Source organism: Durio zibethinus, chromosome 23, assembly GCF_047325235.1.
Source record: "Durio zibethinus cultivar Kanyao isolate XHJ-2024 chromosome 23, ASM4732523v1, whole genome shotgun sequence".
NCBI classification, from domain to species: Eukaryota; Viridiplantae; Streptophyta; class Magnoliopsida; order Malvales; family Malvaceae; genus Durio; species Durio zibethinus.
The window spans coordinates 5,009,008-5,075,152 of NC_143184.1; the positions used below are offsets into that span (position 1 = coordinate 5,009,008).

The 66,145-nt window shown below is 32.1% G+C and overlaps 5 protein-coding genes, 1 long non-coding RNA gene and 1 pseudogene across 13 annotated transcripts in view; 3 read left to right on the plus strand and 4 right to left on the minus strand.

The window, feature by feature from the left end:
* Positions 1-6,611, plus strand: part of GA1 (Terpenoid cyclases/Protein prenyltransferases superfamily protein) — an 8,557-nt gene extending 1,946 nt beyond the window's left edge. The window contains exons 5-15 of the mRNA XM_022914101.2: positions 15-198; positions 394-608; positions 726-846; positions 953-1,065; positions 1,176-1,402; positions 2,742-2,857; positions 3,820-3,918; positions 4,268-4,522; positions 5,114-5,237; positions 5,592-5,786; positions 6,314-6,611. Of these exons, the coding sequence (XP_022769836.1) occupies positions 15-198; positions 394-608; positions 726-846; positions 953-1,065; positions 1,176-1,402; positions 2,742-2,857; positions 3,820-3,918; positions 4,268-4,522; positions 5,114-5,237; positions 5,592-5,786; positions 6,314-6,535 (1,871 nt within the window). The 3' untranslated portion in view covers positions 6,536-6,611. The remainder of the gene's footprint in view (positions 1-14; positions 199-393; positions 609-725; positions 847-952; positions 1,066-1,175; positions 1,403-2,741; positions 2,858-3,819; positions 3,919-4,267; positions 4,523-5,113; positions 5,238-5,591; positions 5,787-6,313) is intronic.
* A 21,775-nt stretch (positions 6,612-28,386) lies between these two features.
* LOC111314231 (uncharacterized) lies at positions 28,387-35,170 on the minus strand. Its single transcript, XR_002693127.2, has 4 exons — positions 34,452-35,170; positions 34,258-34,348; positions 32,967-33,036; positions 28,387-28,594 (listed from the first exon to the last, which is right to left on the minus strand). It is a non-coding gene; the product is annotated as an uncharacterized LOC111314231 (long non-coding RNA).
* Positions 35,171-39,890: 4,720 nt separating this feature from the next.
* LOC111314232 (F-box protein SKIP17-like) lies at positions 39,891-44,479 on the plus strand. 3 transcript variants are annotated; one of them, XM_022915379.2, is made up of 13 exons: positions 39,891-40,328; positions 40,425-40,600; positions 40,897-41,091; positions 41,188-41,298; positions 41,708-41,793; positions 41,867-41,988; positions 42,437-42,501; positions 42,610-42,682; positions 42,788-42,850; positions 42,933-42,997; positions 43,081-43,155; positions 43,300-43,568; positions 44,030-44,479. In XM_022915379.2, the coding sequence occupies exons 1-12, from the start codon at positions 39,981-39,983 to the stop codon at positions 43,514-43,516; spliced, it is 1,596 nt and encodes a 531-aa protein (XP_022771114.1). In that variant the 5' UTR covers positions 39,891-39,980; the 3' UTR covers positions 43,517-43,568; positions 44,030-44,479. The 3 variants fall into 3 exon arrangements, with proteins under 3 accessions (XP_022771114.1, XP_022771116.1, XP_022771117.1); XM_022915381.2 differs by lacking the exon at positions 40,897-41,091 and having other exon boundaries at positions 39,920-40,328; XM_022915382.2 differs by lacking the exons at positions 40,897-41,091; positions 41,188-41,298 and having other exon boundaries at positions 39,920-40,328.
* A 448-nt stretch (positions 44,480-44,927) lies between these two features.
* On the plus strand, positions 44,928-47,183 carry LOC111313073 (COMPASS-like H3K4 histone methylase component WDR5B pseudogene; annotated as a pseudogene). Its single transcript, XR_016332372.1, has 3 exons — positions 44,928-45,032; positions 45,848-46,313; positions 46,403-47,183. The product of XR_016332372.1 is annotated as a COMPASS-like H3K4 histone methylase component WDR5B pseudogene (transcript).
* A 172-nt stretch (positions 47,184-47,355) lies between these two features.
* Positions 47,356-48,904, minus strand: LOC111313424 (spindle pole body-associated protein). Its single transcript, XM_022914102.2, has 3 exons — positions 48,491-48,904; positions 48,073-48,214; positions 47,356-47,616 (listed from the first exon to the last, which is right to left on the minus strand). Exons 1-3 carry the CDS (start codon positions 48,766-48,768, stop codon positions 47,533-47,535), a joined length of 504 nt encoding a protein of 167 aa, XP_022769837.1. The 5' UTR covers positions 48,769-48,904; the 3' UTR covers positions 47,356-47,532.
* A 2,373-nt stretch (positions 48,905-51,277) lies between these two features.
* On the minus strand, positions 51,278-52,824 carry LOC111314233 (uncharacterized). Its single transcript, XM_022915383.2, has one exon. It carries the CDS (start codon positions 52,288-52,290, stop codon positions 51,382-51,384), a length of 909 nt encoding a protein of 302 aa, XP_022771118.1. The 5' UTR covers positions 52,291-52,824; the 3' UTR covers positions 51,278-51,381.
* A 2,744-nt stretch (positions 52,825-55,568) lies between these two features.
* Positions 55,569-60,675, minus strand: LOC111314234 (uncharacterized). 5 transcript variants are annotated; one of them, XR_016332490.1, is made up of 3 exons: positions 58,767-60,669; positions 56,480-56,763; positions 55,569-56,336 (listed from the first exon to the last, which is right to left on the minus strand). XR_016332490.1 is itself a non-coding variant. In XM_022915385.2 (2 exons), the coding sequence occupies exon 1, from the start codon at positions 60,526-60,528 to the stop codon at positions 58,774-58,776; it is 1,755 nt and encodes a 584-aa protein (XP_022771120.1). In that variant the 5' UTR covers positions 60,529-60,669; the 3' UTR covers positions 55,569-56,763; positions 58,767-58,773. The 5 variants fall into 5 exon arrangements, 2 of the variants coding, with proteins under 2 accessions (XP_022771120.1, XP_022771119.1); XR_002693130.2 differs by lacking the exons at positions 55,569-56,336; positions 56,480-56,763 and adding exons at positions 56,795-57,120; positions 57,216-57,494; XR_002693129.2 differs by lacking the exons at positions 55,569-56,336; positions 56,480-56,763 and adding exons at positions 56,795-57,120; positions 57,216-57,501.
* Between the last annotated feature and the right edge of the window lie 5,470 nt (positions 60,676-66,145).

Genomic DNA, 66,145 nt, shown 5'->3' on the forward strand with positions numbered 1-66,145 from the left:
AATGAATACTTTAGGAGTGTCATTTTTCAAAGAGAACATAAGCAAACTCGAAAACGAGAATGCGGAGCATATGCCGATCGGCTTTGAAGTGGCTTTTCCTTCGCTTCTCGAAATAGCTCGAAGTCTAAACATTGAAGTACCGTATGATTCCCCCGTCTTCCAAGACATCTATGCAAAGAGAGGTCTAAAGCTCACAAGGTAGTTTTAACAACTCAAATTCCCAAACTTCCACAATTATTATATTGGTTGCTTTTGACAAATTTCATAAGCTAAAATGAAGTAAAACTAAAAAAAGTAGCCTTATCTTGCATTTTTTTTTTTTTAAAGTGGACCCTTAGACCTTATTCATGATCTTTACATGTATGTAATGTAATTATTATGGGCGTGGGATAGGATACCGAAGGAGATTATGCACAATGTGCCCACAACACTACTCCATAGCCTAGAAGGGATGCCAGGCTTGTACTGGGAAAAGCTTTTGAAGTTGCAGTGCCAAGATGGGTCATTCTTGTTCTCTCCATCCTCCACTGCCTTCGCACTCATGCAAACCAAAGATGAGAATTGTCTCAGATATTTAAAGAAAACTGTTCAAAGATTCAATGGGGGAGGTAAAGTACTATTAGCTTTTGTCGATTTTTCATAATTGGAAGTCTTTCTTTCACCTTTTCTAATGCATGTGTTTTTGTTTCTAACATAAATATTTTGCTTATATTCATTTAATTTAGTACCCAACGTATACCCGGTTGACCTGTTCGAACGTATTTGGACTGTTGACCGCTTGCAACGCCTTGGAATTTCGAGATATTTCCAGCCAGAAATTAAAAAATGTTTGAATTATGTTTACAGGTATGGGCCAGGAAACACTAATTATTTATACGAGTAATTAAGAGGACACGAAGAAATTAACTTTCCCAACTTCAAATTGATCATCATCAGGTTTCTTAAATTTCAGATACTGGACTGAAAATGGAATTTGCTGGGCAAGAAATAGTAGGGTTCATGACATTGACGATACGGCAATGGGGTTTAGGTTACTAAGGTTACATGGATACGAGATTTCTGCTGGTATAACTTAAGCTTTGGACCACTATCTCTGCGAATGGAATATGGTGTCATGTTTTATTGTTTTTTTTTTTAATTTTTAATAACCGATTATCGGACTTTATATGTGACAGACGTCTTCCGACATTTTGAGAAAGGCGGGGAGTTCTTCTGCTTTGTGGGGCAGTCTAACCAAGCTGTAACCGGGATTTTCAACCTGTACAGGGCTTCACAGGTGCAGTTCCCTGGAGACAAGATTCTTGAGGATGCCAAGCGCTTTTCATCCAAATTCTTAAGAGAAAAACAAGCTGCTGATGAACTTTTAGACAAATGGATCATAACCAAAGACTTATCTGGAGAGGTAATACGTATATATCGTCCACAAAATTCTTGCCTTACGTTTTGGTTGCAATTTTTTTATAACCAAGAACTTGAACTTATTTTTTATGGTAATGTGTAGCCACTATATATATATATAGATATATCAAATTTCATCTTTTTATTTAAGGGTGGAGATTCTTTTTATATTCCATAAAAACCCAAATTAATGAACTATAATATGGTAGCTAGACACATAAAAACATATTTGCCTGTACTTTTTGAAATTAGTTCTCTGATTTCTCTGCTAAATCTCTCTCTCTTTTTTTCAAAACCAAAGTTTTTTTTCATTAGGATTAAATTTCTACTACTATTAGATAACTTTTGTATCATTTTCAACATTACTATGATAATTTAATTATGGAGGTGATCTTATTATTAAGGTAATCTTATCACTATGTGATCTATAATTATTTTGTTTGGTTAAAAATTATTAATTTTTAATAATTAAAAATTAATATATATTTGATATTATTAAAAATTAAATATTACTTTGTTTGAAAGTATTAAAATAATCATACACATTACAATAGTTATACAAGTTAATGATTCAAAATCATCCTCTAAAATAGTGATTGAATCACTCTTAATGATTCAAAATCACATACACATAAAATCATTAAATAATTATTAAACACAATAATTTAATCATTATATAAAAATTATCATAATTTTTTTAATAATCATCCCATATTAAATATTATTTTATTGGTTAGTCTATACTATCTTTCTCCTTTTGTTTTTTGTTTTTTTTTTTTAAGCCCCACGCACATATTTTTTGTGTTTTTATTTAGTAAGGGCAATTATAATGCGACAAACTTTATGTCAAATACCCGTTTGCATCCCGACCAACCAAGCATAGAATTCACATCTTGCCACATCGATTTTCCAAATAAACTACTATAGTACCAGTAATAATACTTAATTAAAGAAGCAAAAACTCTGCCACTTCAAAAGTCAAAAAGATCATCATCAAATAACAGCAACTACAATCATGCTTAACTAAAGATAACTAGCACTTATAGTTTATGACTGTGAGTGAGCAGCATTGTAACATATATATATATATATATGTATATGTATGTATGTGTGTATGTACAGTATGAGCTTTTGACAGTAAAGACAAATTAAATATATATATATATATATAAAATAAAATTTTCAATACTAACAAAAATACAAAGTAATGTTGTGAATAATCTCCCGGTCTTTTCTTAGTCCAATTAGGGAGAAATCAATCGGATTGTTAATTGGAATTTGCAGGGTTGGGAGTATCATTTAATACAAAAATTTTAATCAATTCTTTGTAAATTGATTAACAGGTTGAGCAGGCGTTGGAGATTCCATGGTATGCAAGCCTGCCTAGAGTGGAAACCAGATTTTTCATAGAGCAGTATGGAGGCGAAGATGACGTATGGATTGGAAAGACACTTTACAGGTAGGTTCTCCATTTCTTTGTCATGGTATAATAATATAATTAATTAATACTGAAGGAACAAAAAGGGGTGAAGGGAAAAGTAAGACAGAAAGTGATTAAAATGAGAAAAATTGATAATATATAATTAGATGATGAATTACATCCCTATATATAGTCTGGGATCTCATTATTTCTTTTCCTATCTCCTGCTTTTCTTTATTTATCTTACTTGGTGACAAATTTTGCGTTGTTTTTTAGTTTTGAAAAGAAAGCTTTGACATTTTGCAAAGTCGAACTTGGGTGGTAGGAATCAAAGTTTTGGCCGCTATTCTCATCATTAACACACACTCCAGTTGGGTTAATTTATTTTCTGAATTCGTATGTGTCATAATTTAGGAATACAATATCCGCTGTCAGGACCCATTGGAATATTATTTTAGATATCATGTTTGTCTGTTTGCAATGTGGCAATTGACCTGATTGAAGGTGCACATTAGAAACATTGAATATGGAGTAATTAATATTAATGCTACCATATATGGTATTTCATTAATGGAAGTGCCTACTTACCATTATTAACTAGTGTGCATGCTTCTGTTTAAATTCTTAATTAAAAATAATAATTTTGTTAAAACTCAAAATTTTTTTCTTTGTAATTGCCAAATTAGAAAATTAAAGAAATTAATAAGATACATTATTCATCATTAATACTTGGTTGTATACTGTTCACATACCATAATCATGAACGGCAAAATTTTATGCTTATCTGATCAGCATTTTAGCTGCCCAACCACTCAAGGCCACAAGAGCCCCTTATCTTTTTTTTTTTTTTTTTTTTTTTAATTCATGAAAAAACCTTTTATTTTTATTCCAAAAGGAAATACTCCACTGCTACTCAACTAATAATAAGCTTTCATGCATACAATTTTTTTTTAAAGACAATTTTAATCACCTTTTAAGAGTATATTTTATATTCTATGCAGGATGCAGTACGTAAACAATAATGTGTATCTTGAGCTTGCAAAACTAGACTACAATAATTGCCAAGCTTTACATCAGATGGAATGGGAGAGTATGCAAAAGTAAGTAATCCAATCGATCAGGAATCCCCCGTTGGTAAATTATATTAATTTTCATTTCTCATGAAAGTAAATTTAAAGTCAAATTCAATTTTCCTCCTTCTTCATGAATATATATGAGGGATTCACTTATATTTTTACAAGTATTACACATATTTTTTGTCATTAGATCAAAATGGCTAAGTATAAATATTATAGATTTAATTTTGATCCAAAAAAAAATAAAAATACTTATACTATTATAAGTGGATCCCTACTCTCTCTCTATGTTTAACTTGAATTATTCTATCCCATTAATTCGATATGATAATTCCCATTTCCAAGTTATATATGCTATATATATGTTGAGCAGGTGGTACTCGGAGATGAATCTTGGTGATTTCGGGGTGAGCCGGAGATTCCTTCTCTTAACATATTTTATAGCAGCAGCCAGCATATTCGAGCCAGAAAGGTCGCAAGAGAGGCTGGCATGGGCAAAGACCGCCTTCTTGGTTGAGACTATTGCCTCTTCTTTCGACAATGAAATGAAACCTAGTGAGCTGAGAAAAGCATTCGTCCAAGTGTTCAGAAGTGTGGTTGATGCACGATTTAGCCACATTAATGGAAGGTAAATTACTTAAAATTTAAACAAATCATAAAACTTGTCGTCACTCTTCAGTCTTGACTTGTAAAATCATTAAAATCAAATGGTTTTGTGAATTATACTTCTCGAAAACGTTCTTAAGTAGTACTCCATTACAATAGGTTTAATGTTATAATTTTAATTGTTAATCCCATTTTTTAGCAATTTTATTATTACATGGGAAGAAATGATTGCAATTAGTGAGAAAAATAATGCAAATATAGATATGCGGTGTGTGGAGAGGAAAAAAAAAAAAAAGAGACGTTAACTTGTTGAGAAATCGGAACTTTTTTGTTTTTTTAGAGTAAAAAACTGTAGTGTAATACTTGTCAATAAACGGTGTCTCTTATTGTTCCTAGTATTTTATTGGATCTCTGCTTGCTAGTTGTTGCTAGCTTTGTAAACTTTTGGTTGGTTTAATAAATTTGGCCTAGAAAAAAAAATTTTCTGTACTTCAACGTACGTCATTGATGCAGGGGCAGGACGAAAAGAGAGTCACAGAGTGAGCGGGTCAATCTGTTCTGTCCAAGAAAGGCTGACAAAGAAACTGATGTGTACATGTGATTTTTGTTGCAGGAAGTTGTATGCAAACAGGACAATACAGAAGCTGATAGAAACCTTGTTTTGGACCCTGAACCACCTATCATTGGACGCACTTATGGCTCATGGTCGAGACACTAGCTGCAGCATACGTCTTGCTGTAAGTAATCATTTTATCCTAGCTATATCCTGTTTCCTACCAAAAAGAATGGAGAGGTTTGAGAGATGATAACAGACTCGTGGTTATAGTTTTTTTTTTTCAATGAATTAGAAAAAGAAAAAAGATTCATTCGTTCTTGATGTCTTATTTTTATCTGTCGTTATATATACTAGTAATAAACTTCACATGCAAACAGTAAGTAAATCTTTGAGTAAATCAAATTGTCCTAGCTATATAGTTCCTTGCCTCATGAGTCAATCGCACAGCTATACATTGGTGTCAGAACTCATTCCAATTTGTTAATTTGGTGCTTTCTGATTTCATGTTTATTTTCTTTTTTGGGAGGGAAAACAGTGGGAAAAGTGGATGCTGATGTGGCTAGAGGAAGGTGATAGGCACCAAGGACTAGCAGAGTTGGTGGTGCAAACGATAAATCTTAGCTCTGGCCGTTGGTCCTTGGAGGAGCTGTTGTCTCATCCACAGTACGAGCGACTCTCCAACCTCACAAATAGAGTTTGCCATCAGCTTTATCACTACCAAAAGCAAAAGGTCAGTTGCGTGAAACCAAGAAATATATGTATACCTAGCTACGACAAATGCTTCTCTCTGGAATCTTTCTAGTCGTTTGGCTGCATTCTTTTATCATCTTCCTTCTACTTTTATACTGATATACTACTACTATTACTAGTATTCATTTATTTGTCTATTTCTTTTGAGTCATGCATTCGGGTTTTCCATCCCCCCAATTCATCAACAAGAAAAATATGACACTTCCAGTAATTTTATATGAACAATTTAATGGCAATAAATCCCTCAGTTGATGAATTGACAGACTCCCCCTAAGTGGATTCCAAGAAGACTTCCAATCAATCGAAAAGCGTAAACATTATTAGTTTTACAATTATAGTGAATATAACATGTTCACTTATACCAACTAATTAAGGTAATTCCATGAATGGGTTTAATTGTCATCTTTTGCTGCACAAAGATCTCATTTCACCTCAAACAATTAAGCTATAAATGCATGTAAAATAAAACGAACTTTTACTCATCATTTTTGTTATAAACTGTTTCAGGTGCATGACGATTCTGATACAGAGCACACCAGAACCCAGAAAATAGAGTCCGACATGCAAGAACTTGTTCAATTAGTACTGCAAAATTCCTCGGACGACATCAACTCAGAATTCAAGCAAACATTTCTTACGGTAGCAAGGAGTTTTTACTATGCTGCGCACTGTGACTTAGAGACGATCACGTTTCACATTGCTAAAGTTCTCTTTGAGAAAGTACGTTGATCAATCCTTTTTTAAAGGTTGATTTGATCATTCTTGAACATAAATTCTATTTTTGTGTAAAGAAAGTTGGAAAATACGATCAATTATATCTGATTTCATAAAAAATTAAATAAATAATTTTTTTATAATATGGTCAAGGGGTATCTCAAGTTTTTGCTAAGGCCTAATCTTCTTTTTCGATGATATTAAAAGATCGATCTTCCATGTCGACTTGACACATTTAAGATTTTATTTTCAAAGTTTTTTTTTCTTTTTTTTAAAGATTTGATCCTACATTGATAATAGATCAATTTCTCTTCTTACCATTTGAGTTAACCATAGTGAATAACAAAAGAAATAAAATAAAGTAGACAATGACAAAAGCAATGGCTCACAGATATATGCCTTTGACAAGATCTATGGGTTTGTCGAATTATACAAAAATATCTAGTCATATTAATTGGATCACTTATAAAATTTAAATCTTACAACTTATTCTGTCATACACTCGGTGATAAATGAAATTACAATACCCAAAATGAAAATTTTTATCATTGCAAAGTCCACAAAAATGAATAATTCGATCAACAAGATAATTATAAAATTCCAAAAAGAAAAATCTAATTTAAAAAATTCTGGTATTGGTGATCCATAAATTTTCCCGATGAAGCATGTTGGAATGTCCCTCTTCTCCAACTACCAAAATTAATTTCTGAAATAATTCCAGGATGAAAGAGGATAAAAGAGATTAATACAAAAACTTTGCTAAATTATGGTCTTGTCATATCCTATCTAGCTAGCTTTGAGATCAAGAGCGCAATTATGAGAACAAAAACACACGCCATTCCAAATTTCCAATGAGTACTTCCAATTAATCCAACTCAAAGCTGATGAAAATGGAAATTCAATTTTACCTTTGAAAAGAATGCTTAAGACAAAGAAACCCAAATCATTGTTCTTAAGAACCTAGATTTTTAAGCGTAGGTGACAAAGGAACACAACCTTTTACTGATGGCTTTCAAAGTGACCAATTGAAAAATCCACAAGAAAACAACAGATATCTGCACAAATTTAGATAGTGGATACATCTAGTTAACCACAATAAATTGTTTCACCACCTTTGAGCTTTGTTTGATATAATTCCTCCTCTACCAAAGATGGCAGACAACATCAGATATAAACATGTGATAAGGTTGGGTGCTCCTTTCAACATGAGGTGGATATTTAAAAAACCCACACCCTAAAAGAATTGGAATTAGTAATCAGAATCCCCTCCACCTTCGATTTTTTTTTTTCACACATTTAGTAATAGTAATGCTGCTACTACATTTTGGTTTGTCTCGATGATCGATCGAGGTCCCAATATAAACATGGGTGCTTTGGCTTCTTGATGATGGTACGATAAACAGATTGTGAGCTTGATCCTTTTATTTTTTGGCCAGTGATTGTGAGCTTGATCTTGTTGGGAATGAAAGCTTTATCTGTATAGCATAGTGATATCACTTTAATTTAGGAAGAAAAAGCTTAAAATCTTAATGGAATTTAAGTATTGGATTGAAGCGTTTAAAAAGATAAGAAATACTATAATATTTTACCTCCATGGTTTGTGCGGTTTCCAACAACAACAAAAGGTTGTTGATTGAACTTGTAAATTCTTCAGATCAAGCAAAATGCTTGACAAAAACATTATATAGTTAGTAATAGCACATTGCTTCTCAAAAAGAGCAAGTTGACTTTTTTTAATGTAATTTTTTTATACCTGAAATTATGAACTTAATTATGAGTTTAATAATGAACTAACAGTACCACGCTGTTATTGAGTAAGAAAAAGAACCTACTCCAATAATCTATTCAGGAATATCAATTGAAACACTGTGGCCAAGGTGAAGCAAATGTAACCAGAGGAGTACATATTCTAGATTGTATCACATTTTCCAATACGCTAAAATAAACTTCTTAACTACTTGAGTGTTAATCCCACGCTGAATATCAAAGGGATTGTAAACCCCACAGCAGAATCCAAATCTAATAATTTGTACGGAGCAGAGCACCTGGAATTGACAATGGGCAGCTCAAATGTAGGAATCATGATCCAAAAGCAGGTCTACGACTACGCATGCAGGCAAATCCCTTATGGTTGGCATCATCGACGCTTCATTGTTGGCATTTTCTGGAATCATGAAAGAGAGAAAACCACCAGGGCAGAGGGCGCTTGACAGTATGGAATTAAATTTGGAATTACTCCGCCATAACCATTTTGGCTAGAAAACAAAGATATGGAAAATTTCAATCCAAAAGCAGAAATGAGTGAAGGTGAACCCTATTTTGGACGAAAACCCATTTTAATAAAGATCCAACAATAAGTGATCCACTGCTTTATGAATAGTTCATTTATAGTTTCTTCTTGAATAAGACGAGGGCACATGACCTGATCTTGCTTGTTTCTTTGTTGTCCAAGCGGCGAACATGCAGATGAAACCAGACCCATCTCGCCGAGTACAAAAAAGTTATGGGGAACTTCTTTCTGGGGCCTCCACCATTGTTGCCCGAATTTGGACCACAAAAACCATTTCCTTTGGCTAAATGTAGGGCAGCTACATAACTTTTCGTCCTGTCAAACTTTTTCTCATGTTGATAAGTATACCGGTCTTACTAGAATAACCAAATTCCAACTCCTTTGCTTGAAAAATTATACTGATACACTCAATCGATTCCAAAGAAGAGATGCATGGGATATTTTGGACCATAATAATAGTGTTAGGCTACATGCTAAAAACGGTCATCTGGCCCAGTGGTGGGCAGTGTTAGCATAGTTGGTCTATACCCTCAAACCTTGCTAAATGCTTTCATGGTTGCGCGCCTGTATCTCTCCGCCCCCCCCCCCCCCCCCCCCAAACACAATATTTAGATGTGACATCTTAATCTTACATTGATAGATTGTAAGAATTTGTTGTGAAATATAAGTTCAGACTTGAATTCGAATTTGTGAGATATTTTTTGTAAAATAAAATTATAAGATTTTTCAATCAAAGCAAACAATAATTAATAAATTGAGTTCGAATCTCTATTAAATGATATAAAAGTGGTTATCAATAAGACAAAATTTAAGTATTACATGTTAAAAATCACCTCTAAATTTTTAATATTGAGAGCTAAATGTTACATAATGAGAATCACCTATAAAATATTAATGTGTAGTATAATTTTGATTTTGTGGTTCTGTGTAGGAAATATCAAATTTTAACGAGAGTTTTTAACACTCTAGTCTTGTATCGGGAAATTGTGAAAATTTATTGTAATATATAAATTGAAACTTAAACTCATACTTGTGAAGTTTTATAATTTTTTTTTTTATAAAACAAAATTATAAAACTTTTCAATCAAAACAAATAATACCTTACAAGTTGAGTATAGATCTCTACAATTGTTGAATCTATACTAGAGCTCTTTGTAGACATCCCATTTAGTTATTTTAGTATTTTTTTAGTTTAGGATTAATTAATTAATTAATTGTTTTTTTATAAAGAAGAATAGAATAAAGAGTTTGATTCGGTTTGAAGTCTAGTATTTTAATTGAAAAAATGTATTGGGTTAAGAGGTTGACTTAGATTAAAAATCCAAAATTAACTTTGATTAGGAGATTGAAACCAAGAAAACTTTCTTTGTAATTGAGATTAGTGGCCTATAAAAAAACCTCATGAGAATGAATCAAAAATCAATCAAAAAAATCAAGAGAGAAAGAGTAAAAATAAAGCAAAAAAATTGAGCGTTTTTTTTTTATAATCTTTTTTAATGTTTTTGGTTTAGATAATTAAGATTTTCTTTTGAAAGTTTTGTATTGGAGAAAGGAGTTAAAAATAAACACAATTACTAAGGTTCACGTGCTTTGAAATCAATCGTGACTAAATCTTTGGTATTTATTTTTTACTTGTCTTTTTTTAAGTTTCAGTTATCTTTGTATTTTATCATAATTATCTATTTATTTATTTATTTATTATTTTATTTATTTGACTATTTATGTCTAATTTTTAGGAAAAATCAAAAAGTATTTACAAAAAAAAAAACAAAATAAAACATTAATAATTTTTTTAGAATAATTAACAATTATCCAAGGATGAGAATCTTAGAAATTTTAAATGGTAAATTTTTTTAAAAATCTTTAGGTGAGAAATTTATCTAAATTTAACTTAAATGGTGAAATAATTTAGATGAAATTTCAATAAAAATAACTATATTTTTTAAAATAAAAAAATTAAAAATATAAAAATAAAACTTAAAAATTTGGGTGAAAATATTTGATAATTATCTAATGATGAGAATCTTTAAAATTTTAAATAGTAAATTTCTTAAAAAATCTTTAGATGAAAGGTTTTTTTTTAAATTCAACCCAAATGGTGAAAAAATTTAAATGAAACTTTACAAAATAGTTATCATATTATTTTTTTTCCAAGAACTAGGAAATTAACAAGACTTTATGTAGACACCGATTTTGTCTGGATCTACTATCTTTAGTTCTTGTTTAATATTAACAATAATAATTTTAATAATAATAATAATAATACTGGTTTAATTAAAATTAAACATTAATTAATTAAAAATTATTTAAAATTAATTAAAAAAAGAAGAAGACAAAAAACAAAAGGGCTGGTGTACGGCGCCGCTCTTTAATTCCACTAGACCAGCCACCCTACAGCCAACCCTAGCCACATCTATAACCACCTAGATCCCTAGCTCCTTAAAGCCCTAGCTTCCTCCACTTTCAGCTCAGGGAAGCTCTCAGACACATCTTCAGACACCCTCTCACCCCAGTACTCATCTCACCACTACCAGAATCCTTCACTAAAAATAACCCCAAGCATCAGTCGCCTAAACCCTAGAGCCTCTGCCTACATCCAAACACCTAAAAAAAAAAAAAACCCCAGTTTCCATACCCTGAAAGCCAAACTCTCCCAAACTCAAAAACCCAAGCACCATACACAAAATCCTTACCCATTAAAAAAAAAATAGAAAACACAATTCTCCCCACATTGAGGAATTTAGCGCCAAAAAAGGTACCTACAATAAGAAAAAAAATAACATCAGTTTTGGTTTTACAAATAAACAAAAAAAAAAATCGAAAGCTTTGAGCCTAGATCTACGTCGATCGGGGTTATTCTGGCAAAACAGGCACTGGATCTGAAAAAATCACGTTAAGCTGAACGTTTGAGAGAGTTTTGTGTTTTTTGACCACAAGCGATGGCCCATCAACAGCGGTAGGCATGGCGGCCATCACGACGGCACAGACATCGGAGGTCGAACGTCGACTGAGCGTCAGAGCTCCCTTAGGAGCTCTATAATTTTTTTTTCTGGCAAAAAGGGTAAAATGAACTGAAAAAAAATTGGTCTTATATAGAAGGCTGAGACTTAAAACAACGTCGTTTAGGGAAAAACTTGAAAACGACGTCATTTTAGCCAAAAAAATTCGTGCATGGACCTGGATCCGACCCGAGATCCGTGTAACCTGACCCGTTGACTCGTTCTTTCAACAGCTGTTGATCGATCCAATCGAACTGGTCTGAATCGAACTAAACCATAGATCGACCTCCTGAATCGTTGACTAAACCGTCGAACCAGTCAGACCGGTCCAAACCAACGTTGACCGGTCCGATTCATGTAAAATTTTTTTTTTTGAATTTTTAAATTTTTTTTATATATTATCATTTTTGTCATTTTGAGTATTCTTTTTATATTTATGCATGATAAATTTTTAAATTTGTTAGAATAAATATTTGATTGTTTTTAATAATAATAAAATGAAATAAAATAGGATAATAACTAAAAAAAAAACTAAAAGTGCTAATAATAATAATAATAATAATAATAATAATAATAATAATAATCTACAAAAATAATAAAAATTGAATAATATATATTTTTTATTTTATTTTTCCTGCCTATATGTTGGATGAAATAAAATTATACTTTTAAAAATAATTCTACCTAGATGTTGAGAAATTATTATATAAAGATTAATTAATAAAAAAAAAATATAAATAATAATAATAATATATGAAAATTTTAATTAATTTTCAAAAATTATAAAAATCGAACTTGCTTCAAGAATCTGCCTAAATGTTGGAGATTTTTAAATATGCTCATATTTTCGTTAAACCCCAATTTTCAAATCCCTAAAACATCAAAAAGTCCTAAAATCCAAATCTCAAACCTCCAAACCCTAAAATCGAAATCCTAAAATCTAAAATCCTAAACACTAAAGCCCCAAACCTAAAAATTCAAATTTCTAAAAACCCCTAAAATCCAAACCTCAAACCTCAAAACCCTAAAATCGAAAACATAAATCCCAAAATCTGAAACTTGAAAACCTAACCCTAAAATCCAAAATCCAAACCCTAAAATCTAAAACCTGAAAATCCAAAAGTCTAAAGACCCAAATTTGATACGCATTTTCAAATCTTCAAAATCTTGAAACCCTAACCTTTAAAATCTCGACTTAAGCTCTAACCAAAACCATCTCAAAATCCTAAGGACACGCGTATAAAAATCTTGAAATAATTTGTTCTTTAATGCAACCTAGATGATAGGGTATTTAAGAAACTTTATTTCATTAAGTTTTTATGCTAGTCCTTAATTTGCTTTAACCATAGGATTAAAATCAATAAATAAAAAAAAAGTACTAATAAAATGGGATCTTAAATATAAATAATCGCACCTAAGCTCTGCCTAGATGTTGGAGAGTCAAGGTGGTCTCATTATATTTAAGAATCCAATTTCAAGTTTGCATTTCATCATTATACATAGCACTTATTAGCTTAATTGCATTTATTTGTTATTATTTACACTAATTTTGCATATTTGTTTGCTACCTGATAGTATCATCATTTACTTTTTCATACAAAATGTTTTTTTATTTACTTACTTTTAAAAATGTGCAATTTTAAAATAAAACAAAAATAACATTTCAAAAGAAATAATTTTTGGTACTCTGCCTAAATGTTGGAGAGTCACCAATAATTATCTTCTGTAAAGGATGTTATTTCCATTTTCAAAAGATGTCGTGGTCAATATCAGTCAAAAGTATTATCTTTAAAGTTCTGCCTAGATGTTGAAAAATTTTAAAATAATTCTTTAACTTAGAGATTTTTTCGATACTCTTAAATAAAGAATTTTGATAAAATTAATTTTAAAAAATTAAAAAGAATTTATATTATTAAATATCAAATCGAAATCATTTCATCTAACACTAAAAATAGCGCATAATTAAATGGTACCAATTTATGAGTGTTGTGGAGGTGCTAATCATTCCCTACGCGTAACCGACTCCTGAGCCTAACCTGATTTTTCGTATATCAAAATTTATCTTTTTGATAAACTTTAAACCCGATTTTATAATTTTATTAAAAAGATAAACTTTTGGATGGCCAATCACACCCTAACAAAGATTGGTGGTGACTCCCTTTTATTTTTCCCGATTATAAAACACTTTTCGTCCGACGGTCCCAAAACCGTTACAACAGCTTAGCGACTCCGCTGGAGACCTTTAAGAGTCAGGCCAAAACTTTAATTATGCGTTATTAACAATAATTGGATTAATTGGTTTTATTTGGTATTTAATTTAATTTTTTTTATTTTAATTTTTCACAAATATATATATACAAGTTAATAAATAAAATAAATTGCATGATGGTTATTACTTTATTTTGATTCTATGTTTATGATTTATTTATGTTATATTGATTAATATATCACTTTGCACACATTTTGCATATTCATTCCCATGCATGAGCTCTAAACCCGGGCTCTTTTTCTTTTAGGAGGAAGTGAAATAGTTGCACTCTCATGAGGTGATAACTTACGTATTTACTAGCGAAATATTTTTACTCAGATTGAATCATTTTTGTTAGTAGCCTAGAATGGGTAAGGATCGGAGAGCCTTACTAGTTTATGATAGACGATGATGTAAGGAATGGTCTGGGAACCTTAGATAAATAAATCCTAACCCAGTATATCGTAAGCCATAAAAGCTTGCCTAAGGTAGAGCCCTACCAACCTTTTTATATAAATAGCTTAATATTGTGTTACAAACTGAAAAAGATAGATAATGAAAGAAAAGCATTTTCTTGAAAAAAATAAATTTTCTCTTAACATATTTATTCATTTGGTAATTGTCCAAAATTTGCATTTTCATAACATATTTTAGAATAAGATTTTTTTTAGCATTATCCAACAAGTAAAAAAAAAAAGCAAAACGAAAAAGCAAAAAAGGTTTTCAAAAAAAAAATTAAAGATTTTTCTTAAATTCTTTGTTTATTAACCAAACAAAAATTAATTTTCAAGTCCTAGTTATTTTTTTGTCCTTTTCAATTTTTTTTTGTATTTTGTTTTATCATTTGTATTTCATACATCATAATAAATAATATATGTATCTCATCCCATGCGCATTATGATAGGATAATATGAGTATTCCATCCCATCCATATCAATGAATAGTACATACATCCCATGTTATGCAATCCATATGCATCTTAATAGGTAGTGCGTACATTCCATTTCATTACATATTTGAAGGTTATGTCAATTCATTAGGATAACATAACACAAGCATTGCATTTCATATAAAAAATATAATGAGCACTTGATAGGTTCATGCATTCCATACAAGTATGTTGCAATATTCATAGTATACATCTCATCATTCATGTAAGTATGTCATTGTATTTCATACATATGGATTCATGAATAGTAGGATTTTATGGAAGATACATTGTATTTCTTGTCCCACCATCCCTGTAACATAATATTACATTCCTTGTATACACATTTATGGTTGACGAAAATTTCATTTGGGCCTTTATATATATTAAAATTCATTGCCTTAAGCATATATGCATTTCAGGACATTCATTAGGCATCATTGTCACATTTATGAACATGTTATGTGTGTCATGTAAGTTAGAAATTATTTTGTGGCACTCATTCAATAAGGGTAATAATCTAGAATTTTTTGTCTAAGTCCCGGAATAAAATGTCTGTCTTGATAAAAATTAGAATGACAAAAATGAAAGATCAATTGGAAGCAAGGATTAGTGCTTTGGAGTTAAATCAAGAAGAAGTATGGCTCGAGCTTCGAGAGATAAAACAACATATGGCTCAATTCATGGAAATGGTTAAAAGTAGTGTTGAAGTTGAGTTTGTTCCTCCTCAAGGATTGTTGTCACTTTTGATTCCATCAAATCAAGATCAACAGCCTCCTACTAGTTCTAGCACTTTTCAGAGCATACTAAGGCATCAGATGATTTGAACAGTGATCAAGATTTAGGTAAACTCAAGAGAGGAATGGGTGAACTGGCCCTGTAGATGACTGAGCTCAAAAGTTTGATTTTTAAGAATGAGTCACCTGGTTTCAAACAATCTTCACCAATTATTCTGAGTCCTAACTCGTACCTAAATCTTTGTTATGACTACTACCAACCTCTTTTTCAGGCACCTAAAATTAAGCCCCTAAGTGTCATGCAACCTTCGAAAGTTTCACACCTGAATCCACATCTTTCACCTCATATTTCACAATCGCTTGTTCAGCATGCTATTCAATCACCACTTTATCAACCCAATCTTCAACCTAGAGTTTCTCAATTCACCTCGAGACCAACTATACCACCTCTTTTCAACAAAGTAAACCAATCATAGGACAGAAAAACTCTGGCAACACCAAAGAAAAAACTCTTATTGATCCAATACCCATGTCTTACACAGAGTTATACCCATTATTTTTAAAAAACTATCTCATTGCCTCAATCCCTATTGAATCTCGTAAATCATCTTTTTCTCAAATGGTACGATCCTAATGTTCGATGTGAATATCATTTTGGCATCATAGGTCATTCTCTTGAAAACTATACGATTTTGAAGCATAGGGTACAGGCACTGATAAAAGTAAGATATTTAGATTTTGAAGTCAAAATGAAGCTAGTTGTTCACAAGAATCCTTTATTGATTCATGTTAAAACAGCAAGTAATGCTATATATGGTAGTCAAATTAGCCAAGATAATGAATGAAAATAATAAGCCTTTAGGCATAGGAATATCATTACTAGCAGTTATAGTCCACTTCTTTTGGATTTTTTAAGCAAGACAATGGGGAGTGAGAACAGGTCTAGCACTTTTTAACCATAGCCTTAGAATGATTCATGAGGTGTAAACTTGATATTTTTGGGAATAAATGGGAACTTCTTTTAAATCGATGCCTCTGTTCACTTTTAATAATTGTTTGCCTAAAAGAGCTTGTTAAAAAGTGATGGTTGTGAATATGCTTTCACCAAACTTTTGAAGAAATGTCTTTAGATAACCCAACCAAAATATAAGATGGAACTCAAGTTTTCCCTCTTTAATAATAATAAAATTTGACTTAAAAATCATGCATCATCTGTTTGAATTCATTTTTTTCATACCAACTAAGCACAAAAGATGATGATTGTGAATATGCTTTTGTTAAACCCTCAAAGCCAAAAGATTTTTTTATAATAAAATTCATGTCATGCATTACCGACTTTTGATAATCAATGAAATGTTCAAGGATAGCTATCCTAGGAAATGAGATCAGTTAAGTTTGCACACTTATAGCACTTGAGTCAATATCAAAATCATGAAAAATAAAAATGCAAGTCGAATGGACATAGTAAAAAAAGCTCAAAGAGAGATCAAAAAAATAGTTATGGGAATGCAACAGAATGTGAACAGACAACTGATAGAATTAAAACAGATGATAGTCGAGTTGACAATAGAAAAAAAATTATTGAAACATATAGGGCAAATAAAGAAACAGCTATTGAGATACCATTGTATCCATTTGGGTTCACATATGTTCAAGATCTTCATATGCCGTAAGCACCTTCAACAACTCATCAATCTTATATTAGCCTTTCTGTCAAGTTGTCATCAATTCAAATAAATATCAATCTCGAGCGCACTCTTAATGACTCCACTATTGTGCCTAATATGGATGATCCTAAAGAATTGAAGAGATTAAAAAAAGTGTTAGATTCATCAGGAGATATAAAAATGAAGGATAAGTATGACCTATTGAAAGGGAGATTAAAGGTAATTGAAGGCCATGATATGTATAAAAATGTCAATGCCAATGAACTTAGTCCAGTGCCTGATCTCGTTATTCCATCAAAATTTAAAGCTCTAAATTTTAAAAAGTATGATGAAACAAAATGTCCTTTAACACACATCACCATGTATTACCGAAAGATGACAGGCCACACTCATGATGATAAACTGTTGATCCATTGCTTTCAAGATAGTCTCACTAGGTCTATGACAAGATGGTATACTCAACTGGTTCAAAATAAGATTTACTCGTAGAATAATTTAGCTAGGGCCTTCCTAGAACAATATAAGCATGTTGAAGATATGACGCCAGATAGGATATCCCTATAGAACTGAAGAAAAAGTCAACTAAAACTTTTAAAGAGTATGCACACAGATGAAAAAACATAGCAACCCAAGTACAACTACACTTGTCAGAGAAAGAGATTACTATTATATTTGTCAGTTCCTTGAACACTCTCTATTACGAAAGAATGATTAGAAATGTCTCCAAAAACTTTTTTGATATGGTGATTTCTGATGAGATTATAAAAAATACAATTAAAAATGGCAGGATTAAATGGAAAGATGCAACAAATGTTAAAAAATAAAGTACATAAGAAAATAATAAAAGAAAAGTGCAATAAGTCACAATGGAAGGGCATCTACCTAATAGCTTCATCACGTACAATCCATATCTTTCTCATTAGCCTTGTCACCCTGTCATAGGTAATATATCTCAGAATTCATATCCTTGCCAACCAAGCCAGCATTTGGGCTTTTCAGCAAATCTCTATTCTCAAATGGCCATTCATGATCTTGTCCCTATACTTGAACCTACCATTCAACCAACAAAGAATCGAAAAAGATCAAAGAATGATTAAGAGAAATTGCCCATCCTTATCTTTTACATTTTACCTTTACTAATAAAATGTCAGTATCTCACTCTTGTGCCTCTGAAAACAACACTAAATCCATTGGCAAGGAGATATGATCCCAATAACAAGTGTGATTATCATATGGAGGTAATCGATCATTCAATTGAAAAATACAGATAGTTGAAAGAAAAGGTTGAAAATCTTATCAAAAGTGGTATTCTAACTCCAAAGGTGATAGAACAATGGAAGTTGACTCCATCCAATTGTCAAATGTGAGAAGTTGAGATGAAGAGAGAAGTCTCAAGTTTTAAAAATCAAGATAAGATGATTTCTTTTTGAATCTTTTTACTATGTATGTATGACATGTGCATTGTGTCCCTAAAAGTTATCTAACTTATTTTAGAATAATTGAATGTTTTGGATCTTTTTTTTATGAAATTTTTTTTATGCGTTTGCTTGAATAAATTGTCCCACATAAGTAACTTTCAAGATAAAAAAAAAGTTTTTTTTTGTAATAAAGATAAAAGGATTCTTGAAGAAAATGGTGATTACTATTAGGAAAGATTTCATCGAATACCTTCACACATTTTGAAAACTTTCATGCTCCTAATCACTCAGATGATTTGACTCATCAATCATAATCCCTTTAGGGAATGTGAGTTTGAATTCATTTGTTAAAAGGTCGATAATCTTTTCTTGGGCAAAGAATAAAAAAAGGTTAATTTTAAAAGTTCGTTTTGAATTTCAAAAATCAGATACGCTTTCAAATTTTCAATTGGTAATTTAATGTGTGTCAAAATTTTGCTATGACCATAGACACAAAAATGCCTGAACCTTTTGTCTTAAGTAACCCTTGTTTCATGTCTTAAAGCACATTGATTAAAAAAATAGATTTTTTTTTTACCTAAGACAATTTGTTTCATACCTTTATACTTTTTTTTCTTTCACCAAAAAAAATTTGAACCTAAAGAGCCTTTTTGAACTATACGATTGATCATATATAACTTGATCGTCATTAGAACCTTGAATGAAAAACAAGATGGGGCATTATAAAAAAATAAATAAAATAATAAAATAATTAAAATAAAAACTCTTTTATCTCATTCTTCAATGATTCGCTCTTTGAACCAAGTGATCATGTTTGAAATGATGAATGGCCATCTTTTTCTATCATTCTCATATATAAAAATTATCCACTTACTACTCATTTGAGCCTATTAAAATTTTTTTTTCTAAAATAAATTTCGATCAAGGATCATCTTTTACATTGGGGGTAAAATAAGGATATATTCAAGACCAACTTCAATGTAAGTGTTTGTTATTGAAAGCGTCTAACATGTCTTTCGAAGATCAGAGTCTAGTGCAAAAAATGAATAAAGCTTCAATTAAAATCTCAACAATTCAAGAGAGTAAATAGAAAAAAGATGAAGTTAGGTGTTTTAGAGAAAAAAATGCACCTTAGGGATAAGAATCTGAAGCTTCAATTAGAATCCAAAATTAAAAAAATTAAAAAAAAAAACATGTACCTTGAAAACGAGAATTCAAGGCAAAAAAAAAAAGGGTGGATAAAGTTGCTGAAATCAAAGCTAGATGTTTAAAAAAAAAAGTAAAGAAAGAAAGTCAGAGAATGCTCATCAAGATCCTTGGCCTAATTACCCTGAATAATATATTTTGAGCCTAGTTATCCATTCTTTCATAACCCCGAACTTTGACCTACATTACACACCTTGAAAAGTCTATTTTGATCAAATATGGACACTTGGATTGAAAAGCAATGTCCTTGAATTTGTTTATATTTGTTGAATTCTTCATTGATAGAAAATATAGCTCTAAGGTGAAAACTCCAAAAGGGCAGTTTAAAGCTAAAATCATTATTGATACCTCAAATTAAATTTTAGAGTTTCAAGGTTCCATCCAACATAAAAAAAATTATTCATGCATTTGAAAGATCAATACTTATTAAAAACCTTATATTCCTGAAAAAAAAAAAAAACCAACCTTGTCCTCTTTTGACATCTTGTTTGGATGGTAATGGTTAGTTTTGACACACATTGAAGTATCACATTTTTAATAAAAAATATTTTAAAAAATTATCTCTTTTGTGAGCCCAAGAAAAATTCTTGCAACCCTCGTCGAGCTCTCCATAAGATATGCCTATTAGTGAAAAAAATCGAATTGTCAATTACCCCTCATCCATAAACCTTCTAAATAGTAGTCATCAATTTTTAAGAGATTCAAAAGTCTTAAGTTTTAAATTTTTTCATTTGATTGCAAAGATACTTTATGTGAGGCAATTTTTTGATCACTTTTAAAAATTTTAGGGATTATTTGAGCATTTTGTACATAATATTGAAATCATTTTTTTTATGAAAATGAAACATTAAAAATTTAAATAGAGATTTATCAAAAAAAGAAGGCAAAAAAAAAGTCTTTGCATTTGTATCACTTGCATCTATATCACAAGAAAGATATTCACATTTGCATCATTTGCATTTGTATAACATATTTGCATTCACACTATAAGAAGAATTTACATTTGCATCATGGCATCTACATCCTAAGAAAAGTATTTGTAGGGGCATTTACATGAGAAGAACATTGTCATTTGTATTATGAAAAAGTTAATTGTATTTGCATCAAGCATTCATATTCTTGCATTTGCATCGACATTTACATTCGCATTGACATTTCCATTAGCATCATTTGATGAAATGGACATTTGTATCATGATTGCACATTAGCAAAAAAAAAAAAAAAGGAAAATATAAAAAAGAGAGAAAAAAAATAAGATTTTAAAATTTTAAAGCCTCTGTTCAAAAGAAACCATTTTGAATCAAGATTTTAAAACCTCTATTTAAGAGGAGTCTTCTTCAAACAAGACCTTTAAAGTTTCAAAAATCTCTGATCATGCGAAAGCCATTTTCAAAAAGATTTTTAAATTTTTAAAAGTTTTATTGCCTCTGATTAAGAGGAGCATTCAAAAATTTTGAGATTTGTAAAACCTCCGGACGTAATCTCTAAAACCTTCAGGCACAACTTTCAAGACCTCTGGATAAAAAATTTTTAAAATTTTAAAGTTTCATCGCCTCTGATTATGAGGAGCATTTAAAAATTTTGAGATTTGTAAGTCCTCTAGGCATAATCTTTATGACCTCTACGTATAATTTCAATTCGCAGTATTATTTCGATCGATTTTTTTTTTTTGACTTGCAGTGTTATCTCAGTTGATTCTGTAAGACCTCCAGGCATAATCTCTAAAACCTCCAGGCATGAGTTCTAAGATCTCCAGACATAATTTTGATTCGCAGTGTTATCCCGATCGATTTTTTATTTTTTGTCTTGCGGTGTTATCCCAGTCGATTTTGTAAGACCTCCGAGTATGATTTTTAAGACCTTCGAGCATAATTTTTAAAACCTCTTGGCATAATTTTGATTCATAGTGTTATCCTAATCGATTTTTTATTTTTTAACTTACGATGTTATCCCTGTTGATTCTATAAGACCTCCGAACATGATTTTTAAGACCTCCGGGTATGATTTCTAAGACCTTTAGGCATAATCTTTAATAACTCCGGACATAATTTTGATTTACGATATTATCTTGATCGATTTTTAACTTTTTAACTTATGGTGTTATCCCAGTCAATTCTGTAAGACCTCCAGACATAATTTCGATTCATGGTATTATCCTGATCAATTTTTAATTTTTTAACTTACAGTGTTATCCCAATCGATTCTTTAAGACCTTCAAGCATAATTTATAAGACCTCCGATATAATTTTTAAAATATTCGGGCATAATTTTCATTTACGATGTTGTCCCGATCGATTTTTAACTTTTTAACTTTCGGTATTATCCCGATTGATTCCGTAAGACCTCCTAAGACATAATTTTGATTCGCGGTGTTGTCTAGATCGATTCTTAATTTTTTGACTTGCGATAGTATCTCGATCGATTCTGTAAGACCTCCGAACATGATTTTTAATACCTCTAAGCATAATCTTTAAGACCTTCGGATATGATTTCTAAGACCTCCAGGCATAATTTCGATTTATAGTGTTATCTTGATCGATTCTTTATTTTTTGACTTACGATATTATCTCGATCGATTTTGTAAAATCTTCGAGTATGATTTTTAAAACCTTCAAGTATAATTTTGATTCGCGATGTTGTCACAATCGATTCTTTAATTTTGACTCGCGGTGTTGTCCTAGTCGATTCTTTACTTCTCGACTTGCGGTGTTATCTTAATCGATTCTATATTTTTTAACTCGCAACGTCGTCTCAATCATTTTTTTTATCACTTTTCTTATGATTAAAAAAATAATAATAATAATAAACAAAACAAACAAAAGAAAAAAAGAAAAATTTTTTGAAAAATCCATGATTTCCTTCTGGATAAAATCATTGTCTTTATCTTTGTCCTATTCTTGATTTTCAATAATATGCAAAGAGGGGTAACTGTAGATATCGATTTTATCCGGATCTATTATCTTTAGTTCTTGTTTAATAGTAATAATAATAATTTTAATAATAATAATAATATTGGTTTAATTAAAATTAAACATTAATTAATTAAAAATTAATTTTTTAAAAAAAGACAAAAAACAAAGGTGCTAGTGTATGGCACCGCTCTTTAATCCCACCAATCCAGCCACCCTACAGCCTATCCTAGCCACATTTATAGCCACCTAGATCCCTAGCTCATTAAAGCCTCAGCTTTCTCCACTTTCAGCGTGGGGAAGCTCTCGGACACATCTTCAGACACCCTCTCACCTCAGCACTCATCTTACCACTACCAGAATCCTTCACTGAAAATAACCCCAGACATCAGTCTCCTAAACCCCAGAGCCTCTGCCTACATCCAAACACCAAAAAAAAAAAAAAAAAACTCCAGTTTCCATACCCTGAAACCCAAACTCTCTCAAACTCAAAAACCCAAGCACCATACACAAAATTATTACCCATAAAAAAAATAAAAACAAAAAACACAGTCCTCCCCGCAGGGAGGAACCCAGCGCCAAAGAAGGTACTTGCAACAAGAAAAAATTAACATCAGTTTTAGTTTAACAAAAAAATTAAAAAAAAAAAGAGAAAATCGAAAGCTTTGAGCCCCGATCTACGTTGATCGGGGTTGTTTCTAGCAAAATGGGCACCGGATCTGAAAAGATCACGTTGAGGTGAATGTTTGAGAGAGTTTTATGTTTTTCGACCACCGACGGCAGCCCATCGACTGCGGTAGGCGCGACGACAAGCATGACAACACAGACGTCGGAGGTCAAACGTTGATCGAGCCTCAGAGCTCTCTTGGGGGCTCTGTAATTTTTTTTTTAACAAAAAGGGCAAAATGAACTAAAAAAAAAATTTAGTCTTATATAGAAGGTTGAGACTCAAAACAACGTCGTTTAGGGAAAGACCTGAAACGATGCTATTTGAGCCAAAGAGGATATGCGCATGGACCTGGATCCGATCCGGGCTCGACGCAACCCGACCCGTTGACCCGTTCCTTCAACAGCTATTGATTGGTCCAATTGAACCTATCCGAATTGGATCAAATTGTAGACTGACCACCCGAACCACTAACTAAATCGTCGAATCGGTCAGATTGATCCAGACCAAGGTTAATCGAACCGTTAATCGATCTAGTTCGGGTTAAAAAAAAAATTTTAATTTTTGAATTTTTTTTATATATTATCATTTTTGTCATTTTAAGTACTTTTTTTATATTTATGCATGATAAATTTTTAAATTTGTTAGAATAAATATTTGATTATTTTTAATAATAAAAAAATGAAATAAAATAGGATAATAATTAAAAAAAATTCTAAAAGTGCTAAAAATAATATTAATAATAATAATCTACAAAAATAATAAAAATTAAATAATATATATTTTTTATTTCATTTTCCCTATCTAGATGTTAGAGGGAATAAAATTATACTTTTAAAAATAATTTCACCTAGATATTGGAGAATTATTATATAAAGATTAATTAATAAAATAATAATATAATAATAATAATAGTAATAATATAAATAATAATAATAATATATGAAAATTTTAATTAATTTTCAAAAATTATAAAAATTGAACTTGCTTCAAGAATCTGCCTAGATGTTAAAAATTTTTAGAGATGTTCGTATTTTCGTTAAACCCCAATTCTCAAATCCCTAAAACATAAAAAAACCCCTAAAATCCAAACCTCAAACCTCCAAACCCTAAAATCGAAAACCTAAATCCCAAAATTTGAAACTTGAAAACCTAACCCTAAAATCCAAAATCTCAAACCCTAAAATCTAAAACCTAAAATTCCAAAAGTCTAAAGACCAAAATTTGATACACATTTTCAAATCTTCAAAATCTTAAAACCCTAACCTTTAAAACCTCGACTTAAGCTCTAACCAAAACCATCTTAAAATCTTAAGGACACATGTATAAAAATCTCGAAATAATTTATTCTTGAATGTTGCCTAGATGATAGGATATTTAAGAAACTTTATTTCATTAAGTTTTCATGCTAGTCATTAATTTGCTTTAATCATGGGATTAAAATCAATAGATAAAAAAAAATATGCTAATAAAATGGGATCTTAAATATAAATAATCGCACCTAAGCTCTGCCTAAATGTTGGAGAGTCAAGGTGGTCTCATTATATCTAAGAATCCAATTTCAAGTTTGCATTTCATCATTATACATAGCACCTATTAGCTTAATTGCATTTATTTGTTATTGTTTGCACTCATTTTGCATATTTGTTTGCTACCTGATAGTATCATCATTTACTTTTTCATACAAAATGTTTTTTTTGTTTACTTACTTTTAAAAATGTGTAATTTTAAAATAAAACAAAAATAACATTCCAAAAGAAATAATTTTTAGTACTTTGCCTAAATGTTGGAGAGTCACCAACAACTATCTTCTGCAAAGGATGTTATTTTCATTTTCAAAAGATGTCATGGTAAATATCAATCAAAAATATTATCTTTAAAATTCTGCCTAGATGTTGAAAAATTTTAAAATAATTCTTTAACTTAGAGATTCCCTCGATACTTCTAAATAAAGAATTTTGATAAAATTAATTTTAAAAAAATAAAAGAGAATTTATATTATTAAATATCAAATCGAAACCATTTCATCTAACACTAAAAATAACGCACAATTAAATGGTACCAATTTATGGGCATTGTAGGGGTGTTAATTCTGCCCCACACGTAACTGACTCCCGAGCTTAACCTGATTTTTCGTAGATCAAAATTTATCTTTTTAATAAACTTTAAACCTGATTTTATAGTTTTATTAAAAAGATAAACTTTGGGATGATCAATCACACTCTAACAAAGATTGGTAGAGACTCCCTTTTATTTTTCTCAATTATAAAACACTTTTCGTCTGACGGTCCTAAAACCGTTACGACACTTTAGATTCTAAATAAACTCAAATTGTGAAAATTTTTAAAATGAAACTTATAAGAAAATTTTCTAAATAAACACAAATGGTGAAAATTTAGAAATAGAAATAAAAATTGTAAAAATAAAATTTTGATGATGAAATTCTTAATAATCACAAATAGATGATTATCTAAAATATTTTTAAGTAAAAAATATTTCTAATTTAGGCTCAAATAATGGAAGAATTAAATACATTTTCGATAAAATAAAATTGATTAAGCTTTTCGATGATGGAACCTCTTCAAGAAAATAAATGAGATTCTTGAATACTCTTGAAGTGATGAAGTATTTTTAAGAATTCTACCATATTGATAGACAAATCTTAAAGACTATCTCCAATATTTAAATATTAAAATTAAGACTATTAGAACTATAAACCTTAAAATAATTTAAAACAAAATAGTATCGTTATTTGAATAAGCATGTAAAGTTGCTACAACATTTTTCATATATAATCGAATTTTTAAACTCTGTTTTGATGAATAGATCGAACATATTTTTTAAGGACCTTTGTCAAGCTTAAGAGCTCTTTAAAAGAATAAATTCATCCGATGATCAATCACACCTAGATAAAAAATTCGTTGCGACTCTTTATGTTAAGTCTAGCTATATATTTACGAATTTATATGTTATGACACTCTTAAACCTCTATCCAATCAAACCTTCCCTAATTTGCATAGAAATTAGTATAGTCATTGAAAGCTAGGGAACTACAGGAAAAAAAAATGTTATAAACACACTTGAACCTCCACAAAGTTCGGTTGATATGCTCGCTCAACGAGGAGTCCTAAGATTCTAATCTTAACTTTATAAATATTAGAAGTAGACCCAAATTTCGTTGCGAATTCTTTAAATATTTTAAAATTATATTTTAAATATGAGAAAAGTAAAATTGTTATGTCAAAATTTAATGGATGAAATATATAAATAAATATAAATGTATTTATTTTTTATATATAAATTATAACTTAATTATATATAAATATAATTTTTTATTAAATTGAGATATTAAATAATATTTTTATTAATATAATACATATATAAATTAAACAAATAATAAATTATATTTTTTTATATATCTCGATGAAGGTTGGGTAGAGTACCCTAAATCCGATTTCAACTTGACTCCAATTATTCGAAAATGCAAAACTTAAACCAATTCTTTAAAAAAAGAAATGATTGGATCGTGAAGAAATGAAACCCATTTGATTTAAATTGATTTATTATTCCTACATTTATTGATTTTTTCTTTAAAAAATTCATCTAATTAAAAATTTAAAAACTAAAAAAAATGATAAAAATAAAGAGGCCAAATTGGTGGCACATAAATTTATTAAATTAATATATTAAATAATATTTTTTAATAAAATACATATATAAATATAAAATTAAATAAATAATAAAATATTTTTATATATATGAAAAACTTGCTCTAACATTTAAAATCTTACTTTTGTTAAAGTTCGATATAAAAAAAAAAACTGAATAAATTATCCTAAATTAAAAGAAAATACACTAATTAAATAAGGGTGAATCAAAACCCATAAAAAATGAGTTGTTTTATAATCTGTATCTCAATTCACTTTTTTATTATAAATTTTATCTAATAAAAAAAAAAAAAAAAAAAAAGAGAAACAAAAAATCAAAAGCTTTAAAAAATAATAAAAAAAAAAATGTGCCGTAAACACTCAAATCAAAGCAGAACACCTTAAATTTAACTCAAACTCAACTTCAGTTTCAAAAAAAAAAATGATCAGATCTCGATTAAAAAAAAAAACACATGTTGGATCGATGTGAATTAGAATCAATTAGATATAAATAATTTTATGATTCCTATCAGGAACTTTTTTTTTTATAAAATTTATCTATCAAACAAAATAAAATTAAAAAACCAAATAAAAAAGTAAAAAAATAAATTTAATTAAAAATAAAATTAAAAAAGTAAATTTTTGGAAGAAAATGGCGTGAACCTCTCATTCCTGCAAAATCTACAACTTCAATATAATAGATGGATAGATGAAATATAAAATATATATCTATATATTTAATTAAAATTAAATTAATTAAAAATATATTTAATTAAAAAATTAAAATTAAAAACCTAAAATAAAAAAAGAAGGGTAAGTATAAAAAATAAAGTAAAAAAAAAAAATTAAAAACTAATTAAAAATAAAAACAAAAACCTAATTAAAAAAAAGTACCACATGAATACCGTACCACATGCTCGAAACTTTACAAAATCAAGCATTGGACAGAAAGCCGAATAAATAATATGTCAGCAGACGCTTTTAATCGTGAAAACTGCGAAGCTATAGATATTTGTAAAATAAAATTTCGAAGTTTTTTTTTTTTTTATAAATGAAACCGTAATTTGATAATAAAAAAAAATTATAAGTATTGAAATTTAAACCTTAAACTTATTAATTGTCATCTTATAAAATTAATTACATAAATCAATCAAATTAAATTTTTGATTCAATATTCAGAGTATTCTAATTTGTAAAGATGGATAACATTATATAAAAGCATATTTAAAGAGTTACAAAAAAACAAGGTACAAAGAAAGATAACGCTCACGACCACATTTCGAACACTGAATGAGTTCGCTACTTATATGTCCTTGGATCCCATGTTCAACATACCTAAAGCTCTATGAAGTCCCCACCTGTGCATTACAAGAAAAACATGCATACATGAGAAAGCATCATCATGAAAACTGGCACTTTCTGAAGCATTGCTTCAGTTGGAACAAACTAGTTTAATGGACATGCTCTGGTAATTAATATTTCACATACACAATTCCAATAACCCTCTCCTCCTCTGCCCCCGTCATCCTATGGAACAACAGAAGCATCCTGGCAAGTTCAAAATTTTGGACGTGGTACCCTCAGTGGGGAATTCACCTTTAATGGGACGGTGTTCATGGACATCCCAAAATTAAAAAATAATAAAATTTAAATAAAAAATTTTCACTGAACACCTAAATTTTCTCTGGACACTTCAAAGATTATGAAAAAACAAAATTTGAAGGAAAATTTTCTCTAAAGACCATAAAAGTGGTAAATCTACCAACAGTCTTGTATATATATATATATATATATATATATATATATATTATAAGTGAGCAATCCCCATAAAAAATAAAAAATCTGGATACCCTAGTTCCTCCTTTGATGAGGATGCACGGATTTATTCCAGGAATATAACTTGAGGCGATTGACGAACATGGCAGCCAAGCCGATCAACAATGTTATGACACAATATTGTCAGAGCAACTCAAAAAGATGAAATGAAAAGGAGAAATAGGGTGAAGGTATGAAACATTTTTGGGAGAAAGTGCCCCCCATTCGGCAAACGCAAATTTTATGCCGTAGGCAGAAAATTCGTTCCCCTTACCGGTCTGAAAGTAACTAAGAGTGATGAAAAATAATCTATTCAAATGCCCTTTTGACCAAATGAATATAGTTTGGATAACTTGTTGACAATAGAATGAGTTTTTCAATTTAAATTTCCCAGCATCAGCAGACTTTTTTTATATAAGGAGTTCCCTTCCAAACTTAACAACCCAACACTTCATTTCTGCTAACATGAAAGGGAAAAAATGGATAAAGTACGGCCAACATTTTAATCAAAATCTAACAAAAAGGGACAGAGTTTTGAATTAAAGAAAAAAGGAGTTTTAGAAATTCAACCCTTACCAGCAAAAGCAGTTCCCTTGCTTTACAATAAATTAATAAGCAGCATACAAACCGTCCAGCATTTGGCGGTTGCAACAAAAAGACACAGTATGATGAGATAGACTTACTGAGAAGACTGAAAAGCGGCATCCTAAATAATGAGGCCAAACTTAATTTAGAAAATGAAAAGAACAACTAATACCATATACCAAGCAGAAAGGTTAACTTGAAAAAACATATCTCCTCCCACCACATCTAAGACATTGGACAGACCTTTTTTAAAATAAAATACAAATTACATCAAAGACATGGAAACAGAGTGGAGGGTTCACTCGAGAACATATTCAAGCAATGCATATACAGCTGCATCCTTTACGATGTGAAATATAAAAGTTCTAATCATTAGAGTAGTAGTCTAAGTTAATTTTATTCACACCTTAAAGATGATACTTCTCATTCCTCCTAATATTATTTATCAAAAGGTGTCATCAATTACATATTTGGGGATTCCAAATAAAATTAATGCAAGAGAGAAGAGGAGATATGATTGTTTGTACATGTTTGAAAGTTTCAAAAAGAAAAAAGAAAGAAAAATAAAAAAGTATCAGAATGAAAAAGAAATTGAAGATGTCAGAAAATATAAATAAAGTTCATCATGCAATCTTTATTTAAGATCACAATACACGAAACCTTGCATCAATATACTGTGATGAACTTGATTGGCAGAAACATTAGAACAGTAATGAAGGAAGGCTTTAGCAGGGAGGTGGGAATTAGTGCTGAAAAATGGTGCAAAGAAGCTGAAAGGAAGAGAAGCCTAGCTGGTAAAGGAAAAAGCCAAGCTGATGGAAGAAAGAACTAAGCTGGAGAGGAAGCTGACAGCTGGAAATGAAGCTGATCAGGATGATAAAGACAAAGGAGCAGAAGTGTTTGCTGTAAAGCATCCTGTTATAGCAGGTATCAAATTACTTTATTAGCAATTATAATTCTGTTACACTAAATTGAAGCGCGTGTTGTGCTATATATAGGAAATGCTATGTAACAGTCACAATTATAATGAAAATATCACAAAATTCTGCTTCCACTATCTCTGATTCTCTCTAATTCTCTGGTCTATTTCTTCTAGCTTCTTCTATCTTCTTCTCATTAATTCAGTTCCATCAGTAACAGCTAATCTGTGACATAAACATTTCATTGTGGTCTAAGAATTTTGCTTCTCAGATGTCAGATTCCTGATAGTAATACAAAGCCAAACATTTGTTTTCTATACAGTACAGATACTCCTCACAGCATGTATGCATGTGTGTGCATATATATATATATATATATATATATATATATATATATATATATATATATATATATATAAACAGACTATATGTGTACGCATATACAAAATATTTATAATTAATGATATCAATTTGTAAGGGGGATCAATTTAATTATAAAGTTAAATCTCGGGGCTGAAATGAACAAAGATGCCCTTTAATAACACGTCTATTCGGCTAGTAAACAAAGATGCGCTTTAATAACAAGTCTATTCAGCTAAATAGTGAAGGCTTTTTTTTATGCATTTAATGTTAAAAGAATCTCAAAAATGCAGGCCATCGCTCAGAACCAGCAATAATCTACTAGCAATTTTATTAGTCAATATAAAGAAAGAATAATTTCAACAACTATGGGCTCCCTACCAATTATTGAAATTGTATAACCATTCCAAATCAAGAGCAATAAGATCCAGAATTCAACCTCTACAATATCAGATGCAGCTCCTTGCTAGCAAGAAATTAATACAATGGAATGAACAGATTGCGTGCACTAGGATGGCGTTCATTGAGGAGGTTGCGGTTATCAAGAAGCAAAAACTACTGATATGGCCTTTAAAAGCCTTTTCCAAAACTAGAAATAGTTTAGGAGATAAACCAATTTTTTTTCTCCTGTCTGATAGAGGAGATAAACCAAACTTAATTTCAAAATAACGGAACAAAAAGTCACAAGATAAGCTGGAAACTAAGACCAGCTTACTCAAGAATTAAAAGGGGACAAGCTGTGGCGGAGCCACTTTTAGTGGGACCAAAATTGAAAAATAACAAAATTTAAAGGTAAATATTTTAGTGGACATTCTCAAAATTTTCCTATGAACACCCCCAAAGATGGGGAAAAAGAAAATCTGAAGAAATATTTTCCTTGGACACCATAAAATTGGTAAATCCATCAACAGTTTTTTATATATATTTTATAAGTGGACATCCTCAAATAAAAATCCTGGATCCGCCTCTAGGGACAAGGTCTTCTAACAGTATTAAATTTGAATTTAACTGCATACAGTCATTAATTTGATCATTTCTGACAAGATAAATTTGAATTAAATATTCATTTAATTAATCAAAATGACAAAAAGCAAAACAAGAAGGATTGAACTTAATTGAATTACAATATTCGTGCTATTCTCCAAACCAGATAACGAGGTCTAACATCAATCTGGTGAGATAAAAGACCATGAAAACCCATCCTGATTATATAAGGTTTTATAGGGAATTTAAATGAAGGATGTTTTAAACACATATATAACCTAAGTGTAAGTTCTTAGTTTTTTTTTTTTTTTTTTTTCCCTTATTTCTATCTTTCTTTTCCAATTCTCCAATTCTCTCATACCATGATGAAGAAATCATTAATACTGCTACAAGCATCTATAGTTCTAAGTTCTAACTGTGAATTCGCCCCTAGTTGAGTTTTTTTTTAATCTAAGTAGTAGAAATAATTTTTGAATCCTATTACTTACTAGCATCTCTTTTACACTAAACCAAATGTCAAAACTTTCTGAAACCCATTGTTGTCAACCTCATCAATTCATTCTCTCTACAACATCAAAAACCAAACTCATACCTATGGAACATGGAACAGAAACAAATATGCATACAAAGACCAAATACTAGAAAACAAGATCCTGGATCCAACTTACTGTCACCCACCCAGTTGATGTTAATGAACAATGCACATGCTAGCCATGTTTTACAAACTTCACTGAATCATCTGCCATTTTTTTTTTAGGATTCTAAAAGGAATTCTTAATTTTTATACAAACATAAAACACAAGGAATGATTTTAGGTATATACATCTAAATTGCAAACTTCACCGAAAAAAATCTTTTCAGAAAGCCTTGAATTTCAGAATGAGAATGTTTACACATCAAAATTTGATAGACTCAATGACAATGGAAAACCATGATCTAAAACAGAAGAAAAAGAATCTGAATAACAGCAACAACATGCATCTAAATTGCATTCATGTGGTACAATCTGAAGGGAAAGCAAGAATCATATAATATTTTCCAAAAGGGAAAGTTATAGAACTATTACCTTTTCATACATCTTTATGACAGGTGTTTTAGAAGCCCACACAAAAAAATCCACAAAATATGTTTTGTCACTGCCAAAAGACTTTTTATTAATGAAAGAGGAGATAACAAGAATGAAGACACCAAAACAAATCTAGAGAATGCAACAGGGAAACATTATTACTTGGCAGTTGGCACACTACTTAATTACAATGATGGACACTTTCATTCCAGGAAAGAAAGAAATTATTCAATTCAAAAGCACTAGCATGTACTAAACAAACAAATTATCATGCATAATATACAAGTCTGGCTCATGCCAGGATGTCATCAAAGTTTGACTGAAAGGAAGGTACTTAGCAAGATAAAATTATCAAGCATAACCTAATCAATGTCAGCTTAAAGCTAGAAATGCACAGGGTATAATTTTTTTAAAAAATGCCCAAAACAAAACAAAAATCCTTTTTGATACATGAAATACATGTTAGTTTCAAAGGAAGGTTTTCTACACAAAAGTACCAGATGAAGCTTATGACTGTGCTTGTGCCAGTACTTAATCCTCACCATTTCAACCAAAAAATTTACCTTGTGTTCAGAAACTTGTATTATTTACATCAAAAACATCTACTACAATTATTATAGCACTTCGCAGAAAACGAGTAAAGCACGCCACAAATTTATATATAAAAGGATTAATAAACATATATTAAAAAAATTTAATACTTGATAATTTCTAATCTTGTAATCAGCCCTTAATATGATATTAGAAAACTTGATACTTTGGTAATTTCAAATCTTCTAATGCCCTTAAAATGCATGATGCCTGCTTATTGTAAACAAAAGTGACCCAAATCGATTGTGAGAAAATCCATAAGAGAAAAATATCCATACTCAAGTGAACAATAAATGTACACCAATATTACATCTTGTCTGCTAACTGCAGACAAAAGCTGCTGCATGCAATATTCTGGAGCTTCGGTGGCTGCTGTTACATGGCCATACCAAGACTCACCTTGCCCCTCAGTTTTCCCCATAACAGCAAGAATTTCATAGGTATTAAATATAGATATACAATGTCAAAACAGCATAGCCAATAAGAAGCATATCCCTGTTCAAATAAAATCTTGAACATGACTCTGAAAACTGAAATTCCAATTGCCAATAGTAATAAATCAAATACAGAAGGCAATGAGCATCAAAATTAGAACCCGCTTCCTGTTTTCTAATTATGAGAGTTCAATTCATGATTAATAATCTAATTCACACAAGAAAATAGAAAATATAAATAGGAAAGAGGGGGACGGAGAGCTTACTGTAACCCATAATTTGTTTGCCGGGGCTTTCAGCTATATGAAAATAATCCAGCGATCGAGCTAAATACGTCATGTAGAATAACATATTAAACTGTAATAATCACAGAATTACCATTAACGGAACAAATTTACAACTCGACCGATAATTTGCTTTAAGTTTAAAAAAAAAAGGGCCAAAGATTTGAAGAGCTCACGGTTCTGTTAAGTGGTCGAGATTGACGGGAGCGAAACGAAGAAGATCGTTGCAGCAAAATCGGGGTATCGTCGTCATCTATCTGTCTCGGACCGCAGGAACGGTGGTCCAAACTTCAAACTTGAAAGGTCGCATTAGGCTGCAAGTATATTAGGTTCTTTGGATTCGAACTGTGGACCCACGTGGACAAGATTGAGCCATTTAGGTCTCGCTTTTGGTTTGGACTTAATGGATCTCAGATCAAGCCTCGAAGATAACCATAACCAAACCCTAGATAGATCTTGTCAAAGAATAACTTATCAAAAAAACCGGCTGCAAGCGAGTGTTGAAAAGCTCCGATATTGAACAAAAGTTTCGCGAACAAGAAAACGAGAACTCGAACCTAAATCTCGCGACAATCCAACACATCCTCCTCCACCGCCAGCGCCACTTCCACCAAATCTAACCCCTCCGCTTCCAGCACCGCATCCACAACGGCAACTTCCACCGTCGGTTCCTCCAAATCCCTCACCGATGAACAAAGTATCGACAACCTCGACCTTCCAATTTCTCCTATTTTATGCACATTTGATAGTCTATAGCGGTATTTTGGGATGTCGCCATCACTTCCCAACGGTAACATACGGTTAAATGGCAGTATTTTCGGATGTCACCATCGCTTCTCAACGATAACATACAGTTATAAGACCTCAATTTGGGCACGCGGCTAATTTTGGTTTATTTCCTTTTCTTTTTTTTTACATTTTTAGCTTTGTAGCTTTTAGTTCTTTATTTTTTCAATTTTTTACCAAAATTTTTATATTTAATAAATATTTTAAAAGATTTTAGTTTTAGACATGAGCCCGCTTTATACCAAGCTTTTTTCTTTTATTAATTTTTTTTTTATTTTTTTCATAATTTTAGAATTTTCTTATGGGATTCACTTGATGTGTTTTTTTTATTATTTTTTATTTTATATAATTTAATAAATATTTTCTTATAGGATTCACTTGATGTGTTATTTCTTTTTTTTTATTATTTTTTGATTAGATAATTTTGTTTTAAAAAAAACAACAACAAATGTTTACACGTGGCAATCTGTTTCGTTTGTTTGCCATTTTGATTTTTTTTTTGTTTTTTATTTTTTAATTGGATAATTTACAACAAATTAAGTTAGTAAATAAATTTTTTTCAAAAAATGTCAATAAAAATATAAATAACAAACAATCTATATTTGATGGGTTTTTAATTATTCTGAAGTTGATAGGTACATTTTTTATTTAAGATCAAATTGATATTTTTTTGAAAATTAAGGTTGAGCCGAAAATAAGTTTACGATGTTCTTCTTACTTTGATTATATATTAAATTATATTTTGAATTCTTTATTTATTTTCATATTTTTATATATTATTTAACAATGATATTATTTAATTTTTTAATTTAATAAAAATATTATATTTATCAATAATTAAGATGTAATTAACTCATTCAGGCTACTTTTCACATATAGGATTAGTTGAATGATATATATTGATCATCCTATCATATGTTTGTTATGTACTTAAACAAAATGATTTGATTATTGCAATTATTAGATATCTTATGCCAATAGAATAATTCTATCATTTGAAAAAGTAGAGGATTATTTTTAATTTATAGGATTAAACTTATATATCATATTATACACTTAAAAATTATACCAATAATTTAAATTGTATAAATTTTGTAGAAAGATAATTTTGACTAATAAATATATTATCTTAGCTTAATCATTGCATATATCAAATATAAAATATGATGGTATTATTTAATTTAATAACACTCATAATATTATATTATCATAATTAATCATAATCTTATTCACTAAACATAACCTCGTATCATTATATAAATTTAATTTATTTTTACTTTATTTGATCTTTATGCAAGGTAACATACTATTCTCTTTTTTTTTTTTTCAAATATAAATAAAATTTGTGAAAAAAAATTATGCTAGTGTGTATCAACACACCAATTTGCTTTTTTATTATTTTATTTTTTAATTAAAGAAATTTTACAATGAAATGAGTTGATGGATTGGATTGATAATATAATTCATATCCAATGGATCCTTATTCAATTGAAGTATTCATGTAGTATACTAATAAGCTTTTTTTTTTTTTTTTTCCTTTTTTGTTTTATGTCATTTTTATTAAAGTAAATTTGTCAAAAAAAAGAAAGGTATTAATGTGGCACCTAATTTTGCTTTTTTCCTCATAGTTTTTTTTATATTTTTTAATTAGATAAATTTTACAATGAAAAATATTAATTGATAGAGATGCAAAAATAATTTATATTCTATAAGTTTTCAATCTATCTTGATATGATAATGAACGATTTTTTAAAATCAAGATTAACTTAAGATGGATTAAATTAAAAAGAAATAAGCTTGGGTCGAAAGTGTATATAAGCTACTTTATCTTGACTAATTTATAAGTATATATAAATGTATGTATTTTATTATTTATTTAATTTTATACATATATGTATTATATTAATAATTTGTTGTCTTAATTTCATTAGTTAATATTTAAAACTAAATATAGGGTGTTAATGTGGCAATCTCTATGATATATTTTTTTATTTTTTATTTTTTTTCATTTTTCCTTTTTAAAAATTTTTATTTTTTTAAATTTGTTTTAGGAACTTATTTTTTATTTGATAAATTTATGAAAAAAAAAGGTAATTAAGGTATTCACGTGTCATTTTCGTTTTGTTTTTTTTTTTTTACTTTTTTTTTTCTATTTTTGCTAAAATTTATTTTATATTTAATAAATATTTTTTTGAAATATATTTTTTAAAGGTGAGCCCCACTTTATGTGAAGCATTTTTTTTGTTATTTATTTATATAGATTTTAAATTTATTTTTTAATAGAATCCATTTGATACTAAATGTATGCCGCATGTTTTTTTATTTAATTTTCTATTATTTCTCATTTGTATTTAATAAAAATATATTATATTTTAAATTTATTGTATTTTTTAATGTTATAAATGATATATTAATATTCATAAGCTATTCGAGTTTGACTTAAATAAAATTCAAAATTGACTTAATTATTATCGAGTCAAACTTAAATAACTCGATTTATTAATTGTGTCGAGTTCGAGTATTTTTATACTCGACTTTAGTAGCTTACAAGCTTAATCAAGCTTTTATATTTTAATTATTTTAATTAATAAAATATCTTAAACTTAAGTTCAAGTTCGAACACAAATAATTGAGTTTTTGTCGAATATAAGAATTAAGCTTATTTTTACATATTAATTGAATATAATCGAGCGAGTTTGAGTAGCTCAATTTTTATCTTGAGTTGTGCTCAAGCTAAAAAAATAAAATTCGATTGTATTTGAGTCGAGTTTCGAGTCTTAAATTTTGAATCGAGCTTGAATTCGAATTTAATATTGTATTTGCTCAAACTTGATCAATTACACATTTATTTTTTCAACTTAAAACACGAGGTATATCACATGTTAAGTTTTTTATTTCTATTTTTTATCAATTTTTATTTACTTTTACTTTTTAAATATTTATAGTATTTTAATTTTTTTTATTTGAGGCCCATTGGATATCATTGATTAAAAATTTTATTTTTTTTAATTTGATAATATTTTATAAGAAAATGATATTAGGTTAACTCATCATTGCTAATGTCACATGTTAACTTGATTTGTTTTTTACTTTTTTATATTTTTATATTTTTATATTTTTATATTTTTATATTTTTATGTTTTTTGGTTTTTTGTTTTTTTCTTTATTTTTTTATTTTTAATTATATTTTTTTGCCAAAAAAATAAAACAAATGTATATATGTGATACCCAATTTTACTTTTATACCCATTTTTTAATGATTTTAATCAAATAATTTATAACAAAAAAAATCCATAAATACATCTTTTAAGAAAAATTTTAATGTTAGTAGGGAACAAAACAATCTACATTTGGTAGGTTTCAAATTGTCCGAATCTAATACATGTATTTTTTTATTTGAGATCAAATTGAGATATTTTTCCTGAGAATCAATATCAAGTCGAACACATGTTTATGGTGTTACATATTTTATTGAATTTATATATTAAATTTTATTTATTTAATTTTATAAGTATATACATGTATTATATTAATAAATATATTATTTAATAACTTAATTTAATAAAATACTATATCTATTTATAATTAAGATATAATCCACTCATTATATAAATTTGACTTATTAATTTTTGTTTGACCTTCATTCATTGTGTTGACCCTGTTCCTTTTTCTTGTTTGTTATTTTTTAATTTAGATAAAATTTTGTGAAAAAAAAAAAGTGTCCACATGACATTTTAATTTTTTTATTAGATAAATTTTGTAATAAATGAGCTATAGATAAAAATGATAAAATAATTTATATTCAATGGGTTATCACTCAATTGAGATATCTTATAGTACCACAATTAATTTTTTTCTATTTTTTATTTATTTTTCTTTGTTCTTATGTTTTTTTTTCCCTTTTTTTTTGTTATTTTATCTTTTTTTATTAAAGTAGTTTTGTGAAAGAACTAATTGAGGTGTTGAGGTGTCTCATTTGTTTGATTTTTTTTATATTTTTTAATTAGATAAAATTTTAAGGAAAGATGCTAAATTGACAGAAATACAAAAAATAATTTGCATTTGACAAATTTTGATTTATCTTGATATGAAAAAGACGTTTTTAAAATTAGAATTGACTTGATATTGATAATTTTTTAAAGAAAAATAAGTTTGAATGGAAAGTGTATTTAAGATATTTTATTTTATCCATTTAAAGGTATATGTAAAAATAAATATTTTATTATTTTAAAAAATTATTTTTATCTTAATTTAAGAAATTTATATTTTAAATTCAATATGAGATGTCATTGTTGCATTTTTTTATAAGCTTTTAAAATATTCATTTTTTTAATTTAAAAAATTTTCCTTTTTTTATTTTTCAATCTTTTTTATATTTATTTATTATTAAATAAATTTTAAGAAAAAATAGGTCGATTAAGGTATTTAAGGCTTTACTTGAAAAGAATGATGAAAAGAAGTGATGATGAAAATTTTATTAATTTAATTATTAAGCCATAAAATAAAAAAATAGTTATAAAATTTAATTATTAAATTAATAAGATTTTCATCTTTATTTATTTTCATCAGTTTTACTAAGCATAACTAAAATTAATTCTCATTTATTTTTTTTATCTATTAATTTTAATCCAGGACACAGGACTGAAGACACCAACACCCTGGTAAATATAATTTCTCTCTTTTATTTTTAAAATAATAAGAAAAGGAGCATGAGATGAGAGGCCGTGATAAAAACTCACATAAGTGGTACATCGACCTCCCAAAATCTTTAAAACCCACAAACCCTTCCACGTTAACCGCCACGTGTCATCAATCCTACAATCCGTACAATCATTAACTTAACCATCCACAAAAAAATAAAAAAATTCACCAACACTACTCCTCCTTCCCCTTTTCTCTCTCATTCACCACCACCCGCTATGGATACCCTCCTCCACCCTCCACCAACAAGTTCCTCAAGTTCCGTGGCCAAACGCCCTTGCTCTTCTTCGTCTCAAAACCCTAGGTTTCCTTCTCACTTCTCTCAAATGGACCATCTTCTCCACTCTTTCCTTTCCCTCGCTGATTCCTCTCCTCCTATTTCCCTCGACCTTTCCTTCGACCGCCTCCTCGACTCCTCTCCTTCAGACGCTGATCAATCTCTTCTCATCGATCGGGCTCACAAGCTAGGTTCCTTCCTCCTCCGTGCTGCCAATCGCTCCGCTCGAAAACGTGCTTCGTTTCATAACTCCATCGCCTGGGCCCTCCCTCCTGATCTCACCATCAAGGTAAAACTTCAATTCTTCATTTTTGATCGATGGTTGTTATTTTGTTCATTCTTTTTTTTTTAATCTTTTTGGTGGTGATTTGTTTTTTCATTTCAGGTGTTTTCGATGCTGGATTCGCAGAGTCTTTGCTACGCCGCGGCAACGTGTTCGATGTTTAACAAGTGTGCCATGGATCCTTTGTGCTATGCCAATATTGACCTCACTACTGTCGTGCCGAAGGTTAATAATGCCGTTGTGTCCACCATGATCCAACGAGCAGGAAAATCACTCCAGTAAGATTTCCTTTATTTTTTCGCTATTACAGTTCAGCATTTAATTTTATTAATAAATGCCTAATCTTAACTATGGTTCAATACTTGAATTGCCATTTGCCTAATGAAAATATTAATAACAAGCTATCTTGAAGTTCATTATTAGTAACTCAAATGTTGTTTTCGCCAGCTCCTTTATACTATATCTGTTTGAGAGATTGGTCTTACATAGTATTAGCTAGTTGATTTATATTTTCATATTGATTTTTTTTTATTATAGTTTGTTGTTAGTTACTATCTATTGAATTGTTATTTAGATCTCTTAAGCTCGGTATAGTGCCTGGCCCAACCACGTCTCCTGGTTCCTGTCAACCATTGGTTTATACTATCAGGAACTCTGTAGATGTATCTAGCTTTTCGTGGAATGATAAAAGGACCAGGCAAGGGAAGGAATCATCTATTCTTACAAGGTCCTGCTTATACCCGTTAAGTGGGGACAATGGTGCCACTGGGTATGATTGAATGCATTAACTTCTAGTTTAGAATGCAATATGTGTAATAAGTTCTTCTTTTTGTTCTTATTATTTGCTTTTTTTTTGTATTGTAAGGACTCTTTTGAGGAGGTTGCATCTTTACAATATTGAAAGAATGGACAATGCGTCACTTTGTGTGGCATTAACAGCCTGTCCTTCTTTACTTGATTTGGAAATTGTTGGCCTGTAAGTTTCTTTATTTGAGCTAGTTTTCAGTATTTACCCTTCCTGCCAACCCCACCCTCTTTTCCTTTTTTTTTTTTTTTCTGTTGGCTTGAGCTTGCCGCAAACAATAGCAGCTGGATGATCTAACAAGTGGTAAAATCTTAAAACTTATAAGTTCTTTTTAAATATGAATGATTAATCAAATAATAAACACTCACAGCTACAGAGAGATCGATTTGTAAGTGCACAATCATAAATAAATAAACAGATATTCATAAAGAGCTGAGTGAGTGGATACTAAATGTAGCATTATGACCTTAATTAAAGAGGTGCTTTGTTGTCGTTTGAATTTTGTTAGTGCAATTTTGATGATGATACTGATTTAGATAGTAACCTTCAAAATTGTTTGATCACCCTCCTTTTGATGCAGTCACGTCGAGCTGAGGCAAACTTTGATGTCAGTGAGCTCAAATTGTCGCTTAATAGAGCGTTTATTCTTTGAGTCTTCCAAAACAGGTACAGAGTCTCTACATGAGTATGCCTTTTTAAAATACTCAAAATATCTTCTCAAAGTATTATGATAATGCAGGGAGGGATGACAGCTTGAAATCACCAACTTGTGTTGATTTAGTGAACAATTGTCCTAATCTTTCTTCTTTGTCGCTGAGAGGTTTTAAACTGCATGATTATAAAGTTCGCATACTTGTTAAGGTATGCATTTATTTCATGTTGTTTAAAATAATCGCCCTTTTGGTTTGCACTTCAAGGGCATGCTTAATGGAATGAAATCTTGTCAAACATTTAAAATTTTTATGTGTAAGATAGTGGGTGAACCAGGTTTTATATTACTTTATTCATGGTCCCTGCTTTTAGATTTTTTTTCTTGAAAATATCTAATGTCTTGAATTTTTATGTAAATTTGATTAATGTAGGAACTTTTTTTTTTTCTACTTTTGACGGATAAATTCAACTTTTCCTTGTAAAAGCAGAAGTACTAAATTGGCTACTTGATAAGGTTTGGTGGTTGACATATAATATCAATGGTTTGAAAGTATTAGGAAGAGTGGGTAAATATGTCAAGTGCTGGTTGTTGTATGTCTGGAGGAATGGTGATTCTATTTGATTTTGCTGCATTGAGCTGTGGTCTGATCACTTGCAGGGATTCCGTAAACTTAAATATGCTGATTTTTCAACATCGTACTCTATCACTGGAACCTTTTTGAGGTCTGTGCAGCTCTTGTCAACTGTACTTACTAGAATCTGTTGAAGTCCTGTTTTTCCAACACTCCTTTTTGTACACTTCTCAGAAGTTGTTTTTTTCCCTTTGATCAGGAATTTGGGAAGTGGTGGTGGTGGGAATCTACTAGAGGTTTTAATTTTAAGGGACTGCATGCATCTCAAAGAGGTGAGATCTAAATCCAACCTCCCACCTCTTCCTCCTAGAGCAATTGCTCTCTCTCTCTCTCTCTCTCTGTCCCTCTCCCTCTCCTATCTGACTTCTCATGTGCAGGTAGAAGTTGCTCGGTTCTTGACAGCAGTTGTTGCAGGAGATTTTAAGTTCCTTACACATCTTGTAAGTGAAGTTGATATGTGAATATCATTTTCATAGTTCATTTATGCTGAATCCTCTGACTCTTACAACTTCCATCCCATAGGACATATCTAATAGGGAAGGTTTAGCTTCAGAAGGTGACTGGTATCAGAGATCTTACAACTCCAGGTAGATAAATCTTTTGTGAGATTCTGATATACCGCTGATATTGCTTTATGTTATACTAATATCTGAACTTGTGTATTCTGCAGCATTATTCCTTTAAAGCAGGTTTTGGAAGTAAGACCCAATATTTGTTTGCTGGCTGAGTTTCCATCAGAAGGATGGTACGGTCTACCCTTAAACTAATTTAGTGGTCATGTCATTGTTCTTAGTGTTTTTTTATCTCAAATAAATATTTTAAGATAGGAAATTGAAAGGTGCTGGGAAATGAAATTTGCATTTTGACTTTGTGTTTCTTGGCTTTGCAGCTTCATTGACATAGACCACATGATTGATAGTGATATTAACAGTGAGGTCAGCCTGCCATCCCAGCTGAGTAGTCATACATCTGATGGTTCATTGCTTATGAGTTCATCAGAGAGCAGCTATAATAGTGATCAGGGCAGCGGTAATGAGGAGTATCAAGATTCAGGTTATGTAATTTACGAAGAAAGCTCAGATGAGGTGGATTTTCTGGTTGTCTAGAAGAGCTGCCAGGCTATGCAAGTATTGAAACTTGCAGCCACTAAATGAAGCGGTATAGTAATCTTATCCTTCTGATTTTGAAAATAAGGAACCAGCTAGTTTATAGTTTGTTTATGATAGCTAAGTAGTTATTTATCTCTTAGCACAAGATGAGTACTTTCTTGGCATTGAGAAGAATGCTTGATACTTCTATGTTCATGAATGCCAGAATTCATAGCTGCACTTGTATACAACAAGGAAAAGATTATAATCTGAAATTACCCTGCGTGACATGTATTTATTCAGTTATCTCCAAATGTGGTGCTTGACAAATGTTGATTATACTGGCATAGTGTCTATTAAACTGGTAACTGTGAAATGTTGCCTCTGCTTTTCTTCTGTTGATCTAGGGGGAGAATTTCTGGGTATCAATGAATATAATAACGTTGAAAGAGGAAATAGTGTTGTGCTCTGCAAATTGAATGTTTTGTTTTACAAGGTGTATTTGCTGATCACGTAATGCATTTACAACAGATATTAGAAGGGACGCCTTTTCAGAGTGGAAGCTTGAATTGAAGAGAGGTGGATGAATTGAATTATCAACGGCATTGTAGTTTCTATATGGTTCTCATTTATGATAATTTGATGCTGCTGTCATATCCGAGGTCAGTTTACCATGTGGGGGCCTTTCTTCTGCTTCACTGAAATTGTTCTGATAATGGACAAGCCTGTGGGGAACCTTTTTTTTCCCTATCCCCGTTATCTAGCAGCTATATGTGTAGATCATGCAAGTGGCAGCCGATGCTTCAAGCTCTCGCTATTGTAATTTGTATTGAGTGGCCTTTGCTGAAATCTTTGTTTTGCCAATCGCCAATCGCAATTGTAGCTTATGTAATGTGCAAGCAAATTTGATTGGAGAAATCTGGCTATTCTCACTGTTGCAACGATTTTATCCAATTGGTCAGGCTCTAATTATTTCTGCTCGCTATTATCTACACACCTATGGTGTAGGAGCTTCTCGCTAGTTTATGTTTCAACCATTTAAATTAAAATGGTTATTACAAGAGAAAAATTAGGAACAAAAGAATTTGAATTAAATGAAGGATTATTGTTTTATATACTTCCTCGTGAAATTTTAGATTTTACGAGGGAAGCTATAATATTACATTTATCACTTATTTATTTATTATTTAATTTGTTAATAATTTTAAATATTTTTTAGAGAGATTTTAGCGTGAATGAGATATTCCCTGTTATTTGGTCCATCTATCTACTTTTGGAATGCTAAAAACGCAAAGGGCCGACGTTTTTCATGAATAAAATGAAGAGGCACATCTGTCAGCAATTGGGCGCCCTTTTGCCCGGCCCAGCTCAATGTTGGGCCCACACCAAACTAACCGGCCCGCCCGATTGGATTCAGACCGTAGAAATTATGGGATGTCTTGTCTTCTACATTCACTCTGCCCTTTCTAAGCAATGGCAAGCAGTGGCCCCAAGGTCCCCAACCAGCAACCAACAGCAGCCTACAAACCGTACCGTCACCTTGAAAACGCTAACTGCACACCCGCCATCAAAATTTCAAAGGCTAAAATAATAAAAAGGTGCCCGAATTTTATAAATTTTTATACTTTTATTATATTTAAATAAGTTTTTAATTTTTACTTTACATTTAAATAAAATTTTAACATAGGTTAATCTTTTATTCAAATAAATAAAAACATATTTAAATATAAATAAAAAACAAAAAATTTATTTAAATATAATAAAATTATAAAAATTTATCTATACGATAAAATTCAAAACTTCTTTAATATTTAATCATTTAAACCGATAATTCATGTTTTTAACAGAGGTATTCATGTGTTATGTAAAAACATAAAATTTGGTTAGATTTATATTTGATATTAATAATTTATATGTTTGTTTAAATTTAATTTAATCTATTATTTTGAGATTTAAAATTTTTTAAATTTAATCTAAATAAAAAAATTTCTAATTCATTCATTAAACATAATTTATATAATAAAAAATTTTAAAAATATTTTTTTAAAATAAAATATAAATATAGAAATTGATATATATATATTTATATAAATATAATATTTTAATTATACATTTTATTCAAATTAAGTTGAACTAAATTTGAATTTGAATTTTTTTATCTAAAATTAAACTCAAAATTTAAACTTTTAATTTTTTTTAAGCCTTTACAAAACTTGGAGAGGTATTCAAGCTCGGACGAGTGATCCCATCCTTAAACAGTTGTAAGCTGTTAGTCTCCCTTGACAAAACCCTAATTATTTAGTCAGCATCGACCCTCTCCTCCTCCTCCACCGCCTCGTTGGCCACTAGGATGGTGTTTCGGACCTTGGCTGGTTATCTGACTCCCACTACATCTGCTCGGCCTCCGACGACCGCTCCGTCCGTATCTGGGAGTCACGCGCCCCTTTCGATTGTCTCAAGATCGTCAAGGGTCATTTGACGTTGTCTTTTGATCAACTTCAATCCGCAGTCATTGGCCCAAAAAAAAAAAAATCGGCAGTCGAATCGCATCGTTTCGTGCTATTTCGATGAAAGGATTCGTATATGGGAAGTGAAAACAGGGAAGTGCCTGAGGGTGATTAAGGCCCATTCCATGCCAGTGACACGGTTGCACTTTAACCGTAACGGTTAGCCAAGAGGGTCGTGCAAGGTTTGGGATGCCAAAGAAGGGACTCGGTTGAAAACTCTAATCGATGATAAAGATCCCGCTGTCTCGTTTACCAAATTCTCTCCCAGTGGGAAATTCATTGTTGTCGCTACACTCGACAGCACGCTTGTAAGTTAACGTCTTTTAAGCTGTGAAATAATATTAATTCTCCTGGGTTTTAGCTCTATTGGTGTTTTTTCTTTTCCTTTTGAGTGCAGAAGCTATGGAATTACTCGGCCGGGAAGTTCTGAAAATATACCGAGGACATACCAATAGAGTTTCTGTATAACATCGACATTCTCTGTTACAAATGGAAAATGCATTTTTAGTGGATCAGAGGTTAAATGTGTTTATCTATGGGATCTTCTCCAATCCAAAGCTATGATACAGAAACTTGAAGGCCATTCTGATACTTTTATTTCTGTGACCTGCTATTGCCTCTGCTGGCCTTGATGGGGATTGAACAATTAGGATTTGGATTCAAGATGCTTGACACTGTTAAAAGTTGACCTGTTTGTAGTACCTTCCCACAACGTAAAAATTTCTCCCCTGGCTTTGGAGTCCAAAAGTTTTACATCACATGCTTCTCGTCAGTTATGATAAATGTAAAAATACCTGTTTTAATGACGTACTCAGATCTCATTTGAGGAGCATTAACATTTCTGATGAATATAAAAATTGATGTTAATATGTGCATAGGCAAAAAGGAGGAAAATACTATGGTTTCCTATTCCTGGTCACTTCCGGTTGCAGATCAGTGATTTCATAATTACTATCATTTAGTCAGGTTTACGGAGTCTGTCCTGCTTACAGTACTTGTGGTTGTTCTTACTTATGTCTCTGATGAAAGCCTTAAGAAGATCAGTCAATTTAATAGGCTATTTTTCAGCTGATTAAGGAGGCTCTCATTCACCATGTGTTCTGCGATGTAATATGTGGGTAATGTTCTCAATCAATGTTATTTTAGCATATTTTGAGCCATGTATGCTCATTTGTCAATATTGCTCTCAAAATTATCCTGGTTGTGTTGCCAGAGACAGAAAGAATTAAATCGGACCTTAAAATGGAAGAGATGCAACATGTCGTAGATATTTGCAAAGAAATTGAACTGAACTTTGGTGTTGGATATTTGATATTAGGCTCTGGGGTGTAACGGTAGGCCTGGTTTATGTAGTTAAGTGTTTTGGTTTGTAGGCACAAACAATCTTGGTATGATTACGCATAGGGGAAAAGGAAAGCATACTTTGTTTACTTCCTTAAAAGGTGAAATCTGCTTAGTTTTTGCTGATATGATTCACTACATAAAGCAATGACTACAAAATTTACATACAACCAGAGAGTAAGAGAATCATTGATTCTTCCTCATACCAAATGTATCTTCTACACCATTCATCACCCTCTCTCGTCGCTCTGCTATCATGTCCACATAAGCCTGACAGAAAAAAAAAAGGTTAAAATTCTTATCGTTTCTCACTAACAAAACACAAACACTGAGACAGAATATCTCTGTTCAGAAAGACCCAGTATAAACTAACTTGACTAAGCTCTTAGCAATTCCAGGCAACTCATTGTCTCTAAACTTCATCCAATTTTTAAGATGCCTCTAAGTCAAAAAAACAATAGGCATTTTCAAATTTGAACCTTCATCCCTCCATCCTTTTTTAAGATATAGTCCAGTAGATCTTGGATACATCATGAACCAACCAAGCTTTATCTTTATAGGTTTAATTCTGACAGATGTTTTATTTTAGGATAACCATCAGGGTTCAACTGCGAGAAAATTTATCAATAAAGGACAACTAGACTGGAAAGACAGATTGTAAACCGCTTTCGATACTGTCCAAATATCTTCAAAACTATAATTCAATGTAGAATCAAGAATCTGTACCTTAGGATAAGAATAAAGAAAGATGTACCACCATGTGCATATCCCCAGAGTTGCAATAGTTGTGATCACAATTGAGTGCAAAATTAGCCAGCTAGAGGCAATCACCAACAATCCAGTAAGCGTAATTGTCCAAGGTTGACACCTAGCAAACAAATGGAAGGGAAAGATCAGACCATATATCAAAACAAGGACAGATGCATAAACAAATGACAAAATTCAGCTCAAATTGTGCAGTCTTAAAAACAATTAGCTACAATGACTCAGCAAGCCCGGCATCACCCAAATATAGCCGTTTGAATCAGTAAATTTCAGCCAAAATTTCATCAAGTTAGCTGAAACCCGGACAAAAAAAGAAAAAACCACTTTAAAAAGAAGAAAAAAAAAGGCAATTAAAGCAAGTGATAATAAGAAAGCTGACCAGGAAGGCTTTGTGTCCCAAACGGAGTCGTACTCGAGAGAGAGATTGTTGAGATAACCATCCATGTCTTCGACGACACCATTTTCGTCCAAGAATAGATACTCATTCTGTTTGGGGTCCGTTGGATTCCCTGCAAAAGCCACCGTTTTGGATCCAAGCTTTGAAGAGGAAGGAGGAAAGAAAATGGGGTTATAAAAATGGGTTTTCGTGGCAAAGTGAAGGGGTGACTTCGGTGCAGCAGAAAGTGAGAGAGGGAACAGAGACGATAAAGTTCCCATGTTTTTTTCGACAACTGAAATCTTTTTGTCCGGGACAATTATTTACTTCTCTGAAAAAACAAAAATTCCAACGACGTCGTTTTGATAGATATTTCAATTTTCAACCTGTTTTTGCATTTTTTTTGTTTGGTTTTGGTGCAAACAGCATGAGGAAATAATTTTCGTTTTATTGTTCTCGATGTGAAATATTCATTTACTATTTTTTATGTTATTGAATCAGTTTGAACTTAACATTTTGAATTCATTTAAATAAATTAGCTTTAAATGTTCTTCAGTTTGATTTATTTATAGCATTTGCAAACAAGGTTCATTGAAGAAATTTGGTCCATACTTGATAGAATTAGAAGCTCATTGAGTTTTTTTTTTTTTTTTTTCCTTTCTTTTTGTAATTTGGTATGTAATATCTTTGCATAATCTTTTATACAATAATATTAATTTTATTACTTGTTTTTATGAAAATTATACAATAAGAAACTGGTGGCAATATCCAGTCATGCAGGATTAACATCTGGAACAGTAACAGCAACAAGGAATAGCTTATTGCTTCTTAGCTTCACCGGTCTTAAGGGTGTTCACCAAATTACCTGAAAACTTTTGCAAAGCGTGGAGACTGATAAAAAGGGTCTTCAGACCTTCTATGCAAGAAAATGCCCAATATCTGTGATTGCATCGAGCTCTGTGGTGATGGAAGCAATTCACAAACAGTTTTCTCTTAACACACAGTCTTTTGATATGTTACTGATACTGAATAGATGTTTTATTGATTTTTTATTAAACACACAAGGTCTCCTTTGAGATGTTAATTTACTGGGTTCAGTCTTGTTAAGACTGGTTTTTGAGGTGCTCTATAAAAAAAAAAAATGCAATTATGAGAGAACTAACGGAGTGGAATAGCTCATTTGCATATGTGTAAGCAATGGATTGATCTTCATGGAACCATCAAGCCATGCACTCCCATTACCCCACATAACATCAGGGGATGATTGGCCACTGGAAACACTCACTAGGAAGTGCAGAGGGAAGATATTTGGCACGTGCGGGCTATTAGGAGCCAAGAAAACCCCCATACTTCTATGAAGGGATATAAACAATGGAAGGAAAACATATTGGAGAATGGTTAAGTACAGCTTGTTGCATCATCCTTGTTCAGCCGCATGTAATCGTACAAATAGAAAGGTAAAATTTTCCACACTGGTTCATTTGCATCAGCTGAATTCTTCATCTTTAAGCTATTGAAACCAAATTGTTCAGAGTTCAGACTGTTAATGTTAGCCTTGGACATTAAAGAACACTTCTCAATGGAGATTGTGTCGAAGCAAAATGATTATTTAGCATTTAATAGCTTCTTATTTGCTTGCTTTTTAGATGGACAGCTGGCTTTTATGTGTTCATGAAAATCAAGGATCAGAGATTCTATCCTGAGATATGGAAAGGATGAATATTTCATATAACACTTCATGCACTGAAACAGCCAATTGCAGATTAGACTGCCACTTATGTCAGGAAAGATGCTTCAACTTCATTTTGTTATAAGATTCATCTTATTTGTAATCAATACAGAAACTGCCTAGAACTTTTGAGATTTTTGCAATTAGAATCATTACTCTTATTCAGAAGGCAAAACTTGTATATTGTAGGACATCCAGTTGTGAATAAGAAGAAATAGCTTTTTAACAACTATAATGAATCTAGTATAAGTGCGCAACTTTGATCACTGAGAGGACTCAATTAGCCTAGCCATATTTCAACCTTTTGCCATTGAACTCTTATCCCCAATTAAGGTCCTGGTAATTATAAGGAACTTTTTGAATCTAAATATGAATAGTTCCATAAGATCAATTTGCATATTCCTTCCACAGTTTCAAAAATTAAATGCAATACGGCTCGCATGCAATACCATTGACATCCACTTCAGAATACATCTTATCTCTTCACTGATTCCCACTCCATTAGCTTCCTTAGTGACTAGAAGATATCATGAATATATGAAGTCTATGATCATGTAATTGAGTACTTGTAGCATACTATCATAAAACTAAAGCTTTTTGAAATTGAAAGTTCCATTTGCTTAGCTATACTAGGGCTCTATATAGGTTTTTGAAGTTCCTTTTACATCTTTTCACCTTATAACAAAAGCTAAATAAATGCAAAGGAGAAAATATAGCACACCTGTTCCATGCCTCTCACTAATATAGTGCATGAAAATATTCAATTTTCAGCCATCCCAAATGTTCATGGCCTTCATTTCGAGGATTCATAAGCCTGCAATAACAGAGGTCATGCTTCTTGCTAACATTCATTGTCAGGAAAGAACGAGGGGGATCTTACAGCAATGCTTCTGCATTTTACGTTCATACATTCTGATTGCAACCAGATTCCTGCAATCCATTAGTCTCCATAACAGTTCTCCTTAGAAATTAAAACGCAGGTTAACGTGACAAAAGCAACCAGAACAATTGATTTATGCTGTTAATATAATATAAGCAGCAGAAGAACAGACAAAAAACAATTGAACCCCAACTTCTAGGTTGCTAGTACTATATTTCAATCACATATCTGTGAAAATCATAGCATAAAGTATTTTCTAAATCTCACAAGTGAAAAATTACATTTCTATTCATGCTTCCAAGCATACAATGTTAATGAAAAACCAAGACCCTGTACTTGGTGATCTCTAAACTTTTGAGAGTAAGACCATGTCAATACAGATGGATCAAATATAGACTGGCTGGCCCACAATTTCTCAGCAGAGAGGCAAGTTTGAAACATGAAAACAGCATTGCCCAAAGCATTTCCAAATAGCCAGTTATGCACATCCCAAAACACTTCCACTGGAAGTCCATCCACCAAAATGGTATGGTTGCCACGGAACTTCCACTTGAGCCGCTTGACCTGCATCACTGTCTTACTATCAATGCGGATAACAAGGCATGGATCCTTAAGATCGACAGTATCACACTCGATTATGATATCATGCAACTGTCCCTTGTCACAAAACTGAGCCTTGGCACCATAAAACTTTTTCCCAAAAATGTGCTCTCTCTTTGCAATAAAAACAGCATCGGAACTGAGGGGAGCAATAGTGTCAATCTTCTTGTATGCTTCCCTTTTTAAATCCCCCAGAAGTAACACCATTTCTTGGTCAAATGCAACAGCCAAGTAAAATCCTTCAACTGGCTCTGGCCCAGAACCAAATCTAGCATTAGACAAGTCCCAACATATATCAATTTTACCAGAATCTACCTCTAAATTCTTTGATCCTTTTCTTTTAGAGAACAACCAGGGCTTTATATCAACTTTACATAAACATTGATTGGATGAATCATCAACTGCAACACTAAGGCCTTGGCCCATTAGATTCTTAGTCCATGTAACCGTAATTAAGCATGAACGACCATGTAACTTACACTGATAAACACAACTCACCAGGTTTTGAGCAGCTTTAGCTGCACTTGACGATGATGCTGATGAATCAGCCACTTGAACACCGTTTTCACCAAAACAAGAAGGAAAGTCCCTCATTGTAATAACCAAAGAAGGCAAAAAAAATTCTTTCTTTTACTAAACCTCTCTAGCTAAAGCAAAGATTTTGTGTCCCTTTGCTAGCGCAAAAAAAAAAAAAAAAGGAACAATAGTAGTCCCACCTCAGATAATTGATGATGAACTCAAGAACCCACTTCCAAAAAAGCTTCAAAAGTTAGTTTCTCAACGCTTCAGTTTGATCTGGGTGTCTGGTTTTGGGCGGCCTAAGGTTGTACACAGGAGAGAGATATAGACAGAGAGGACTTAGATTTGCTTCACTGTCAATGTCTGTTTTAAGTCCATCTCAGGAATGGCCAGAATTGTCTTCCAAAAAGGACTGCAAAAGGGACATGAGAGAAACACAGAGGAAAATAGATAGTGAAAATAATGAGCTAGACAGAGCTAAGTCAAGTGGGAATGGAGAGAAAAGGGAGAGGGGAAGGGGGGAGGGGGGCAAAAAAAAAAAATCCTGGAAATTGAAAGAAAACGGCAACTGGGTATTCGCTGGAAAAAGGCTGGGTTTTTATACAACGTTACACAAAAGAAAAGCTAAAAAAGGTATCTCCCTCTATATCTGTTTCATTCACGTACACTCATTTTATTTATTTATTTTGTGAAATTTGTTTTTCTGCATTCCTGCTTTAGTAGTAGAGACAAGTTTAATTCTTTCTTATTGGCCACAATTAATAAAAGAAATACTAATAGTAAGGGACCCTTTTCCTTTATACTGACATTGCACATGCCATTGGAGAAGGAAAAACAATCCAAAATTTAGAACCCAAAACGCCAAACTTTTTTCAAAAATCTACATCATCGATGGACTTTACTGGTTTTACTTTTGTATAGCTGTACACCCAATCTTCATCAGGTAAGAAGGGAACAATCATAATCCAGTTGGACATCATCATATAAATAAAAGAAAAAGAGATACTTATACCATATATAAAATAAAGGATGTTGTTGAGCATTCAATGAGAATGGCTTTCAACTATGGGAATTGGGACATATGCTTGCAAAAGCATTTAAAGTGTATTTTGGTGTAGATGAATTATGTCAAAACACTGAATTGGAGTAGCATTTATTAGAATCTTCTTTTTCTTTTAACCATTGATGAGCTTTGTCATCATTTGCTTTTCCTTTTTATTTATTTGTTTTCTCTTTAGCATGTTCAACAGGTATTTATGATGCTTTGGCGTGTTACCACAAAAATCATGCCACTCTTACTGATGGGGGGAGAATTGGTCAATGGTTGGCACAAGCAAAAGAAAAGGGTAAGACTGTAAAGAAGAGTAAAGTTTTATTCTTCAACAGTTAACCACTGGCATGAAAAATGAAAATGGGGAAGAGAAGTGTCAAGCATTGATTTTTTTTTTTTTTTTTGGCCTATCTTCAAACATTGAATTTAGATAGCTCCTTCTATTGTTTTCTGCCACGACCATGGCCATTTTGACCGGCAAATCTAAGCAAAGCAAAAGCAACGGTTTGCTAGAGTGTGAACCAAGTTGCATTAAAAGCCTCCTGATTCCATATGCAAACCCCATTACTCACGGCGGCTTTGAATTTGATTGATCCAATATATATTTGTCGTTCGAGGACAATGATTACTTTAATGTTGAGGAGAATGTTGAATTTAGTGATGAAATTCATTACTGGTTCAACGAGGGCAGAGCGAGTTATTGAGAATGAGAACGCGATTCACTGTATTTAGAACGTGCAAGAGAATTAGATACACTGCACTTAGAAACCCAAAATTACTTAAAAAATCTATAAAAGGAAAATGTAATTTTCTTGGCAGATTTTAAAGTGGTTGAATAGCCTTATATGTTGCATTAAAAATTTGAAATACAATTTGACATGGATCAAACATACCATACATACTAAGGAAGAGGTTGTGAATCACATCCAATGGTTGATGCTTGGTTTGAATATGCCTCAAGAGTGGACCAGTTCTTATCAGAAATTTGGCTTCTGTTAGTTGGATCAAACGAAAGTCGTGTTTCACCAATATATGATTTTATGTCGTTTTTTACGCCGCAAAAGAAGAAAAATATATTCCATAGGTACCCACACTTTAGAAATGCATTTTAATTTTAACAAGATGCAAAAATATTAGCATGCCCTCACCAAACAACAGCTATTCGTTGAACTTACACAAATCATCATGTAAGGGCCTACTCGGCTACTCCCCTTTGTTATTATTTTTTTTACGGCATTTGTCAATTGGCTTCAAGAACAATCAAGCAGTGTTTGGACTAGGTAACCATTGGGCCATTTGGCATTGGATTTGTCCTTACATTTTAAGCACAAAAAGCTCGGCGGTTTTCAATAAACAAACAGGGTTTTAACAACCCACAAATCTGCTTAACCAAAAAATTAGACACTTGACTTATAAGTCTCTGATGTAGACCCAACAACACTAGTTTAGGTAAGGAATACCAGGAATTCCTAACAAAATCCAGGAAATTGTGAGATATTGTTGTGAGATGTTGCATCTGTATGTTAGTGTCCGTCTGTGAATCCTGTACGAGTAAATTTTCACATTTATCATGTCCTGGCCCATGATTTTGGTCCCATTTTACTCCGTCTGTCTGTCTCCAAGCTTTCCAACTCTTAACAGATACCATGAAATGCCAAGAGACAAATTGATTAAATGTGTGCAAACGACTCATTTGGAATCAAACCTTTGATGCAGATGAAACAAGCAGCGAGATTTACAAGATTGTTCAATGGCAAAGCCAATGACATACCAACAATGGGAATATTGAATTCTTAATTTTAATTATTAAGGTAAAAATTTCGATCGCTTCAAATATTAAAAAAGGAAAAAGCCAACGACAGAGAGCTGTGACCCTGTTACATTTCGAATCTTAGCTTTTTGTGCACTTTTAAGTAGCATAGAAAATAATGTTATATCACGCAGAATACTACAGTAATGTTTTCAACAATCTATAAAGACATTGAAGTCCTTGTCATGCTTCCAAATGACAAAGACAAACATCAATAATCAAGAATAACGAGCGAGGATTACTCAAAATTTCTAAATAAAGTAGTTGAAAGCATGGATTTAGTGACAGTCATTTCTATTTTCTGCTACTATTTCTTTTCAGTTTCACCGTGAATCTCAAGCTAAGTAGGTAGGCTTCTTGGCTTAACGTAGCTTTCAAGAAGGCCATATGAAGTGTGGGTCCGCAAATACAATTAACTTTGCCATATAAAACAACAGTAAACTTTTGTACTAATAACTCAGAACAGCATCAAGTGACTGCAATTGAGTAAAATTGTTCAAAAATTTTTGATTCCTTTTATTTAGCACTGCAAAATTCTGTAGATTATGTAAATCATTAAACGAAAAATATGATGACAGGAATCATCATAATTCGATATTAAGATTAGTTAATTTGATGTAATTAGCAGTTTGATCTATGACCTCTCCCATTACTAGTAGTAGCACAACTCTTATGTCGTGGAAATAGGGGTTGCCCAATCGAAGACAGTGCAACTTTCAACCTTTATGCCGTTTTCTCGTTTGTTTGTCCCCCGGTTTCAACAAGTAACTATTAAAACTCCTTATTTCTCTTAACTACTCCAATCATGTCATTCATGTTGGCTAACTAAACAGAATGGAGACGAAAAAAACAAAGACTAAAACTTGAACACCCTTTTTCTTTGACATGTTTCAACAAGCAACCTCATTCCCATGTGCTGAAAGCTCCAAATCATCTAAGATGCGTAACCCATATTCAATTGCACTTGCAAAACCATGTTGTAGGAGAGATGGTGATGTTTATGCCTAACTAATGACAATTATGAAAGCTAAAGCTGCTGTTTGGACTTTTTCTGCGACGTAGTTTGGGGCCAACAACTACCTTTTTTTTTTTTTCTTTTTATCAAGTAGAACAGAGTATTTTACCTGAAACTAGCTTTATATCATTTTCCCTGCATTAATGTTCTTGACTGAGTGTTCGACAGCTGGAATTCATACTGCTGGGCCCATCTCTTAACACAATTTCGTAAATGCATGGGAGTATGGAAATGGGAGATTCCACCTTAATTAAAAAAACAAACCATGGGCTCTATTTTAATCAAGCTTAAACCTAAGACTTATATGTAAACTGGAAAATCGGAAACGAAAGTATCAATTCTTTTTCATAATCAAAACTGTAAGTACTTAAAAAAAGGGTGAACTAACTCTGTTTTATTTTTCAAGCTTTCCCCCTCTAGGGCTAAGGCCCCATGTCCCATGGATCTTGCTGTTTGACTCCTTGCCCACTGCCCACCACAATATTTTCGGTAGCCGATACTTTAGTAAAGGAATCAACCCTTCTCGAGTAGCATCAGTAGTCGTGCTAATTTCTAATCAACCCCAACACAATAGGCCAATGCTCCTCCTAGGAAAGGTAGTTTACCTGATTGTCTAAACGGGGCTGTCCATACAAACCACTGCTGTAGAAAAGATATGATCTGTAATCCCACCTGATTTTCATAGTATTTAATTAAAAATTCCTTGATTAAGAAACCGACAAATGTAATTTTATAGTGCATTACGTAAAATGTCTATTCCACTCAATAGATTCTTCTTTATAATTGCAATAGCACCTAGCATTTATCTTTTGCAGAAGAAATTGTGTGCAAAGCGAGAAATAACACTCAAGTTTTCACTGTTGCTGCCGCTATTCATCAGCCACATGCATACACTACATAGATTCAAACATCCAAGGAATGATGCCTAGATGAACTTGTTCGTTGGTCTGTGTACTGTCACAATCTCCCTTACCTACTGCCAAATCTCGGATGATGACTTTGTTCAATTCTAGTGACAAGTTCAAGAATCTGCACAACAAAAAGTAACATGTTTGACGTCAAGTTTCCGTGCAATTACTGTGATAAACTAATAATCAATTCTCTAACTTTTTAACTCTTTTTACATGATATCAGAACCGTTTCCTTTTCTCTAGCATGTTGCACTCTAGTAAAATCCCTTCATTTAAATAAAACCTCCTAGACAGGCTGTATATCATGCTACAAGCTCTCTTTCTTCTTTGTCATTCTCCAAAAATTTTCCCAAGTACCCCTCTAGCATGTCTTTCTCCAATATTCAGCAAGTTGAGCAGGAACCATAATATCCACCAATCTGAGCTATGGATTCCTTATCCACTGTGAATGTATTAAGGGTAAAAAAGAGAACAAACACATTCTACAACATCCTGTGGCCTTGACAAGAGCGGAAGCAAGATATTAGATCAAACACCCAAGAAAAACTATTATGCTTCCAAACTTACCAGAATGCACATCATCAATCATCACTTAATCACAAAGTCTGGTCCACAATAAGAAATCCAAACAAAAAAAAAAAAAATACAAAACTCAAATTGAATGTGACCAAGCTACTGAAATAAGAGGGGTAGTAAACCTTTTTAAACCTGGTAAAAATCTCAAAAGACAACTCATCCAAGCCTGCCATCCTTCAATTAAAATCTGAAAAACTTAATATGCTTCAATAATTTCTAAGACATGGCAGTCAATTTAGAAATTCCATAACAAAATTCCAAGCTTTTAGCCCCTCAAGCTTAGATACTTGAAAGGTATGCAGCATTAGGACCTAAAGTTGAAAATGCGACAAACTTTTCTTAAAACTTTAACTATAAAACCAAGAACCTTCGTCCAGCTTTTGGCAGTGTCAGGATAAGACATTCCAAGGCTGATAAATTAGGATAACCTTGCTCATACTATAGTTTTATTATCATTGCAGTCTTCATCATTTAAGACCTATATTCACATGAAAGATTGGTTCAAAGTTTCATGACACCTATATTTTTATTATCATTGCAGTCTTCATCATTTGAGACCTATATCCACACAAATAATGTTGCTAACTTAGAGGGGAAAAAAATAAGGAACATAGGTCAGGACCAATTGATTTCTTAAGTTTCATGACACCAAAGATAAGAATTTCAAAGTTAAACACTAGCAATAAGCCGATAACCAAAGCACTCCAGAGAAGAGCATGAGAATTCAGAAGTTGAAACTCTTTAACTCTTTGTGTACCAACTCAACATTCAGTCCCCAGGTAGTTCACGATACCTACCTGTCCACAAATCTAAGGAAAACATCAGAAGAATAATGTTTACACTGGTTAAGTTTTACTCTTTCTCACCATTAGTCTCCACCAGGGCCAACTGATAATAATTTCTTCCCACTTTAAGTATCACTATAATTAACATTGAATAAGTTTAAGAACGTTGATAACATCCTAGAGAAAATCACCAAAATGCAAATAGTGCCAACATACCACAATTTTTCTTATTTCTCTACTCTATATACTATAGTAAAAAGGCTGCCTTCTACACACACACTCAAAAACACTTGATAGGTAGTCCTCAGCAGTTACTATTAGCAATAATGCTTCCATTGCAACACACACAAACAAATTAGCAATAAACTAATAACAAAAACAGCATATACATAATTGAACATACATGAGATTCACGCATCAGCCCCATCTTTTCCAGCAAAAGGATTGTGAGTAGGACCAACATCCTGCCCAATATGGCGCTGCACAAGCCGTTGCAAATCAGCCATAACCTTGTGTTCTCGTTTTGCTTTCTCTTCATAGTTAAACATTGCCAATGCCCTCTTGTCCTCTGCACTGTAAACCTGGTTTTCTTTCCTAATACGAATGGCATTCATTCTCTGATGTCTACTACCACTCATCACAAACCCAAGGCCCTCAAACTTTTGAATCTCCTCAGCAGAAAGACCCACTTCACCTCTTCGTGGGATACGCTTCCCTTGTTGCACATACTGTGCAATGGCATCACCTTCACCAGGCCTCAAAGCACCACCGTAACTTATATGCCCCTCTGCTCTTGGCAACGGTGCTGGCCCAACCATTGGCTCATTATCCAATGCTGGTTTCTTCTGAGCCTCTATCATTTCTTTAAACATAAGAGCCTCAGCACTCATTTCAGCAATCTTAGCGTCATTTGCCTTTGTTTTATTCTTGGCATCCACATCATAATCTGAGCTATTATCCATATATGAACCTTGACTATCAGTTTCTGATCCTCTCCTTTTCTTAGTCCTCCTAGACCTTGAATATGAAGAGCTTTTCCGCTTCTTGGACTCGACAAGATCATTCGAAGATTGACTCATATCAGATATTTCAGTTTCACTTTCACCACTCCCACTCTCATTATAGCTGCGCTTCTTCCTGCTTCCTTTTCCTCTACTGCTTTTCTTGCTACACTTATTTCGCCTACTCTGCTCTCTCCTCGATTTCCTTCTCAGCTTCCTATTTTCCTCATCATCAGATTCACTCTCACTCTCATCAGATTCGCTATCACTGTAAGATGATGTTTTCCTACTTGCACGTTTGCTTTTCTTACTTCTACGCTTAGAACTCGACCCCTTCTTCCTCTTCCGAGACCTCAAATCATCCGATTCAGATTCTGGCTCACTTTCAGAGTCGCTACATCCAGATTTTTCAGACTCAAACTTGGCTTTCACTCTCTTATTGATTTTCTTCTCTGTTTCTTTATCAGAATCGCTCTTCTCATCGCCATACTTCTCCGAAATTTCATCAGCTTTATCCTCCAAATCATCGTCTTCAGTCCTAGGCGGACTCGGTGTATTCTCCCAAATACAGAATCTCAATGCCTTCCTCATCTTCTGCCTCTTCAGCCTCCTATACTCTTCAAAGTTCAATCCCTTCAATTCCTCATCCGATTCGGACTGTGAATGTTTTCCGTTCCGATAATCTCGGTCCAGGTAGCTACGATTTCTGCCGAATTGTTTCGGCAGAGAATTTATGGTTCGGTCATGGGCGGGGCTCCGTCTTCTACAGTTTCGGTCTTCAGGTGACTCGGAACGGTGGCGGTTGCGAGGTTGATCGCGATCATAGATTTCGTAACTGGGACTACGGCGACGGCGGCCGTAATCGGTAGAATCATCGGATTGGGATGCGTAGCGACCATTTTCACGGTCAAAACGGTGTCTTCTTTCAGGAATTCCGACAGAGCTTCCTCTTCTAAGGTTCCTGTATTCAGGTGAACAAGAACGCTTACGCTGCTGGTTACCAACGCGGTTCTGGTTGTCGCGTTCAAAGGCATCGTAGCTAGGGCTACGGCGGCGGCGATGGTAGATTGGGGAACCATCAGATTCAGATATGTAACGGCCGTTTTCGCAGTCAGATTGGCGTCTTCGTTCCGGGGTTTCGACGGTGGATGTCAGGCGGCCCATCAGAATCTAATCAAAGAACGTAAGCTATTCGAAGGGGTTGGTCGTTTTGTACCTTGTTCAGACGATCGCGGAAAGGAACATCCTCTTCAAATTCATGAAATCGTTTAACCACAAAAGAGAAAACACTGTTAAATTAAAAAGAAAAGAAGCACAAAACCCTTTATCATCTATGATTAAGCCTAAACCGACATAGAAGTAACAAAATGAGCCGAAAGCCCATTGAAATCCCAAATAATAAGCAGGCCAGCCCAATTCTAAGATAAGCAAAGTTGTTTTGAAGATTATTTGCAATTGAGGCCATATGGGCCTTTGCGTCTTTGAGGCCGAAGTCATTATCCCGGCCGGTGTGATCAACATTGACCCCCCCACCCCAACAAAAAAAAAAAAAAAATCATAGATCTATTCTAATTGTTAGAATATTAGAACCTTCGCAAGCTAAATGGGCCTAGGTTGTATCCTTGAATTACGTGGGATTGTGATAGAGATTATTTTTGGGTCAAATTATGGATGGGTCCCTAAACTTATTCAAAACTTAAAATTTAATTCTTACGCAATTATTTTGATAAATTTAGTTTGTACTTTTTACGATGTTAAATGTTATCGTTAAGTTGTCAGTATAGCTTTCTTTGATTACGTAAATTTCACGTCTACAACTTTTTTTTTGTTTTTAGTTTTTATCTGCCATAACATTTAAACAATTAGAAAAAAAAATCATGCCATCAGCTCATATGATAAAAAATGATCGTATTAACAACTTAAAGGTAATTCTATAAATTATTAATTTTTAGATTAATATTTTACATCTCAAAAAGTACAAAAATTAAATTTATTAAAATTATTTTACAATGACTTAAATTTTAATTCTTTTAGGATAAATTAAAATTTTATTTATCTAAAATCAGCAGGAATATATTATAATATAATTGTTTTACAACTTAATAAACAGAAGAAAAACCATTCGTTAATAGTTTATTCTAAAAATTCTATATTCAGATTCTAATTTTTACTAAGTTTTTTGTTTATCATATCTCCTTCAATATGTATCAATTCATGCAGCCTGTATCTTCCAATTTTCTTGACTTTGTCCACCATTTGTGCAGTTGTCATCTGCCCTTGCTTGAATATCCTTTAATTTTTTCCCTTTATATGAAATATATACATGTATTCCAAGCAATTCTTAATAGAATTGAGATCAAAGCTTTCCCTTTTAATCTGTTCTCTGCCCGGCTCAATCAGCGTCTTAACTTTTTACTCTTCTATCAATGTTGCATAGCTGAAGGATTTTTTGCCAAACTTATTTTGTATAGACACACTCAAAGTAAACATGATCTCTTGTTTCATCTTTATTGTAACATAAGTTGCATCTACTATCAATTTTTATTTCCTATGATCACAACCTACCTTCATTGAAAGTCTATTTAAAATCACCATCCAAGTTATTAGTGAATGTTTTGAGATGTGATACTTGAACCATATTAGTTTCTACTACCCCACTTTTTGTTGTTATGGTTTGATCTTTTCCCATACCATGGCAGTGTCATAATGTCCTTTTGGAAACGGCCATACCTCCATTCCGTTTTTCTTTTTGATGAAGTTTTGCACAATCTACCTTATTTGAAGTAATTTCCTCCGATTCCAACTGCTAGCTTGCTTGGTAGCTACTTGCCATATGGTTCTCCCCTTCAATTCATAAGCTTCAATCCAAGTGATCCATAAAGAACCAGCTTTTACAATTATCGACCAGATGTTTTGCAAGACACAAGCTAGATTCCAGGTCAAGATATCTTTAACTCCAAGCCCTCCCTCAAACTTAAGATAGCATATTGCCTGCCAACTTACTCTAGCTCATTTTGCTGATCCTTCTTTTCTTTTTCAAATGAATCCAGAACATAACTTGTTTATCCTCTTCAGCACATGTTTTGGGAGGATAAAATGCCTACACCAATAGTTTTGCACGTTAAAAAGCACTGACTATACTAGTTGTAACCTGCCAGCGTATGCTAGGTGTCTTGTACCCCAGCTATTAATCCTTGCTATTATCTTGCTGACTAAAGGTGCACAGTCTTTCTCTGTGAGCCTTTTAGACACCAATGGGACCCTAAGGTACCTAACTAGTAACCCAAAAGCTTGCTGGATTCTGGCAAGTTCTTCCCCGCTAACCCCTGCCTGATAGAGCTCACTTTTCTCATAGTTCAACTGTAGGCCAAACATAGTATAAAATGCCTCTAACACCACCTTTATCTCTACCACTAAGTCCAATGTTCCCTTTACGAAAATCAACGAGTCATCAGCAAAGCAAACGTGAGTTAATTTAATTCTTTTACATTTAGGTGATAATCAAAGACATCAGCTACAGCAGCAACATCCAATAATCTAGACAAAACATTAATAGCTAGATCAAACAAGTAAAGGAAAAGTGGATCTCCCTACTGCACTCCCCTTGCTCATTTAAAATAGCCTACAAGTCCATTATTAAGTGATAAGGAGAAGAAAGAAGTAGTAATGCAACTTTTTATCTATCCTATAAACTGATTCGGTAACTTAATTGCATGCAAGACTGAGAGTATGAAGCTCCAGTCCACTAAATCAAAAGCTTTCTGAAGATCAATCTTGATTGCACATCTCGAAGATAAAGTGGATCTATCATACCCTCGAACCATTTTTTGAGCTAGCAATACATTATCCATGATGCTTCTACTTTCTATAAATGCACTTTAATTACGACTTATCATCCCAGGCAGATTTTCCTTTAATCAGTTAGCCAGAATCCTAGCGATACATTTGTAAATTATGGTGCAGTAAGAAATTGGTCTGTAATCCCTTATACTATTAAGATTGGTGCATTTAGGAACTAATGCTACTATTGTAGAGTTAAAAACAAGTAGCATATTCCCAGTTTGAAAAAAAATGCTCTATAGCCTTAGTAACATCATCTCCGACAATGCTCTAAATTTGTTTGAAGAAATGTGCATTAAAACCGTCAGGTCCTGGGGATTTCTCACCATTTAATGAAAACATTGTCTTCTGAATTTCCTCTTTAGTTACTGGTTGTATAAGAAAATCTTGAGCTTTTGTAGATAAGGTCCCTTGAAGGAGTTTTGCCAAAAACTCGTGTGTATCTTGTAACGTTTTGATCCATAGTTTCAATTAACTTCTGAAAAAAAGAGGTTGCTTCATGTGAAATCTAGTCAAATGTATCCAATCTCTTCTTTTTTGAATCCATTAAGACCTGTATGGTATTCTTTTTATGCTTTGCTGTTACCAAATTGTGGAAAAATTTTGTGTTTTGATCACCTTCTTGCAGCTGTCTTTTTTTGATTTATGTCTATAATAACTCTATTCAGCCTTCATCAAGTCCTTGAGTTCTTTATATAGCCTTCTCTCAATCATAACCAGTTCTTTTGGTGGGTTTTGAGTTAGAATGGCTTCTTGCATTAGTTCCAATTCTTTCCTCTTTGTTTGCACTCTACTAGACAAATTTTCATAATTTTGAAAATTGAACTTTCTAAGCTCCAGTTTCAACCTCTTTAACTTCTTATGGCAATATTAGCATTGGGCTACCTTTGATAGGGTATTCCCAGGATCTTTTCATAATTAACTTAAACTTCGAATTCCCTGTCTAATAGTTAAAAAAGTTAAAAGGCTTTGGAGGGGATTGAATTATCATGCTGAGTTTGACAAGTGCAGCCAGTGATCAGATACTTTTGGAGCTAAGAACTCAACATGCGACTGTGGGAAAACTAAAAGCCAAGAGTCGTTTATCAAAACTCTATCCAACTTCCTTGCTAAGTAACTTCCTAACTGATAGTTAGACCAAGTAAATTGAGGTCCAACATAAGCATGATAAAAAAAGCCTAGTTGTGTTAAACAATTCTAAAAATCCTTTATCTTTGAGTTTACTGATTAACTCCATTATAATCTGAGCTTTCAGAGGGATAGACTATAATGTTAAAATCCCCAACCAAAATCCAAGGGTTGTCTTGCACTATACCACTGATATGAGTTAAGTTCAACCATAAGTTCCTTCTTTGAACACTGTCGTTACTCCCATAAATGGCAAAAAAATAAACTTTTCTAATTTCATATTGTAACACTCAAGTAATACTTTGCTCAGAAAACTCTAATGGGTCCACTAGCACATGATCTCTCCATAATAACCATATCCTTTCGTTTGGAGATGCTGTATAATTGTGAAGAATACCCCAACCACGAAAATGCTTTTCCAGCACAGGCTACATTTTACGATGCTTTATTCTAGTTTCTAATAAACACACAATATTTGCCTTTATTCTATTTATTTTATCTACTACATTTTTTTATTTTCGAGGATCATTAAATCCTTACCTCAAGAACAACTAAGCTTACCTCCAGAGGCAGTGGCTCCTACCTTAACCTTCTTCCCCTTATCAATTGGAACTTTCTTCTTACATTTAAGGGCCTTCATTAAATCAGCAACACCTGCAGCCGCTGCTGTCTGTTTCTTTATAGAATTATCTCTTCAGCCTAATTTTTTGAACTCTGATGTACACTACTTTCATCCACTACCAAGTCTGATTCTTGCACAGCTTCTAGGATCGAGAATCTATTAACAAAACTTGCTCTAATAGTTGAGAGTGCAATCAAAATCTTATTTTTCCTTATGGCACTATTTGGTTGTATATCAACCACTTCAGTCAACTTTGCCTCCTGCGTATTACCCTTATCCTTAGGCACCCAGACCATTGCTTCTGTCTTTACTTTCTTTGTACAAGTTTTATCATTGTGCCCAAATATACAACAGTGCTTGCATTTCTGTGGCATTCATGGAATTTCTACTGAAATAGACATAATTGATCCATCCCTCCTTTCTACATCAATGAACTTTGGCACTTCCATACTTGCCTTCATCTCAATACAAATTTTTACATACGTCAGTCTCTGCTTGTTTGCAGTGATCGAATCCATATACAATGGATTACCTAGGGCATGCGCTATATAGCTAAGTCCCTTTTTCATATAGAGCTCAAGTGGTATATTGCCCAATTGCACCCATACTGGCAGCATTTCCATGTTAAACTCTAATGATTGCATTATTGGCTCCCATTTTCGAATAATCAATGGTTTGTTCTGGATATGCCATGGTCTATGTTCTATCACCCAATCCCTAATTTCCTCATTTGGGAATTGAATGATAAACAGATTCATTTCAACAGGCTTGATCTCAATTAAATCACTTTTTCCCCATAAAACATTAACCATCTTTTAAAATAAATTAAAATTTGGCATCCTTCCAATGAACTGAGCTACCAGCGAGCTTTGCCATTGATGGATACCTTTCTCGAAGACATCATCAGGAGGTTTTACAGTTATTCTACCTGTCTGTTGAAGGGAAAAGTACTCCAACGCTTGATCCACTAGGGTTGCAAATAGATTCCTCCAATCCATTTGTGATCTCCTTTCGCTGCCTTGCAGATCGACAATCTTTTCTGCATTCAACCCAACAACTACGCAATCCTCATTGTTAATCTCAGTATTACGTTGATCCTTACCAAAATTTTCAAAGGAAAATGATTGTGAAGCAAGAGATGGTTTCTTTGACATCGTCGATTGCTACTATCTCAAAACCATAGTTTAAGTT

What these genes read in the sequence shown, in the direction of transcription:
- LOC111313424 (XM_022914102.2), bottom strand. Translation starts at nt 48,768, where the DNA reads ATGGGAACTTTATCGTCTCTGTTCCCTCTCTCACTTTCTGCTGCACCG. An exon ending in TGGGACACAAAGCCTTCCTG is followed by an intron (nt 48,215 to 48,490) that starts GTCAGCTTTCTT and finishes TTTGTTTGCTAG; the next exon opens with GTGTCAACCTTGGACAATTA. An exon ending in TTCTTTATTCTTATCCTAAG is followed by an intron (nt 47,617 to 48,072) that starts GTACAGATTCTT and finishes TTTTTCTGTCAG; the next exon opens with GCTTATGTGGACATGATAGC.
- LOC111314234 (XM_022915385.2), bottom strand. Translation starts at nt 60,528, where the DNA reads ATGGGCCGCCTGACATCCACCGTCGAAACCCCGGAACGAAGACGCCAA.
- LOC111314233 (XM_022915383.2), bottom strand. Translation starts at nt 52,290, where the DNA reads ATGAGGGACTTTCCTTCTTGTTTTGGTGAAAACGGTGTTCAAGTGGCT.
- LOC111314232 (XM_022915379.2), top strand. Translation starts at nt 39,981, where the DNA reads ATGGATACCCTCCTCCACCCTCCACCAACAAGTTCCTCAAGTTCCGTG. An exon ending in ACTGCATGCATCTCAAAGAG is followed by an intron (nt 42,683 to 42,787) that starts GTGAGATCTAAA and finishes TCTCATGTGCAG; the next exon opens with GTAGAAGTTGCTCGGTTCTT. An exon ending in GAGTTTCCATCAGAAGGATG is followed by an intron (nt 43,156 to 43,299) that starts GTACGGTCTACC and finishes TTGGCTTTGCAG; the next exon opens with CTTCATTGACATAGACCACA.